General features: G+C 50.6%; 1 protein-coding gene and 1 pseudogene across 1 annotated transcript; one reads left to right on the forward strand and one right to left on the reverse strand.

Moving 5' to 3' along the window:
• Positions 1-6,642: 6,642 nt before the first annotated feature.
• On the forward strand, positions 6,643-31,275 carry ST8SIA2 (ST8 alpha-N-acetyl-neuraminide alpha-2,8-sialyltransferase 2). Its single transcript, XM_036411857.2, has 6 exons — positions 6,643-6,804; positions 18,703-18,765; positions 21,693-21,821; positions 23,332-23,589; positions 25,424-25,717; positions 30,189-31,275. Exons 1-6 carry the CDS (start codon positions 6,707-6,709, stop codon positions 30,472-30,474), a joined length of 1,128 nt encoding a protein of 375 aa, XP_036267750.1. The 5' UTR covers positions 6,643-6,706; the 3' UTR covers positions 30,475-31,275.
• A 5,749-nt stretch (positions 31,276-37,024) lies between these two features.
• LOC118704323 lies at positions 37,025-37,497 on the reverse strand (annotated as a pseudogene).
• Positions 37,498-70,889: the final 33,392 nt, after the last annotated feature.

Raw genomic sequence — 70,889 nt, forward strand, 5'->3', positions numbered from 1 at the left:
AGCTGTGTGCTGTGGCGCTGGGTCCCGCCTGTGCTTTGCCAGGGGAAGAGAGAAAGAACAAAGCGGTCATGGTGTGTTTTCGCCATTATCTTTATTGGAGCTGAAGATGTGGAAAACGAAAACAAAAATGGTTGTTGGGTGTAATTTTTAAATTTCTGTTTTTTTAATAAATGAGTGCTGCCTGGTGATCCCCTCCTCCCCCATCACTATTTGTGCTCAATTCCTCCCTAGAAACAGAGAGGGGGGAGAATCTGTTCTTTTCCTGTCAGCTTCATCTTTCCCATTGATTTCCTGGCCCAACCAATGCATGCCCCTAATGGAGCTTGAAATGAAGGCAGTTTTGTTTTTGTTTTCAGCCTTTGTTGGCACACCTCTGCCGAGGCCAGCTGTGATCTGAGCCCTGGGTACTCGCCCCTTGGGGAGGGACCTGCCCCTCTTAGCGGCTGCCAAACGCAAGATAAGGAAGTGGAGGGGACGATGCGGTCCCCTTTGCTAGGCCAGGAGCCGTAACAGAACATGACCTTTTGAAATGAGCGGCATCACGGAAAACAAAAACATAGAGAGGCGGCCTGCAGAACAAAGGGTCCCGGGTTCCATTCCCATCAAGAGCAAGTTGCAGCTGAAACCGGTTTGGCTCAGTGGATGGAGCATCGGCCTGCGGACTGAAGAGTCCCAGGTTCGATTCTGGTCAAGGGCATGTACATTGATTGCGGGCACATCCCTGGTGGGGAGTGTGCAGGAGGCAGCTGGTCTATGTTTCTCTCTCATCGATGTTTCTAGCTCTCTATCCCTCTCCCTTCCTCTCTGTAAAAAATCAATAAAACATATTTTAAAAAAATATAAAAGAGTAAGTTGCAGGCTCCTCCCCGGCCCTGGTCAGGGTGCATGCAGGAGGTAACCCATCAATGAGTTTCTCTCACATCAATGTGTCTCTCTCTTCCACTCTCCCTGAAAATCAAAGGAAAAATATCCTCAGGTGAGACTTAACAACAACAAAAACAAAACAAATCAAAACTTTATAAAATATGTGAGAATCAGGAAGTTAGCGATCCAGGTTTTAAAGTAGAATGACAAGGCTGAGACGGAGAGAGGTCCTTGTAAAATGCCAGGTGAAGTCCCTTAGACCTACGGTCGGCAAACTGTGCCTCGCGAGCCACATGCGGCTCTTTGGTCCCTTGAGTGTGGCTCTTCCACAAAATACCACGGCCTGGGCGAGTCTATTTTGAAGAAGTGGCATTAAGAAGAAGTTTAAGTTTAAAAAATGTGGCTCTCCAAAGAAATTTCAGTCGTTGTGCGGTTGATATTTGGCTCTGCTGACTCAAGAGTTTGCTGATCACTGCCTTAGACCTTAAAAACTGCAAAATAAATATTCAAAACTCATTACAGATGGCCAAAGGAGGGTTATTCACTGAGGAGCAGGGGAAGCAAGGGCCCCCTGAGAGAAGGTCCCCCGAGTCCTGCACTATCACTCATCATTCCTTCCTTTATAACCTTTCCCTTCACTCCAGAACCACAAGCCACATGAACAGCCGAGACCATGGACTTGAGCCAGTGTGTCCTCCTGGTAAAATTTAGAGTTTGGCTGAGGACCTTATGGGCCATGAAAGGCCTATAATAACCCACAATGGGGCCTTTCCCAGATCTGACACCCTTGCTTTTCCCCTTTGAAAGAAAACTAAAATAATAATAATAATAATAATAAAATTTTAAAAATTCAAACTAGCCTTCCTAACCTCCCCGGGACCCGAGAGCAGCCAGACTGGGAAAGTCACGTGGCCTTTGTCTGACTCAGTGTGTGAGGAACTTAAGTGCTCACAGGTGCTGCCATTATGCGCCCCATCTACCTCCCGGTGATGTCAGATGGCCGGGAGCCAAGCCCGCTCCCAGGGCCACTCAGGACCCATTTAATGAACTGCTTTCAGCCCGAAAGAGTGACCCCGCTCTCATTTGTCATCTCGATGGGTTTCCAGAAACCCGCGGAACGGACTGCGTTTACTGCACCAGACCAGGCAGTAAGTGGGAGTCTGTTACTGACCAAGGGCTTTGGAAGCCAACAAATCACAGCTATTACCCGTAATATGTGGACAAAAGGCAGGTAGGCGGCTACAGGGCTCTATAATCATTAACAACTGTCAACATCATTTCCCCGTTCATAAACATTTTACTCCGGCTTCAGTTATTCATGGGATTCTAATGTGCCTCGGAGAATATTTGCGACACAAAAAACACGCAATCCTACTAGGTCATGAACGCGGTCTTGCCAAAAAATGCAAACTCTAATGAATGGGAAGGAGTCATAATGCCCTCTTAGAGTTGCGGAGAGAGATTGAGACAATACAAATTTTATAAATCTCTTAAAAAAAAAAAAAAAAAACCTGTCTAGGAAAACTTTTTCATTTCTATAAATTTCCTCTTACAAAAAAAAAAGAAAGAAAGAAAGAAAGGAGATATTCTCTAAGAAAGCTGTGTGTACAGTGGGATGAGTTGACGGCCTGGCCAAAGACTTCATTTGTGAAGATTTGAAAAGAAAGGGTGTCTTTTTCTTCTTCTCTTTTTTAGGAAAGGATGTCTTTTTTTTTTTTTTTTTTAATATGTTTTTGTTGTTTTTTCACAGAGAGGAAGAGAGAGGGATAGAGAGTTAGAAACATCAATGAGAGAGAATCACCGATCAGCTGCCTCTTGCACACCCCCTATTGGGGATATGCCCGCAACCAAAGTGCATGCCCTTGACTGGAATCGAACCCGGGACCTTTCAGTCCGCAGGCCGACGCTCTATCCACTGAACCAAACCGGTCCTGGCGGAAAGGATGTCTTGATTAAGATCCTCAGGTTAATGTTACTCCTCCATCCCTCATTCTGTTTTTGTTTTTGTTGTTGTTGTTTGTGTATTTGGTAATCCTCACCTGAGGATATTTTCCCATTGATTTTTTTAAATATATTCTATTGATTTTTTTTTTTGATTTTTTTTTTTTACAGAGAGGAAGGGAGAGGGATGAAGAGTTAGAAACATTGATAAAAGAGAAACATCTATCAGCTGCTTCCTGCACACCTCCTACTGGGGATGTGCCCACAACCAAGGTACTTGCCCTTGACTGGAATCCAACCCGGAACTCTTCAGTCCACAAGCCAGTGCTCTATCCACTGAGCCAAACTGGTTAGGACTCCACTGATTTTTTTCTTTAAGCCAGAGTGGAAGAGATGGGGAGAAACTGAGGGAGAGAAACATGAATGTGAGAGAGACACAGCTATTAGTTGCTTCTCACATGTGTCCCAGCCAGGGCTGAGGATGGAGCCTGAAACTCAGGTATGTGGTCTGGACCAGAACTGAACCTGGGACTCTTCAGTCCATGGGCTGATGCTCTAGTCACTGAGCAAGACTGGTCAGGGCCACCCCTCATGTTAATGTATGCTCGTTATTGTCGCCTGCACATGAGCAGTAGAGTTTGAGCAATGGTGAGGCAGAAGGGAAGTGGTGGGCAGGGTTTGGGGCACCACATGGGTATAAAACCACTGCCTCCTTTCCCTGCACTCTCATCTCTGAATGGCCCTTTTGCTGCATCAGCTGATCTGGCTGTGCCCAGAGCATCAGAGAAGTCCAGGTTAGGTGCCGACCAGGCTCAGGTGAGAAGAATAAGAGAGGACTCCTCTCCAAGGAAATTCCAACACCAATGCGACAAAATTGGGTTGATTGTTGTTGTTTTTTTCATCATAAACTGCACTATGAATATTAGGCAGATACTTATGAAACATCAAAGAAAGATGGGAAATTGCTTGCAAAACCAATTTTCTACACTAAATATGTGTGTTTATATTGGGTTATTGAGAAAGAATATTAAACTCTGGCAGGAAAAAAAAAATCAGTGCAGAGAAAATAGGCACAACAAATGTTAATGACTTTCCCCCCCTCCCCCTGATTTCCAGAGTAATTTATGATCACTGTAGAAAATTTATAAAATGGAGAAAAGTATGAAGAAAAATAAAGAACAACCCAGTGTGACCATTCAGGGATAACCACTGTTTGCATTTTAGGTATACCCTTTCTACTTTTGCATTAACTTAAAAATAAACAAAAGTCCATACATAATGATCACTTACTTTTATGCTCCCATTTTAGTAAGTGCTTGAGAAATATTCATTCGACTCCCATAGGACGCCTTGCTGGGGTTATTTTCCAGCATTAAGAAGGGTTCAGCAATCTGGAGAAAGGCTATGTGTAGTAGATTAATAGGAGTCCAAAGATGAAAGACAGTTTTGAAAGGCATTGGAGGTCAGAGGAGCCTGGCTGAAGAAGCCAAGCTTTAAGTTCCCCTTGTCTCAGGTCTCCTTGCTTTTTATTAACACAATTTGTCCTAAGGCAAGATGGAGACTTATATATCAGAGGGTAGGGTTTCCTACAGAAGCATTGTCAGACTGGGGAATAGTCTATGGCTGTTCAGGTGTTTGGCCATTAGGAGGCAATAACATGCAGATTAAGATGCCCTGAACTATCTGGCAATAAATGATCATCCTATTCAGGTTTGGGGGAAATGCCTTTAAGTCATTCCAACAGGTGATAATATATGTGACTCGGCCCTTGTTGAGTCCCCAAGTTCCATCAACTTTTTGATGAAACTCTTGCAATTACGACATGCTGGAACTGGCTCCTGGCATCATCTGACAGGAAATCCACTTGGGGCTAAGGGTCCCTCTCCTTTGGCATGTTCTGGGCTAAGATCCTGCACGGGTGGAATCCGGCCGTCCTGCCCCCATCAGACCGATCATGGTGGGCCAGCTGGGGGGAGGGGCTGCAGGAGGTTGGCTGGCCAGCCTCACTCCCATCGCATAGTGACTGGTCATTCCGGTTGCTTGGCTTTTACATATATAGATACTGTGTGTATGTTATGGAAATACTCTATCTCGGTGTGTCAATGCCCAGCTCGTCCCAAGGTTCTCTTCAGTTGTGAGAAGGGGGGGTGGCTTGAAATTGGCCATGGCAGGAACAGGTCATTGACTGGGTTCTGACCAGACTAGATAAGGTGGTAATCAGAGGGGAAGAAGGTGTCCCATCCCCTGGGAGTTTGCAATCCCACCGAAGTGTCGTGAAAAGGTGGGCATGCAGGAGGAGACGCACTGCACTGGACCAGGAGACAGACAGACAGACAGCTCTCAGCTCGGAAACTCCTGTGGGCAAGTCTCATGGCCCCTGGGTCCCAGGGTTTTCCATGGTGGGCACCCTGAGGGGACAATCCTTTTTCTTCCTCTCTGCCATCTGGTACCTGACTTTGTGCTTGGCTTCAAAACCATCTTAAATCCCTGACTAGAGTAGGGGGGGGGGGGGGGGGGGCGGGAATCCCAGGAAAAAAACAATTGCTCATCTCCTCCTCCCCTCCTCTGCTCTCACCTCCAACTCACGCCCACATCCCTTCCTTCCGACATCCCTTGCTGTTAATCCCAGAAACATGGAAAGCCATCTTCTGGGCATATTACTTTCCTTTCTTTAGCTCATACACAATCTTGCTGTTTGCAAAAGCTACAAATGGAATGCAAATGTGTCCATTTACTCTTCCGGACTGATACTGCTAGGATTCTGATAGCGAAGGGAGAACGGAGGAGAACGGGGCGTTTTGTGAGAACGTTCTAATTTAGTGTCAATTTCAAAAGAGAAGGCAGGTTCTCTCCGTTAGGGAGGGGCAGGAATACAATAGCCTGTCAGTCTATTCCGGCTATGATACTCTACCTCCTGACACCCCCTCCCCGGACCGACGTAGAACTATTCAGCGCTCCAGCTTCACAGAGAAAGAGAAGGCATTGCAAAGGAGGTGCCTGTTTACAAATCTATTTAAAACTGCCCATCCTGAAGGCAGTGGGATGGATAGATGAAGCAGCCACTCCAGCGGGCACAGCCTAGGGTTTCAGCCACGGCTGTGTGACCTCAGGCAACTCAGGGAACCTCTCTGAACAAAGACTCCATCCATCTATCAGTGGAGACCAAGATGAGTGCCTGGTGCAGGGGAGTGGGGAGGAGGAGGGCGGAGAGGTGCAGAGTGTCTCTGGCAGTCACCATCTCCACCAAAGTTGTTGGCCCACCTCCCCTCTGAATTTGAATCCTGCTGACACGCCTGGCGGCCTGAAACCGCCTCCTGGCCGCGCGCTGGGGGCTGTCCCCAGGTGCGGGCCTTTGTGTCGGAAAAACTTTTAGAGAAAGCGGGAGGCGCCGGACAAAGAGCGGGCGGAGAAGGGCGTCTGCCAGCCAGCCAGGCGGGGTACGCGGGGCGGTGCTCGGTGCTCGGTACCTGGGCGCACGCGGCTCCCCAGCTCAGCCCCCTAGGCTGGGAGTGGCCGGCTCCAGCCAAGTCCCAGAGCCCCCTGGAGCTGGAAGGAGGCATGCGGGGTACCCCGAGGCGGACGGCTGGACATCGGAGGGGACCGGGGTGGGCGGAGGCGAGCAGAGGCGCGGAGCAGAGCTGTCAAACTGCGCGCGGAGCCCCCACGCGGGCGGGGGAGAGGGAGGAGAAGAAAAGGGAGGGGAGGGGGAGAGAAGGGGCGGGCTGGAGCCGAGGGGGAGAGGGAGAGCTGGCTCGCCGCGCCTGAGCAACAACCCCTGTGTGCCGCTGTCGCAGCTGCCGCCGCCGCCGGCCCCGATCGCCGGGAGCGCGGGGTGTCTGCCCGGCTGCGCCCCGCTCCCCGCTCCGGCCCGCACGGTCCCTCCCGGGGGCGCGAAGCCACCATGCAGCTGCAGTTCCGGAGCTGGCTGCTGGCTGCGCTCACGTTGCTGGTGGTCTGCCTCATCTTCGCGGACATCTCGGAGATCGAGGAAGAGATCGGGTAAATAGCTGCGCCGGGCGGCGGCGGGATCTATCCCTCCCGGACTCCGCACACGCCCACCCCATCACCCCGATCCGCTTTGTGCGCGCCGCGCCCCCCTAGGTGGCGGGCGCTCGTGGCCAGGGTGGCCGCGCCTTGGGCCCGGGACGGTTTGGGGAGCGGCGGGTGGGGTGTCCCCCGGGCAGCCTCCAGCCGGCCGGCCGGCCCCCGTGTCCCCCTCCCTTCTCCGGAGTGTCCACGCGCGATGTCGCCGGGGAGTGTCTGGGGCGGGCGGAGGGGCCGGCAGCGGAGGAGGCAGGAGTTTCTTTGTCTCCGGCTCGGCCGCTTTCTCGCCCTGGCAAAGTGGGCAAGGGACGCGCGGGGATCTGTGCGCTGGGGGAAGGGATCCCCAGACCCGGCGGAGGGCCAGGCTCTGCATGGGGGGCTCCCGGGAAAGGGGAGTGTCCCCGGTAGAGAAAGACACACGCGCGCTCTCCCCGCGGTCCGAAGAGCCTGGCGTTGGGATGCGCGCGGGGCTGGGCTGAGACCCCCCCTGCCCTCGCCTGGCTTTGGAAGCGCAGCGAACCCACGGCGCCCCTGCACACCCCCCCCCCCCCCCGAGCTCCCGTGCGCTCTCCCCGCGGGAGACAGAGACCTTTCTGGAAAGTCTATGTCGCCGCCCGGTGGTCCTCGGGGCCCCCTGTCGCGCGGTCTCGCCCCAGCGTTTCTGGGGATCTCTCCAGAGAGGGGGCGCGGCGGCGAGCCCCTGTCCTAGCGCGGAACACCCCAGCCGTGGGTCCCGGAGATGCTCGCACCCCGCCCGGCAGCCTCCCGCACGCACGCACGTGGGGCCCGGCCCCTCTCTGCTTCCGCGCCACACAAAGCCTCCAGCCCGCAGTGGGCAGGTGGGGGGCAGCGGGGGTTCGGAGGGGCCCAGAGCAGAGCTACCCGGCCCTGTGCCCTGAGACGGCGAGTTCTCAGCGTGGGCAGGAGGTCCCTTGCTCCAGGGGGCTAGTGCCAACCCTGGCATCCGTGCCTCTTGCGCCCCTCCTTCAGCACGGAGTGGAGAGCCTGCGGTTGACAGTTTCCTCGAAAGGGAAATTAATGCCAGTCTTAGGCCGAGGGTGCCCACGCCCCATGGACCCACACCTGGGGCCGGCGCCGCTTCCCTTTCTCCCTGCCCCTGTCCATCAGGGCCACCCCAGGGTCCCTCCTGTGAACCCCACCGCGCTTCCAGAACCCTCTCTGCCTCTTTCTCCATATCATCCTAGCTTTCCCCCACCACGAGCTCCGAAAACTTTCACAGATGCCGCCGAGTGAATACGCGGCGCGCCAACAGCTCCCACACAGACAGGGAGCTTGCTGTCACCGCTTAACTCCACAGCGTGGGTAGCAGGGGAAACGGGCTGGCCACCTTTGGGGTGATGGGGGTCCCACTGGGGGGGGCCTTGCTCTAACCCCCGGCCCCCCACTCTCCTCCCGGATGTGGGCTCGGCCTGGCCCAGGGCACTCGCTGACCTGGGCATGTGAGAGGGCGGGACCAGCGGCTGCCCATTGTTCTGCTATAAAATCCTAATGATGCTGGGTGTGCATGCGGGCACCCCTCGCTCGCTCGTCCATTCACTGAACTTTTGCGAAATGCCTTCTACATGCCGGGGACTGCTGATTTTTTTAATGCCATCAGGTCATCACTTTGCACGTAAAGCTGCACTTTCCTGCCAGGTGTGTCGTAAACGCCCCCATTCCCTACATCAGGTTGTTTCAACAGGCCAGCCGTAAGCTCTAAGGCCTGAGCTAAGAAGGGTGCTTGCATATCTATTTAAAACCCGCCCATCCCGTGGCTCAGTGGTTGAGTGTCGACCTAAGAACCAGGAGGTCAAGGTTCAATTCCCAGTCAGGGCACAGGCCCAGGTTGCCGATCCCCAGTAGGGGGCGTGCAAGAGGCAGCCGGTCTGTGATTCTCTCTCATCACTGATGTTTCTGTCTCCTCTCTTTCCTCTCAGAGAACAATAAAAATTAAAAAAAAAAAGTATTAAAAACAAAAGGAAACAAAACCCAGACTCTTGTGCTATGAGTATGCCCCCAGGACCTGTTTCATTGGGGGGTGGGGGGATCCCCCATTTCATTGTGGGGGAGGTCCCCTGCCTGGGAAAAAATTGGCAGCCATGCTGACAGCCGAGAGCGAGGTAAGGGGCACCTTTTAGAGGCCAAGTCCAGTCGATGGGAAGGGAAATGACCTTTTCTCTGCGTCTTGACAGCCAGACACTCTCTAAGGAGCATGCAAATCTGCTCAAGACGATGCGACTTTTTTTCTCCCTAAAGTTCCTTCTTCTCTCCAGTCCCGGATACTTCACTCAGATAGAAACACGATTGGGGGATAAAACAGGAAGGAAAGAGACTCTGGTTTTTAACTAGCTCGTTCCAAGTTCTCATTGCCAATAGATTCTAGCATCACATTTACATTGTAAATAGGTGTTCAGTTTGGAAACCAATTCACCACTCATGGTCTCTCTCCTGTTATGGAGCAGGGTTGCTGGGTTTTAAAACGGTTTGGGTCTTACTCATTGGGGATGTTGTTGTAAATTGCAAGTTATAAATGCTTCTCAGAGTCAGTGGAATTTTGTAATTTAAAATGATAAAATTTGCTTGGAGCACAGATAATACACAACCTAGCCCCTGCCCCCCTGTTCCATTTTCCTGGGCTCCAGCCATCCATGCCACATGGTTCCCAGTTCCCAGAATGCACCGTGGCTTCAAGCTTCCGGGCCTTGGCACACGCGTTCTTCTTTCTGAAAACAACCTCCTTGCAAAGCATTCTCAGACCCCGCCCCACTCCTTCAGAATGTCTGGGGTAGCTGTCCCTCCTTTATATACTCTGAGCACGCCAGTATCCTATGGAGATGGGCTCAACAATTATGGCTTAATTTTCCTTACCCCCAGCCCCTGGTGATAAGTATATGGCTTATTAAACGAAGCCCATAAAATATCATTTGGATGAACTCGGGCCTAGGACATGACGAAAACAAGCATTCAGCCTTCTGCCCCCCAAAGGGCGATGCTATTTTAATAACAAACACCCTGCACCTGCTCAGAACGCAGGTTTTTTAAATATATTTTAATGACTTTTTACAGAGAGGAAGAGAGAGAGATAGTTAGAAACATTGGTGAGAGAGAATCATCCATCAGCTGCTTCTTGCACACCCCCTACGGGGGATGTGCCCGCAACCAATGTACATGCCCTTGACCGGAATCAAACCTGGGACCTTTCAGTCCACAGGCCAACCCTCTATCCACTGAGCCAAACCGGTTTCGGCCGAGAGTCCTTTCTTGCCCACACAGCCTGGCCACCCTCCTAATGCCAGAGCCCAAGTGCCCTCTCTGTCTTTATCACTTGACCTGCCCCCATGCTGGCATTAAGAGCAGACTGAACTTGGGGCCAATCGTCTCCTTGCGAGGGCTGGTCCCCAGGAAGGAGGCCGCGAGTCATGTGTCTGAAATACTGAGGGTGTGAGACATGGGAGGCCAGGTCTGCCTGTGTCATCACAAAGCTACTCTTTATTAAAATAGCACCTGCAGGCTGGGTTTTGGTTTTCCAATGCTGGTCACACCAGGGAGTGGGGGTGGGTCGGTCAAGACTTGTGGCAGCTGTGTGGCCCCGAGACAAGCCCGGAGCCTCATCTCTCTCAGCAGAAGTGAATCAGACAGACAGATGGAAACATCAGTGACCATGCCTGAGGGAGGGGCTGGGACCTGAATGCCATGGGCGGGTGGAGGGAAAGGGGGTGCATTGGGAGATAAGCCATCTCCCCAGAGAAGCCCGGGGTGAGATGCTTAGGTGCCATCAGTGCCTGAATGACTGCTGGTCTGGGGCCTGTCCTTAAGTGCTGGGATTAGTCACTCTCCTGGGTGGCAGCTGGGCCGGTTGTAAATGCTCCCCGGTGGCCTGCGATTCGTCACTCGGCGAGGAAACTGCCTGGTGTCCTGACGGGACCTGTTTGTCCCAGGGTTTTCTTGGCGTCAGCTGTCTCAGGCTTCACGCTGGCGCAGGGGACTGCTCCAGTGGGGAGACAGCAGTGGCCCCGACAAGACGTGTCTATGAGAGGTCGGCAGGAAGGGGCTCCGCCCGACGTAGCTAGACAAGAAGTCTTGATTCACCCAGCTCCCACCTGGTGTGTGTGTGGGGGGGTGTTTGAGTTCTGGAATTGCTCTGGGAGAGTGAATGCATGACGCTCTAGCCATTCATTCACAGAGTTTCCCCGAACGCTTTTTCTTATTATTGTCCGACGCACTCGGCTCTGCTTCCTGGTCCCTCAGTGAGGCCCCGAGCTACAAATCCCAGCCTCTGTCAACGTCTGGAGGTTGCATGACCCTGAGGTCGGTGGTCCCCAGATGCTGGCCTGCATCTGGGGGGCGATCGCAGAAGAAAAAGAAAGAAGAGAGAAGGCACAGTGCGGTGAACAGCAAGTATGTTCGTTTCAAGTTGCCCATCGGGCTGTCCTGAGAACTGTTCCATATTCTGAGATGCCGTTCTTGTTTTCTGGAAGGCACGGATGCCCTTTCTTTCCTGAAGGAGGGAGGTGGCAGATAAATCTTGTGATGGCCTTGTTAGCTCAAGAGGTTGGTTAACCTGTGACTCCCCGACCCCAATTCTCTGGAAATATTACTGACCCCTGAAATCCAATCGTCTGGCTCCGAGTCAATCTTGAAGAGTACCTCACCCATCTTTTCCCCTCGGAGGCCGGTGTCAGCAGGAATTACAGCGATCATTTTTGTCCTCTCTGCTGTGTGCGAGGCCATATCCTAAGCCCTTTGGCTATACTCACACCTGTCACCTCCCCGGCCACCCCCTGGAGTCTGAGTTCCTGTCATCGTCTTGACGCAGATGAGGAAGCTAAGGCCCAGAGCGGTTAAGCAACTCAGCCACAGCCACACAGCCAGGAAGTGGCGGTGCTGGGGTTTAAATCCAGACTCCAAAGGATGAGAACTGTCCAGAGATGACAGCCAGTGGGGAAATACGCATGCTCGGATTTCCCAAGGACAGAGCCTGCAAACACGAAGATCTGTGGGAGAGAGAAACCTGGAAGAATAACGCCAACAGGCTGAAGGGGGCAGTGCTACAGCCGGACTCTGGCGTTTATTTAACTATCGAGAAAGAAGTTAAACGCCCAGGCACACTGCAGCCTCCTTAAACGTCTCTTGGACTCTGCCCACTGAGGTGGGGGCGCTTGCTGTCCGGTATCCCCATCTCCGATTTCAAGAACAAGGATGCTGGCTGAGCTCGCTGGAGCGGCAGCCAGGATTAATTCACGCCTTTCTCGGTAAATGTCAGCGGCGCTTAAATAATGAAGGGAGGAAGCATACGCTCTCCGGAGAGAATGAGTGGGTAAACGGATAGCACGGCGACTTTTGAATACTCTTCTGTAAGCCCTAAGCTTGCGCGCAAGCTCCTCCCACCGCACCGCTGCTTCCGGAAGTTTGAGAGTCCCTTCACGTGAACGCTAAACTATCCCCTAATCAGCATGAGGAGCGCCTGGCAGGTGCCCAAGACACATTGATTTGAGAGTGGGATTTTGGTTTTAACAACACACAACGTCCATGCATTATTTAACTCAAAAAACTGTGTTAATACCAAGAGGCATGGTGGGGAGGTGAGTGGAGGGAGAAAAAGAGGAAAGGACAAAAACCTGGAATTAGAGAAATCATCACATTTTTTGTGATGCATCTACTGGAACGCACTTCCTGGAAGGGGCCCGAGCAGCCGACCCCGGAAGTTAGAACCGTGGGGGGTGCGCATGAGTACTTTTTTGTGGGTCCTCTGTGAACGCTGTTGGCCTGCCTGCCTGCCTGCCCCCACTCAGTGGAAGGACCCATCGGTCTCCGGAAAGCCTAAACCCCATAGAGGGAAGACCTGGATGGAGGTCAAGGGCACTACAGCCCAGAGCACCCCTCCCTCCCAGATCCAAGGTCCCAGCTGCCCCTTTCCTTACCACCTGCCTCCTTTAGTGTTTGCTTCAAGGGTGCACCAGAATTTTTCATATATTATTTCACACCTTTATTATAAAACCCCTGCAAGACCCACTTTATGGACAAATAAACAGATGGTAAATTACGTGCTTCATAAATAGAAAAGAGCTGGGTTGTATCGAGGTCTAGCCACTCTTGCCCAGGTGCCGGGAGTTAGCCCTGAGCACAGAGATGCTTCTCTCATTGTCCCTCTCCCGATGAGACCCAGGTATGAGGTACAGCAAGGAGGAATCCTAACGAAGGGCTGAATTGATTACGGAAGATCTCTAAGGAGGCTGCAGCATACCTGGGTGAGAAACAACCTTGACCCAGGGCTGGAACAGGAAGAGAAATCTCCAGAGAAGCTGGGCAGCAAAGCACTCCTTGGCCTTGGCCTTGGCCTTGAGTCCCTTGTGAGCTTGGCTAAGATGTGACTACTTCCACAGCCAAGGGCCCCCCTTCACCGATGGCACACACAGTAACAGTTCCCTAGAGCTCTGAGTGGCCTTAGTGAGCTGCCCAACCTGCTGTCTAATTCCAAACTCCACTCCCAGTTACGAGAAATGGAGGAATGGAGGGGCGAAGGCCTCTAGGGGTGACGGAAGGTGAGAGTATGGGAGCCTCTTAGGACCCATCTGCCCCTTCGGATAAAGACAGCCTCCGGGCGGGATGGAAGTCAAGAACGTAATTGCATATATTGTTGCCATTATTTTCTATTTAGGGCAAGGGATAGTGGTATTCTACTTAGGATGGTGAAATCAAGATTCCTTTGTGATCGATTCATTTATGTTTCTAAGTGAGTCGATTTAAATAAAGCAAAGTATTAAGCCAATAAAGTAAAATTATGCAAACCAGCGAAGGCAGACCGGGAAAATGACTGAGGTCTACCCATTGCCGACAGGCTGGCCACCACGTGCCCCAGAGAGAGGGAAGCTATGACAACTCCTTGCAAAACTTCCAGAGAGAGGGAGCTAATCTCTTCCAGAAACAGTACCAGAGATAATTTCCCACTGTATCTGGGAAACTGCCCAGTGTTCAAGCACAGCATCCTCCAATCAAACCATCTTGTGGATGACTTAAAAGACAAGGATGGCTCGGCTGGTGTTGCTCAGTGGTTGAGTGTCCATCTATGAACCAGGAGGTCATAGTTTGATTCCAGATCATGGCACATGCCCAGGTTGTGGGCTCCATGCCCAGGTTGCGGGCTTGATCCCCCGTAGGGGGCATGCAGGAGGCAGCCAATCCATGATTCTCTCTCATCATTGACGCTTCTGTCTCTTTCTCCCTCTCCCTTCCTCTCTGAAATAACAAACAAACAAACTATATTAAAAAAAGAACGCCCAGGCCCAGATAAAGTTAAGTATGGTTAGCAGGGTGACTCATGGTTCTACACAGGCTCCATGGCCTGGCACACAGGAGCCAGAGGGCTGAGGGATGTGGCCAGAATTGGGAATGAGCCACGCTGGCTGCTAGCTGGCTGCAGCAATCAGGCTGATAACAAGGAGATCCATCAGGGTCCACAAGCTCCCCCCTCCCCTAGCATCACGGAGGGTTTTTAAATCAATGCTGGTCTCGTTGGCTTAATGGTACCTAATCTTACCTTTGGAAGCTGGAGCATTGGGGAGCTGAGATCAATTGAGATAAAATAAAGTACAACGTATTGACTTTGGGATTTGGGGTCTTCATCAGAGCCCCATTGTGTGGTGGTGTTTCTATTTTCTGTCTTGGAACTAGGTGGAGGTTAGCCACCGAGGACTCGGGGCTGGGTTATTGCCTTTTGTTCTAGTTTTTTTTTTTTTCTTCCATCTTATACAGATGGTTTTTCGTAAGGGAAGGACCCTCTCCTGTCCTGTTTATCGCTGTATACCCAGCACGTGGCACCTGCCAAGTGCTCCATGCCTGTTTTTCACGGGCAGCATTTCAGGGTAGCTAGCACCCGCCAGGAAAGCGTGTCTGTTTCCACCATACCAGGCCCTCACGATGCCCCTGGAGGAAAAAGGGCACCTGCCCGCTGTGACGGGTCCGTGGGCTCCTGTGGTCATCACAGAGCTGGTGGCGTGAAGTGCACCTGCTGCGCCATGCACAGGGGGTTTAGAAGCTCTGTGCTGGATGCTGGGCACACGCAAAGATGACCCAGCACAGAGGAGGTGCCCAGTCGGGGAGAGAATTCTCGTGTGAAGATGGAAAACGAGTCTAGAGTCGGCGATCGGGGCTTTCCAGGTGACCTGAAGGTCAGGCTCTAGCTCTCTGGGCCTCAGTAGTCCCATCTCTGAAACAAGGGCAGGTCTCTCTAACACAGTGATCGGCAAACTCATTCGTCCACAGAGCCAAATAACAACAGTACAATGATTGACATTTCTTTGGGGAGCCACATTTTTTAAATTTAAACTTCTTCTAACGCCACTTCTTCAACATAGACTCGCCCAGGCCGTGGTGTTTTGTGGAAGAGCCATGCTCAAGGGGCCAAAGAGTTGTGTGTGGCTCGCGAGCTGCCATTTGCCAACCACAACTGGGCACCACCCTCCCTGAGTTTCCCTGTTGAAAGGGGAGTGCAGACTCGCTGGAAATAGCGAGTTCTTTTGTTTGCCTCTAACTTCCTTGCCCTGAAATTTTAAAGCAGGGCAGTAAACAGATGCTGATCTATTTTCATCCACCACCTGCTCTGCATTGAAAAAGGGCGGGGAGGTGAGGGGATTCACTAACCGAGGAGGAGGGCAAGCTAACCCACTGAGCGTCTGCTCCAGGCCAGGCCCTGCCATAGAGGCGTTCACACCCGCAAGACAGCCTCTGTGGCATGGCTATTGCCGTCGCTTGGCACCACCAGGAGAACGGTGGTGTTACAGCAGGACTGGTGTTCCGGGTAAAGATGGAACAAAGTGTTGAGAGGACATGATTTAAAATAATGGACTTTCTGAGCCAGAGGAATATTAAGGACGCCCTGAGGACTTGAACCCATACCTTGGAGTCATTCCTCATGCCTCAACCTATCCAGAGGAGGAGGGCTGTCCAGGGCCACCCTGTGGTAAGACCCGGGGGGGGGGGGGGGGGGGCTTCTGTTTACTCCAAAGGTGTTCTGGTTTGGATTATAAATTACTAGAGGCCTGGTGCATGAAATTGTGCACTGGGTCCCTCAGCCTGGTCTGTGCCCTCTCACAGTCCAGGAGCCCTCTGGGGATGTCTGACTGATGGCTTAGGCCCACTCCCCAAGGGGAGTGGGGGGGGGGGACTAAGCCGGCAGTTGGACATCCGTAGCACTGCCATGGAGGCAGAAGAGGCTCCTGACACTGCTGCTGCACTCACAAGCCCCGATCCCAGCTTCTGGCTGAGCTGCGCTCCCTCCTGCTTGAGTGTCTGCCCCCTGGTGGTCAGTGTGCATCATAGCAACCAGTTGTTCCACCATTTGGCCAATTAGCATATTAGCCTTTTATTATATAGGAGGATTGGGTCCCCCTGGTTACAGGTGACAACTTCATGGTGAGAAAGGATCAGGACTAAGCCTGGCAGGGAATGTTTGCCATCTGATGTGCAGTTGTCCATAAGCGCTTTTATAGAAAGACAGGCGCAATCGGCTGGAACCTGACCAAAGTCCTCAGTTCTCACGGGTGTTTTCTGAAGTTGAGCAGAGGGGAGAAACCAGGGTGGACCGGCACCTCTTTGTACCACGACAGAAGCTGACTGATAAGCACAAGTTTGCTGAGATCAGAGCAAATGGCTGAATGCCACCAAGCTAATATTTCACAGGAAGGAAGAGAGGGTGGCAGAGCAAGGAGCCGGGCAGTCAATAAGGGGTGCGCAGTGGCAGAAGAGAGATGACCATGAGCTTGCTGACTTCACCCTCCCCGTTGGCACCAATGGAAGCATCCCTGGAAGCCTGGCCAGTTGTCATGGAAACACCACTGTCAAGGCTGCAACCTACACTGGCCTCTCCAGTGCTCTGTGCCCAGCACTGTTTCTGTGTCTATGAAGTTCAAGAGCTTTGGCGCAGTGATAAGATTTGCTCTAGAGGAAAAGGTGTCTCGGAGACTGCTGGGCACAGGGGTAGAGATACTAGGCCTGACCTGATGAGAAAGAAGTTAGTTGAGTGGGTGGAGCTGGAGAAGACTAACACGTTGGCGATAGGCAGGGGTGGTGCTGGGACTAAGTCTAACTTCGGTGCGAGCACCGTGCTAGGAAGGAGCACTTTCGCTGCCTCTAAGGCTAACGCTGCTCTGATGTTCACGGTCACACGGAGTCTCCTCTGGCCCAGGAAGCCCTGGGGCTGACCCGAGTGGTCTATGGTGAAGGAACCAGAACTAGCCAGATAGTCCCAGCCCCTGAGTTAGAAGTCAAGAGCTCCACCGTCCCCAGGCGAGCCAGGGGGGGACAAAAAAGAAATACTGAGAATTGACTTAACGTGTGAAGAACCAATGATGCTCTGGGTAATTAAGAACTAGACTTGGGCGTGGCAAATTTGAGACACGCAGGAGTCACAGCATTCTTTCTGTTGTCCAGTCACCTAGCTGTGAAGTAGGAGAACACTGCCTGTTGCCAAATAGTTTAAAAAGACATGTAAGTCTATCAGGGAAAGACAGTGTATGTGTTTATACACACACACACACACACACACACACACACACACACACGATATCCTCAAGTATGTGAAGCCTATAAAAAAATCCAGACTCAAGACATCAACCTCCCCCAGAGTGTTCTCATTAAGTCACATCATTCCTTAAAATACACAGCTTTCCCAGACTTCAATTGTTCCTTTGGACCCCACCAACACCTTGACTCACAGGCTAGACTGAACTTTAAAAAAAAGAAAGTAGTAACAATGAGAAAAGTACGCAGAAGTATGTCCTCAAACCACACATTCTCTAATCGCCAAGAAAAAAAAAAATGATTTCACATAAAGTAAGGAGCCTCACCTACAGCTTTTTAAAAACAGTGTCCAGGGCACAAAGTGGGCAAGGTACCCGGGTAAGATGGATTCACCCGTCCCTCGGCCCCGTGTGATAGCCAAGCATTGTGAGACTTCCTGGCTTGGGAGCCCAGGTCCAGAACGGAATCCAACAGGACTGAATGGATGGTTGGCCTGGAAAGGGCCTCGGGATGCTTTTACTCAAAAAAAATGTATCCTTCAGAGCCATGGTCGGCAAACTGTGGCTCGCAAGCCCCAGGCGGCTCTTTGGCCTTTGAGTGTGGCTCTTCCACAAAATGCCACGGCCTGGGCGAGTCTGTTTTGAAGAAGTGGCGTTAGAAAAAGTTTAAGTTTAAAAAAATGTGGCTCTCCAAAGAAATTTTAATCGTTGTCCTGTTGATATTTGGTTCTGTGGACTCATAAGTTTGCCGACCACTGCTCCAGAGGAACGTGCAGAGGACCCCGTTAGTCACCCACCTCCTGCTCCCAAAAAGTGACACCACTTAATATGATTTCTCTCGTCAGCAAAACCCAAACTGCTACCACATTCGGTTGCAGGCACCACTGAGCCATCTGGCTGCCTCTGTTGCACTTCTGGTGTCTCAAGTGTGGAGAGAATGTGATGTACAACATCTTGACACATTGGATGGAAAACCAGAGACTCTGGGAGCAGATTCAGAGACATGCTAAGGAGCAGTGTCCTGTGGGGTGGCGGAGGAGAAATGAATCCCAGAGGACTCTGTCTCAGAACCCAAGCGGAAGTCTCAAGGGGAAACCGTGGTGTGGATGAAACTATGTTCAAGCGGCAGGCAGAGGAACATCTGGGAGGTCCCGTCCCTGAGAGATGTTTGGGTTTGTGGCTGGGTCGGCATGTTGCCCATCTTGGAAAGGCCAGAGGGAGGTCTTGTCCATCCTCGGTAGGTCTCCGGGGCTGGCTGTGGGACTTCCCAAGGACTGAAGAGGGCTGTGTAAAGAAGAGCTGTGTTTATAAATAATGCATTTCCTTTGTCTTGCAGGAATTCCGGAGGCAGAGGTGCAATCAGATCGGCCATGAACAGCTTACATAGCAAATCTAATAGGTTTGTAAATTAGATTTTGTGTTCATTTGTTTTTGCTGTAAGGCAGCTATTAATCTGCTTCTCCTCTTGGCGGGACGGTGCCCTTCCTACTTGGCAAATAGATCTGTTTTCTTTCACGTTGGCTTTGCATTTTCCTAATCACTTTGGGCAGGGGGCGGTGGGGGGAGGAGAACTGTCCATAAAAATGGCCATGAAATGGCCCAAGGTCTAGAGGCTGCTCAGATGCTAAGAGTCATTTTCTGGACAAGAGTCCACCCAGTTGGAAGCAGTTGGCTACCAGAGAGCTTATTCGTAACTTGCATTTTTTTGCTGAGTAATGGGAGACTCGGAAGAGAATCGGGGCATTCACCCAGTTCCATTGTAGATCTCGCGTCCAGGACAATATGATGGAAAGTAAAGCATTCAGCAACTTTGCTGAGGCCCCTTACAAATATTAGGGAGTCAACTGAGTAAGGCGAACTTGATCATTAAACGCACATCCTACATTCTGAGAGTGTTTCCTCCTATGACAGTACTTGGCCAGGGGACAGCCTGGTGCAGGGCAGCGAGCAAATGCGTTGCAAGCCAACAGACTCTAGTGTCGCTGGGCTAGACGGGATGGGCTGGGCGGGGTGCTGAGGACAGGAGGACACGTCCACTGAAGAGGACTCTCGGTTTGTTCATCCAGCTGTCTCTGTGCGACCCAGCACGTACAGCCAGTGAGCGGAGCTGGTCCCTGGGACTATCTCATCTGTTCCCTTGATTTTAAAGAGAGGAAGACAGAAGCCAGGGACTCAAAGCGACTTCCCCCAGTCCCCCAGTCAGAGCCAGGGTTCAAGTTCAGCGAGACCACGGCTGGTTAGGAAGGAGCACAGCCACGTTTGCGCTAGAAAGGAGAGACAAATGGAGTTTGACCGCTGTCTGTGCCGGCGTTTGCCTCTTTCTTTTTCCTGCCTTCATTTCCCGCGTCCCTCCCTCCATCACAGAGAAGCCTGGAGCCCTCTCCGCAGGTTTCTGAGCACGTCTCCTCCGTGAGCATCCCTGTCACCACCCCCCTGCTGATCCTTCACGGCTGAGAGAGCCCGGGGCACCCAATATGCTCCTTTCGGAGGAGCAGCTCCCCAGATTGAATCTAAATTAAACCGTAAGAGGCCCCGTCAATGGTTACTGATGAGACTATCAGCCGGCCTCCTAGTGTTTCTATCGCACATGTCTGCTGGCATCAGCTGCGGCGGAGCTTGGGGTCTTAGGGTAGGGCAGCTAAGTCAGTGGCCCTGGGAGTCCTGCTCCCTCCTGTGGCCCCCACGGAAGTGGCAGCACTACGGAAACGCAGCCACAAGCACCTACCCATCGTGAGACGGCAGCCAGCGATGGGTACGGGCTATTGGTGGTCCTTCCGGAATTCCAGAGCCTTAGCGCTGGTGTCTTCCTCTTCTACACCCCCTTCCTACAAATGGGAACTCTGAGGCTCAGAGAGGCCAAGTGATTTTCCCACAGTCACACAGCTTGGGGAATCAGCAAACAGTCCAAAGGGTCAAGTCTTCCGTTCCTCTCACAGGCTTCCCGGAAGCCTGGATGCTAGGCCTTGGTCAGTAACTCCTGACTCCTTGATTCTCTGCTAAAGTTGCCTTTATTTGAACCCAAGACGAGTGATACCAGTCAGGGATGCTGAGGAACGGAGCTGTCTGGGGAGAACGCGCACAGACAACGTGCACCCCCCAAATGGATGTCTTCTCTCCCTGTAAATAGCAAAATCGAGTGCTGGGGGTAGACCCCCCCTTTTTAACGTGGAGGCTCAGGCGCTTGGTTTGGATTCTTCAAAGCTCCCGGATCCGGCCTCCCAAACCCGGCCATCGTGGTCGCTGGGAGACTCGGCCGCCAGCACAGACCAAGCAGCCTGGCAGTGACCCACAAGCCTCTGCGTGTGGCTGGCAGAGGCGGGCCGGCTCCTGCCTGCGGATGTAATTGCGACCTAGTTTCTTAGAAACCTACTGGCACAGATTTCAAGCCTCGGAACTGAGGCGGGGCCTCGGGAGCCTGCGGTTCCCGAACTGGGTGGAGAGAGGGTGTGCACCCAGAATGGTGATTTGCCACACACACACATACCCCCACCACCCGCAGAGTCAGCCAGCTCCTTCATCCATCCAGGCTCACGCCGGACAAAATTCACACGTGAATCCAGCAAACACTTCGTTATTGAGCAGCTGCTATAGGAGACCATTGGGGAATATAGAAATGAGGAGGGGTGGGGGATCCCCTGCTTATAGTCTAGTGCAGTGGTTGGCAAACTGCGGTTCGCGAGCCACATGTGGCTCTTTGGCCCCTTGAGTGTGGCTCTTCCACAAAATACCACGGCCTGGGTGAGTCTACTTTGAAGAAGTGGCATTAGAAGTTTAAGTTTAAAAAATGTGGCTCTCCAAAGACATTTCAATCGTTGTGCTGTTGATGTTTGGCTCTGTGGACTTATGGTTTGCCGATCACTGGGCTAGTGGGAGAGAGAGACACAGCATCAAGAACTCTGGGACAAGGCATCTCAGGGACAAAGGAGGGATTGTTAAAGATTTGTGATTTTCTCCTCATTAAGTTTGTAAAACACCGCGATACTCGACAACTGCTATCTGGAGTTTTGCGAAAGTAACTTAGAGAAGTATTATTCTGACCATGACTGCTGGGTTCCAATGGGAAGAAACACAGGGGTGGGAACAGGAGGGTCGGGGGAGGAAGAAAGATGGTTTATTACCCCCTTTCCTGCTTCCAAGAATGTGTGAGGCATACACCGTGGGGAGAACGTTTGTGCATTCTAGACTCCCTTCCCTTCTCCAGTAATTACTGCAATCTTGCTCTTCTGGAGAAGTCTACAGTCAAGCCCCAGCAAAAACAAAGCGATCGGACTTGTCGTTGGCATGCTAGCAGATCGTATTTATCCCTCCCTCCCTTCTCCCTTCCAGAGCTGAGGTTGTAATAAATGGCTCCTCACCGCCAGCTGCTGTTGACAGAAGCAACGAGAGCATTAAACACCACATCCAGCCGGCCTCTGCCGCGTGGAGGCACAACCGGACACTGACTCTGAAGATCAGGTAGTGGGAATTACCTCTCGGACGGGGGACAGGCTTGGCCTTCTCGGGCGCAAGCCGGCAAATTGCCACTCTCTATCATCCAAAGAAGTTGGTTTAGAAGGAAAATGTTTACCTCCCACCGAGGCAGGCTTCCTCTGTGAGCGGTCGATGGGAAATAAGAACCCAAGGCCGGCCCATGTGCATGCAGCCGCTCGGCCGGGGTGTCTGGCAGGAGCTGAGGTTCAGGGCGGAAGGAGTGGGCCCTCAACAGGGGGGCAGCTGTGAGACCTGGAGGTGAGGGAGGGGGACATGGAAAGAAGTGGGGGGGGGTACGAGGCTACAGGTGACTTTTCCAAAGGGCCAGGGAAGGACTGCTTGCTTGGGACTGTCTGGCATCTGTGCCTTCCACTTGGAGAATCTTTGGAGAACTCCGTCTCCCCTCCCCCCACATACACATACACATACACATACACATACACATACACACGGCCCTAAAGCTTGGGTAGGCTGCCTTCTCCAAAACATGAAAATGAGAAGCCATATCCGAAAAGGTGGCCCAGGAGCTAGCATGACATCTGGTTGCAAAGCAGAGCTCCAAGTTGCTGGAATGGGAACACGTAACCTAGGAATTTCGGCTTCAGCACTTGGGCTATTGCCTTTGATATCGCTGCCACTGATTCCGCAAAGATGGATCAGCTTAATACAACCATTGGTCTCCAGGCATCGCCCTGGGGGCCCGGAGGGCTGCCACGAATCAGGCATGTTGGTGGGGAGACGATCGAAGCAAGGACAGGACAGGACAAGGATGGTGTGATGCACACAGTAGGCATCTTATAAGGAGGTGGAGGTAAAAAGATCATCCGAGGAGAGAGTACTTCATTTTGTAAGAGGACCAAGAGGGCTGGCCAGGAAAGGAGCAACGGGTTTTGAAGGATGATTAGGAGTTGGCCAGGCACGCCAAGTTGCGTTCCACTCGTAGGCAGACTGAAGAGCAGAGGTGCCCAAACCTGGACGCAGGTTAGTCACCTAGGGCCCTAGCTGGTTTGGCTCAGTGGATAGAGCGTTGGCCTGCCAACTGAAGGATCCCAGGTTCGATTCGGGTCAAGGGCATGTGCCTTGGTTGCAGACACATCTCCAGTGGCGTGAGTGCAGGACACAGTTGATCAATGTTTCTGTGATGAGCTCACTTGTGTCCTAATGGAGTCATTTCCCGGGGCAGTTTGCACACCTCGTAGGCAGTAGGCATAACCATAGCAACCGGGTTGGCCATCACCATAACTGGAATTTTCCATTAGAAAACTGAGGCACTGACTTTCTTGCCACCAAGCTCTCCAGGGACCCCTCCTGGACGGTCCTCTGGGCCATTTCTGACCATCTCTGCCTGGAACCTCAGAAGGCATCTGAACTCAGCGCTCCATGAGTGCCGGGCGCCAGCACCCCTGCAAGGCGATGCTGGCCAGGAGACACCGGGTTGGCGAAGGGCAGCTGGCACTGGGGAGCCTGATCCTCAATGTGCATTTGCTTTTCCTAGGAAACAGATCTTGAAGTTCTTGGATGCCGAGAAGGACATTTCCGTCCTCAAGGGGACCCTGAAGCCCGGGGACATCATCCACTACATCTTCGACCGAGACAGCACCATGAACGTGTCCCAGAACCTGTACGAGCTGCTGCCCAGGACCTCACCGATGAAGAACAAGCACTTCCGGACCTGCGCCATCGTGGGCAACTCGGGCGTCCTGCTGAACAGCGGCTGCGGGCAGGAGATCGACACGCACAGCTTCGTCATAAGGTACCCACGGCGGGGGCGCTGGATCGAGAGCAGCAGGCGTACCTGAGTGTTGCCAGTTAGTGAACCAGGTTGAACCAGGACACACTGGTTGGGTTAGTCACAGCCTTGTGGGTTGTGTAACAATTATACAGTGTGAACAGAATGAAATAAATCCATGTAAAATGGGGGGTGGGGAAAATACCTTGATGTCTCGGGTCTCAACCTTGGGGAACCTTTAAAAGTCCTAATGTCCAGACTGCACCCCAGACCAGTTATCAATCTGGGGGTAGGGGGTTCGTGGACCAAGGAGCCAGGTAATTCTGTTGCACAGTTAAGGATGGGAATTGCAGGTCTAGTGCAGAGAAGTAGGCAATCTATGGCCCACAGCCTATTTTTTATCAATAAAGATTTATTGGCACACAGCCACACCAATGCATTTTCATATCCTCAGTGGACGCTTTCTCACTACAACGTGTGTAGTTGGAAAGAGCTGAACTGTTGCAATAGTGTATACAGCCCGCAAAGCATAAAGTATTTATTATCTGACCTTTTACAGAAAAAGTTTACCGGCCCCTGCATAGAGCCTGCTACGAAAGAGTAGTAAGAAAATCTCCCGGTTAGTCCAAGTTTACAAAAGTCTTTCAAGTGTTGTGGAAGGTCCTAGGCTACTAGTAACCTTATATCCTGGAGTCAAAATCTGGGAAGTGACAGAGCAATGGAGAAACTTGGATTTTATATTTTCCCATCATTCTCACTGACATATCATCTCTTATTTTTTTGGTCCCTGGGACACACCTGGAAATCTTTACCCAGGGCCCTGACACCTGACCCCCATCCAGACAGACTCGGAAACAAGGCCTTGCTGTCCCCTGGTCAAAAGTAGGGCACAGGGAGCCTCGGGTTTCATCCCAAACAGGGCCCCGGCCCTGGCAGAGCCACTACCGCGTCTCGCGTTTCTGTTGGGACCGTCCCTGCGCAAAGACAGCCTTGTCCCGGGCAGCCCCAGCCTGGGACCTCGAGACGTGGGACTGGGCGGTGTGTTTACCTCCATGTCCGCTGGGATGGAAAAGCCACCTCGGCCTGGCGGCCAAACCTGTTTTAGTTTATCTTTTGCCAGGTTCTGCCTGTTCAATCTGGCCTTTCTAATGGCTCAGCTCCCACTTCTCAAAGCCCTCCCGTCTAAAGACTGAAGGAGGGAGGGGGAAGAGAGCATGCTAGGTTTTGTCTGACTGAGAGCCAGAGAAGGGGTGAGGGTGGGGTGGGGTAGGCGTTTAAGATTTAGAGTTTTGAGCGGAGGAAATTGCGTGAGGAAAGAATGGAAATAAGAAAGCAGATTCATGCATCATGGAGGTCACTGCCTGACCACACTTAGGTTGCCTACAGTGCTGTAAAGAATTGAGGCCAGCCCTAGCCGGTTTGGCTCAGTGGATAAAGCGTCAGCCTGCAGACTCAAGGGTCCCAGGTTCGATTCCGGGCAAGGACTTGTACCTTGGTTGCGGGCACATACCCATTAGGAGGTGTGCAGGAAGCAGCTGATCGATGTTTCTCTCTCATTGATGTTTCTAACTCCCTATCCCTCTCCCGTTCTCTCTGTAAAAAAAAAAAAAAAAAAAAAAAAAAATCAATAAAAATATATTGGGTGGGGGGGAAAAAACAAACAGAATTGAGGCCAGACAGGAGGGCTGGTCCCCCACAGGGTCCCCACGATGGCAGGAGGAGGGATGACGGGAGCCGCCGGCCAGTGCAGGAGGATGCTCTTTGGGGATGAGAAGGAGGCAAAGGATGGATCCGCTTAGATGTAGGCAGAGGCGTCTCGGCGTCCCCAAGAGAACCACGTTGTCCTCTTCTCCGGCAGGTGCAACCTGGCCCCCGTGCAGGAGTACGCCCGGGACGTGGGGCTCAAGACGGACCTGGTGACCATGAACCCTTCGGTCATCCAGCGTGCCTTCGAGGACCTGGTCAACGCCACGTGGCGGGAGAAGCTGCTCCAGCGGCTGCACAGCCTCAACGGCAGCATCCTGTGGATCCCCGCCTTCATGGCCCGGGGCGGCAAGGAGCGCGTGGAGCGGGTCAACGAGCTCATTCTCAAGCACCGGGTCAACGTGCGCACTGCGTACCCGTCCCTGCGCCTGCTGCACGCCGTCCGCGGGTGAGCGGCCCTCCCCGGGGGAGGGGGCCAGGTCCTTGGCAGGCAGTACTGCTTTCCTAGATTCATCTCCATCTCAACCCTAGACAGTTTTTTATTTATATTTTATTGATTTTTTTTTTTTAAGAGAGAGAGAGAGGAAAGGAGAGAGATAGAGTGTCAGAAACTGACATGGCTTAGGGGTGGGGGGAATGAGAGAAAGAAAGAAAGAAAAGGACTGCCTTTTGGCAAAGAGAGGAAAGGTCCCTTAGTGGGGAACGGGCAATCAACTGGAAGGAACGTGTGCAACTAGAGCTATTTCCAGCTATAACCAGCTCATTTTCATCTGTCAAAACAGCATTAAGCACCAGTAATAAGTGTTAATCCTTAGATCCAGCGTCTTCCTTCGCAGGGACTCCCAAAGGCAACATGGCAGGAGATACAGGTGGGGTGGGTCTCTGATTTGGGGAAGGGGAAGAGGTAGTGGAGAGAGGACTTCAGGGCCTTGGAATGGGTTTCTACCAATGGCCCTCCCCCTCTGTGGGGTCATGGGGCATTCGGGGTGCACAGTCCAATAGAGCTTCAGGATTACATCGCAATTATTTTTGGACAAGCTGACACAATGAGCTCATCTAAGAGGCAGCGATGTAGCATGGACAAATGCAGCATTTTAAACAAGTGTACAGAGAGATGAACCGTGCCAATCATCAGCGGGTGTGTGGTCGCTAAAAAGAATCTATGGCCCTAACTGGTTTGGCTCAGTGGATAGAGCTTCGGCCTGCGGACTGAAAGGTCCCAGGTTCAATTCCAGTTAAGGGCATGTACCTTGGTTGCGGGTACATCCCCAGTGAGGGTTATGCAGGAGGCAACTGATCCATGTTTCTCTCTCATCAATGTTTCTAATTCTCTATCCCTCTCCCTTCCTCTCTATAAAAAAAATCAATAAAAAAAAAAGAAACTATGCTCTTGGGTTGCAGCAACGGACACAGAATGTCTTTGAGGGTCAGGGAGGGAGGCCATGGCCTTTTTTAACTCTCCTGGGTCAAACCCCACTCAGAGAATCTCACTCTGTGTTGGGTACCCGGCTGGAGACGGAGCACAGTGGCAGAGAAATTGGAAAGCTGAAAGGTTCGGGAAGAGAAGGAGGCTCCAAAGAACATGAAATTCAACAAGCTTTCTTCATTCAGGGAATCCTGACAGGCACCGAGCGGGCTCCAGGCCCATGTAAAAGTCAATAAAACAGGGCGTCTGCCCTTGAGGGGCTCCCCGATTTGGCCCGTGAGGCTCCAGCAGGAAAACTAGGGCTGGGAGAGGATCCACAGGGATCTACCACCATGTGCTCTCAAGATGCTGGCCCATCGGAGACAGTGCTTGGGCCAGGGCATTGCAGTGGGTGGACAGCATAGCACAGAGACCCAGAGCAGAAGGCCTGCCCTTCGACTCTTACCAATCCCTGCCCGCAGCTCTTCCAGCCTGGAGAGTGGCACAGCACCTGGCTGGCAAGGAGGGTGAGCAACCGAGGGGGAGGACACCAGGCAACTGAGTGTGGCCGAGGGAAGTGGGACACTGGTCAGCAGCTGGTAGCGCGTCGCTCTAATTCAATTACAACAGGGACGGCTGTGAGCCACAGAGAGGGGAGCCGTGGGCAAGAAAGGAGGCCCATTCAGCCGCCCAGCCACAGCCCTGGTACAGAGGAGGCCTGTGAAACGGGGGCCTAATTAGGCACTAGGCATGCTGAGCGAGGCCCGGGCTGGCACTGATCCAGCAGGCATCTCTGCCAGGCCTGGAGCAGCATGTTGGCCAACAGGCCCCGCTGCCCGTCTGTGGGAAGCAGAGACTGAGGACCAGAGGGCAGGCCCAGCGGTGAGAGGCTAAGCATGGTGCAGAGACTAAGGGGAGACCAGCAAGGGCCAGAGATGGCCCCTCCAGGGCATGCCCACAGCTGTCACAGAGAAAGAACCACTTATGGGACACAAAACCCTCCAGGGAGGTCTGGGAAGGCTTCCTTCAGGAAGAGGCATTGAAGCTGAGACCAGGAGAAGGGTTGCAGGTCAGGAGACAAGGGAGATGATGGTGAAGGAACCAAGAAGGTCCTCGTGGCAGATACTTGGTAGGGAATGTGCAGAAGGCAGCTGATCGGTGTTTCTCTCTCATCGATGTTTCTAGCTCTCTATCCCTCTTCCTTCCTCTCTATAAAAAAAATCAATGAAATATATATTTTTAAAAAGAATGCGAAATGAACTTCTGCTGCGCTAAACCATGGGAGTTCCACAGTCTGTTATCATGCACAGCCAAATTGATGATCCTGACTTCCATTGTGCTCAGCACATGTTGGACTCCGATGAAACTGAGAAACTGGGAGAAGTAGGAACGGAGAGAGAAGGAAGCGAGCGAAGCACACAGCTTTGTCACCGAGGCCGGCTGAGATGGTACTAGAAACGCCCCGCCTCTCATCCCCGGTGCCAGGCTTCCCACCCAGAATCGCTACCTGGAAGGTGTGAACAGCAAATGAGGCTCCTGGTGCAGTGAGAACTCCGTGGCCTGGAGGGACCCACTTATTTCCTGTTCTGCCTCTACAGCTAAACAAGAGCTCCTGAGAGGTGTGACAGGGACACGGGGCACCTTTTAACGAGCTGCTCGTACCAGAGGCCGGCTGAGTTCGGTGGGGACAGAACACACCCTCCTTCCTTTATGTCGCCTCAGTCGTCCTGGCCAATTTAGCGACTGTGCGCCTGGCCAACTGGTGGAGGGGTTCCTTCCTTGGGATAACAGCTGGGCATGAACACTTAGTTTTCACACACTAACTAATTAATTTTGCCTTCCCAAATGAGGCTAGCTGGGTGCATCTGGGACATGGTATTGACAGCACACCTTTAATAGCCCAGACTTGAGATTTTAATTAGAAGGCACAGTCATCTCTAAGAAGGCAGTGATTATTTTTTAAATTGGTTACCCCCAATTGCTAAGACGATTAAGCACTGTATTTTATGAGTATGGACAGTAATAAGTAAGGATTGCCAAAAATCATCTCAAAAGCATATTTGGCCTTTTCCCTGGGTGCCAGAGCTTGGTACATGGCAATATATTTTCTTGATTTGTTGTTGTTTTTAAAGAGAGGAAGGGAGAAGAATAGAGAGTTAGAAACATTAATGAGAGAGAAACATCGATGGGAGAGAAACATTGATCAGCTGCCTCCTGCACACCCCCTACTGGGGATGTGCCCACAACCGAGGTACATGTCCTTGACTGGAATCCAACCTGGAACCCTTCAATCCGCAGGCTGACGCTGTAGCCACTGAGCCAAACCGATCAGGGCCATTTCTCATTCTTGCAAAGTACCATTTGTTGGCGGGGGCTCTCTTCCAACCAGTGGCTCAGGGATCCAGGATTCGCCTATTCTTAAGCTTCCGCCATCTTTACAGGAGGCTGTGAAGTCCTCTGATGCAGGAGAAGAGAAAGCAGAGGACCTGCTTTTGACCAACATTGGCCAAGAAGGGTCCCATTTGTGGTCACAGCCTATTGGCCGTAACTGGTCACATGACCCCAGTCCAATGACAAGGGATTCTGGGATATGTAGGGGTGCATCTGGAGTATCTGCGGAGCGCTGCTCTCTGCCATAGAGCCTTGGCTGCACCAGGCATGGAGCCAGATGCTGTTGAATCCCCTACACAGAGGCATCTGGCACAGCCCCTGCTATCAGAAAGGTCACAGTACCATTTTGGGGGTTTTTTTTTGTGAGGAAGACCAACCCACACAGTGATGGATTGTCAGCTCGGTTGATAAGCATTTTGGGGAAAGGAGAAACAAAGCTCGAGATAATGATGTGGAAGTGATTAAGTCAGTGTGAGCTGGAGAGAAGAGGGTAGAACAAAGGGAACATTTCCAGGAAGACGTGATGCATGTATTTAGTTTTGGGAGGGAGAAATAAAGAGAGAGAGTTCATCAAGGGGACACATGAGGGAAAGGCATAGCTATGAGGAGGGCACATTATATGTCTGTGTAACCTCAGACCCACCTGTGGAGCTCCTTGGATGTTTTCCACTGATCTAATTCTCCCTCCCCCTCCTCCTCTCCACTACTAGCCTGCAAAGAAATTCATTCCAAGAGCCTTCCCCTGCTAAGGCCTTACTATCAGAAGACAAACAAGCCGCAAATCCCTAATATGGCACGCGGCCACTGTTAGGGCTTGAAGGGGCTCAGGAAATGATCAGCCGGTGAGACGCTCTCACGCGGGGACACTGCCGGTGGCTCGCAGGTCCCTGGGTGGTGTCTGCCGCAGCTGCAGCCAGCTCCCTCCCGGCCCCAACTCTCCCAGAACCCCCTCGGGTGAGAGAGACCCAAGAAGCAGGCTGGGAGGAGCTGCCTGTCCTCTGCGCTCCATGTAAGCGGCTGCATGAGGAGTTGCCTTGGCCTCCCACGTTTCCTCTTCCCGGAAAGGATCGTTCCTAACCCCGGGGAATCTCCTTTTTTTGTTTCTTTTGTCCCTCGTTTCCAGATACTGGCTGACCAACAAGGTCCACATCAAGAGACCGACCACCGGCCTCCTGATGTACACCCTGGCCACGCGCTTCTGCAACCAGATCTACCTCTACGGCTTCTGGCCCTTCCCGCTGGACCAGAACCAGAGCCCCGTCAAGTACCACTACTACGACAGCCTCAAGTACGGCTACACCTCCCAGGCCAGCCCCCACACCATGCCCTTGGAGTTCAAGGCCCTCAAGGGTCTGCACGAGCAGGGCGCTTTGAAACTGACTGTCGGCCGGTGTGACGGAGCCACGTAAGCGGGCTCCCGGCGGGACGCGGTGGCTCACAGTCTCCTGCCAGTTACGCCACGGGCAGATATGGGAGTCGGGGTGGCACAAACTCTAGAAACAAGCAGGCTAGTGGTTTTCTTTGTTCAAGTGTAAAACAGTGACCAGAATATATATATAGATATATATATATCTCTACCTGCATATATATATTGACCTGAGTATGTATGACTGTATGGTGTTCAGCTAGCATTAGGCAGATAAGCCACAGGAAGAAGGTATGGAGAACCCGCCGGAATGGAGACCCATCTCTGGGGGGATGAGAAGAAGCCAGTGCCATGACTTTGGATGACAGACTGACTGCCTCCTGGGTTGGAGGGATCTTCGGGCTCATGGGCCTGAGCCTCTGAGACACGTGGGTTCTGGGTGAGCCAAGACCTGAGGGGACAACGTGACCCTAGTCTAAACGGTGCCGTTCACGGAGGAGTAGGAGGTCGGACCGATCAGCTGGGCAGAGGAGCATGCAGATGCCAAGAAGCAGGGGCCACGTCCGAGTTGAAGGCGAGGGATGAACCGCAGGTGGCCCGCCTGCCCCAGACAGGCTTCAGCAGCTACGGAGAGATGGCCAGAGAAGACACGACAGACGGTTTATGCTCTGGCTTCGAGAGAACCCCCGCGCACCCGGGACGGAGCAGGCAGAGGACAGCGGAGAGCAGGGGTGTTGCAAATTGTGCTTTTGGAAAACTGCAACCTACCGCTAGGGGGCGGCACTCCCGCCCCGGAACAGACCAGGAGAGGGTCCCAAATATTGCTGCAGTGGGTGTTCTCAAAAGCACCCAGGGGTGTCATCCTCAGAGTCAGCCTCCTTCCCGGCCTGTCAGAATGTTACATGAGGGACTGCACTGTCCCCTTCCGCCTACAGGGAAGCCCGGGGGAAGCTCGAAAAGGCACCACAAAGATAAATGTCAGCTTTTTTTTTTTTTTTTAATAGGGTGGTTGCCTTTCGGGGTGCCTCCAGAGCCCCCCCCCCCAAGTGGGAGACCTGGAAGAATTCGAGGTATTCAGTTCTGTTTCCCCGCAAACACACTCTCTCTGCCTCCTGATGGTCGCTCCGGCTGGCCCTGAGCGCCAACACCGAGGTTTTCTGCTCTGCCGGGCGAGGGGCCGCCTCCACTCCCTCTCGCCCCAGACACAGTGGTTTTCGAATTTTGCCAAAATCCCATTTTCCCTTCGTTAACATAAAGAGCTGAGTCTTTAAAACAAAAACAACAACAAAAACCCAAGGCCAAGTGCAGTATCCTGGACCTAAACTCCCCGGGGAGACCTGGGCTCGGGGCCCAGAACGTAGAGACCAGCGTCAGCCGGCTTGCTTTGTTCAGTGTGTTTTCTTGCCTGACAGATGCGTGTCTTACAACATATTTGAGAGATGAGCAAAAAACCGTTATCTGGGAGGTGAAGGGAGTTAAGGAGTCAAGAACTGCTCCCCAGTAAGGAGAGCGGACAGAATTCGCCAATGGCAATTCGGGACGGGACACTTGCTCCTAATGAATGGCGGACAGGAAGCCAGGGGAGACAGCCAGAACCGTTAACCCTCTTGGATGCTCCAGCTCCAGCTCCAGCTGTGACTGAGGTTCCACTTCTCTGTGTTCCTTGCTGTGCCTGTGGGTGCTCGAAGCCTGAGACCTGGGCTTTGTGTTATAAGCGGGTGTTTCAGGAAGCACCAGCCCTCGCAGCCGCTCCAGGGCCTTTCATGGTGAGGGTCTCCTTGCTCCCGGGAGATGTTGAATTTCTGAAGCTTGCAGAGCTGTGGGAGTGGACAGGACCACCAGCGGATAGGTCCTCCCCTCACCTTCCCTTCACACACACCCCCGACCTGGGAAGGGGCCTCCAGGCTCACACTGCCTTTCCTCCCGACCCCCACACGGCCTCCATGGCCCTGGCACTCCCATGATGCCCACCGAAATGACCTTTCTCACCACCAAGCTCTCTAGGGACCCTTCGTGGGCACTCCCTTCCCTCCTGGTTTCTGGGACCACAGGTCCTTGTGGTTTTTCTCCTCCCTCCTCAATGCCGCTGTGGCCCTTATTTATGCATTTATGTATTTATTTATTTATGTATCTGTTGTTTATTTATTGACACCCTTCGCCTAGAAAGGAGCCGAGGTGGATCTGACCATGGTTTCCCTCTCTCCTCCTTGCCCAAAACATAGACATTGCCCTCTCCTTACCTCCTGTGGGTCTACCCTCTGCACTTCCCTGCAGCCCAGCTCCCACCCCCGACCCCGCCCTGGGTCCCAGGCCTGGACTCCACATTCACCCCGTCTGCTCTGGGTTCGCCATGAACTGGACACAGGAAGCCAGGGTGGTTGTTTCTGCCACCCCACCCTCCACGACCCCTCCTCTTTCTGTTAGAAGACCCTCGATCCTCTCATCCACCCCGTTCGAAGACCCCCCAGGCACCTTTGCCTCCTCCCCTTCCTTGCTGTCCTTCCCACCAGCCCTGCCCCAGCCTTTCGGTCCTGTGGGCAGTGTCAGCCTCAGTCTCCCCTCGAGGGCTCCTGGGCACGCCTGCCCCTTCTCCCGTGCATCCTGACCATGCACAGCCATCTTTGTCTCCAGTCACACGCACGTGCACGCTTTTCAAAGCTCCCCTGGCCCGCAGAGGAATGCCCAGTCTTCATTCTGCCATTCCGGATCGTCCAAAGAGGCCTGCATTCTTCCTTTGCATCCACCCGGCCCCCGCTGTCATTCCTGGAAGGGGCGCCCGTGTTTCCCGTCTCTGTGCCTTCGGACTCACTGTTCTCATCTCCTGGAGTGTCCTCGCCTCCCAGAACGCTCTCTTCTGTTTTCCTTCGAGACCCATGCAGAAGCCACGTCTTCCATGAAGCCCTCCCTGATCCGCCAGCCGCCGGGGTCCGCTCCCTCCGCTGAACCACCGTAGCACTTTATTTGTACCTTTCTCATGGCGCGTACCATAGTCTGCCTTGTATTATAGTCCCCGTGCGCTCGTCCTTTTGACTGTTCTTAGATTGTAAGCTCGCCGAGGGCGGGGCCTGTGTCTTATTCACGTGTCCGTCACGGCACCCTGAATGGCGCATAGCACACAGCAGTTGCTCAATAAAAACGTTTGTTGGATTCAATCCTCGATGCCTGGTTGAGGCCTGTACGATCAATGAAGCCATTCTGCATCTATTGTGTCACAAGATCTTTCAAAATAATCGTGAGTTGGGGAGATGCAGAGATCGTTATCCCCATTGTAGAGGTCCTAAAACTGAGGCAAAAAATGATACTGAAGCCACACCAGCAGAATTTGCATCCAGGTCATCCTGTCCGCCACTTCAGGGCTCCTCTGTTAGTCCTCCTGGTTGGGTCACTGTGGGCAGAAAACTAACCCTGAGCGCAGTGCCGGGCATCACCTTCACAGTCAGGCGAGCCTCAGCGTGAACCCCAGTTCTTGTGCCCACCAACCAGGACACATTCTCACCCTCCTGGGGAGGACTAAAGCCACCCGGTTTCGGCAGGCTCAGGGGTGGAGCCGGGGGGCCCCATAAATCATTCCCGCTGCTGAGTCGCAGGGTAGGGGACTGTCTGTGCAGGCGGCGGCAAGACCAGCCGCTCCTCGGGTTGCTGGTCGATAAATCTCTCTGTGCCTCCTGGAGGCTCCACTTGCAGAATGGACGGAGCAGGAACAGGAAGGAAAGATGCCGCTCAGATGGGACTCAAGCCCGTGTGCTGCCTCCTGAATGCCCTCTATAGCTTCCCAAGGACACCGCAGCCTGCCCCGCCCTCCTCTCTCTCACCAGCGCTGCTGGATGCCATCATCTTCCCCACCTCCACCCTGTATTTCCGCTCTCCCTCTCAAGCTCTTCCCCTTGGCATCCACAACAGATTTGCAGCTCCCCTTGAGTACCCCAGCTCTGACCTGGGGCATGCGGGGAGATGGTAAGGAGGAAGGTGGGTGGGGAGCACTCTCTGCCATCCTGGCTCTAGGGCCTTTGTTCTGATGGGAGGCCATCCGGACTATGGGGGGTTACCATGGCTACTGCGCAGAAGCGTTGCTTCTTGCCTTGGGGCTTCATGGGGAGGGTCGGAGGTGATGGGGCAGTTTCCACCTGCAGAATTAGGGCTGTGGTTTGCAAACCGTGGCTCTCGAACCACATGCAGCTCTTTGGCCCCTTGAGTGTGGCTCTTCCACAAAATACCACGGCCTGGGCGAGTCTGTTTTGAAGAAATGGGCTTAGAAGAAGTTTGAGTTTTAAAAATGTGACTCTCCAAAGAAATTTCAATCGTTGTCCTGTTGGTATTTGGCTCTGTTGGCTAATGAGTTTGCCAACCACTGGGCTAGACAATCATATACTTTGCACCGTGTTCCCTCCCGATAATACAAGTGCTCACCTAGCACCACACAGTCTCTCAGGGAAGCCAGCAGAGCTGGCAACGGGGAGTGATGGCCTCGAATGGCACCTGTGAGGCACAGCTGACAAGCGGGAGGGAGACGGGGAACGGAGGGCAGGGCAGAGGACTATAAGGGAGCTAACCACTTCACCTGAGTTAGTTCACTTAATCCTCGCAGCCCCCCGCTTCGGTGCTATCCTTATTCCCACTTCACAGGCGAGGAAACCGAGGCAAAGAGGCTGATGAACCTGCCAAATGGTTAAGAACGAGGAAGTGGCTGAGCTAAGATTTGAACCCTGATCCTTGGGTCTCAACGCGGCTCAGGAAGTCCCAAGCCCTGGGGGCTGCTAAGGAAGGTGGGTCCCGTGGGTGCGGTTCCCACACCAGCCTCAGCCGACAGCCCCTCCCCACAGCCGCAGGCCCCAGGCGTGGGGATCCTCATTAGCGTAGTGACTGACAGGCTGTGGCTCCGCAGCCTCGGGCCCTGTGGACGCAGCTGCTGCCTCTGGAACCTCGCTGGGAAATTGGGACGAGACATCTCCCTCTGCACACGCCGGGCCACTTGGCCCAGTGTCTGGGGATGACATGGGGACAGCCACATCAGTGTTTCTAAATCTCTATCTCTTTCCCTTCCTGTCTGTAAAAAAAAAAAAAATCAATAAAAAATATTTTTAAGAAATATTTAAGGTAATAAATTGACATGACAATCATTAAAACTGATGAAAAGATGTCAGAGGAAGCAAGGTGTAATCATGACAGAGTTAAGCGGTCGTGCTTTATGGAGGCTCTAACCTCACCCCGACCACGTGTGTGCCAACAGAGTGTCTGCCTGCGCCACGCCCGAATGGAGACACAAGCTCCCCTTCTCGACACCAGCTGGTGGCTTTGGGCTCGGTCTGTTTCAAAGCCGCACGCACAATGTGGTGTCCGGGCTGCCGCACAGAAAGGAGCCCTACCCGCTTTGGATTCAGGTGACGTCGCTGCCAATCTGGAGGGAGAGGATGAAGAACAATGCGACTTCCATTACAGAATGGAAATGAGGCTTTCCAGGGGAACACGGAAGCAGAGGCTGGATGCCAACCCAGAGCGTCCTCCTTGGGTATGCCAGTGGCAGGTGGCGGGCCTAGATGGTGTGGAGGAGACCGTCTGGCTCTGAAACTCTAGCCCGTGGCCCCGAGGCATGACCCTGGGCAGCTTAACTCAGAAGGGCCTTCGCTCGGCTCCAGGGGACTGAACAGTGTGCTGTGTCAGTCTGTGCACGGTGACCCGGATGTGCCCGGAGAAGACTGGAAAGCAGTGCTGGTGAACTGAGCCCTGATAATCTTACAAACACTTTCCCAGATGAAAGGTGCCCTGGTTCCAGGGATCAGAAGCCAAATCCCAAGCACAAAGCATGCGTTTGTCCTCCCTTTGGAGGCGCAGACAACGGCCCGTTTCTGCTAGAAACAAAATCAAGCCCGTACAAGCCTATTCCAGGCCACAGCTTTGACATGCGGTCCCCATGTCCCTCATGTGCTCCCCATCAAGTCTCCTTTATTCTGCCATGTTCACCAAGAATAAAATAAAAATTAAAAAAAAAACCAGTTAAATTACATTGTGTTTCTGGATTTCAGGTCTTTTATGATTCTCTATAAAGAAAACAAAGTATGTTCTCATCAAGCTTTAAATAAACCATTAAACTCTCAAAACATTAAAGACACTATTCCTCTTCCAGATTGAAAAAGCTCATGGGAAAGCCATAGCATCTAATCTTCCCCTCTGAGGGTTCATGGAAACAGAGGCACAGCACAACAGTTAGGTCTTGGAAACGCTCAGTAGACGCCCTGTGTCCCAGGTGATGAGAAAGGCTCCTCCTTCAGTCAATAGTCCTAACTCTACTCAACTACCTGGTCTGTCATCCACAAAAATGCTCGGAGGCTAAGAAATCTACTTCTCCCCCTTGCTGCAGAGGAGGAGGAGGGCAAGGTGTGGGAAATACCCTTTTGTGCTTTGTGAACGGCAGTGGGACAGAGCTGCCCTGAGTTCTAAAGAGAGCAATTTGAAATGAAAAGATGTGTGTGTGAGATACCCACACAGTCAGCCAACAAGCAAGAGCGTTTCTAAAAATTGTGAAAATGTGTCTCCTGCATCAAGATGGGAGTTAAGAGAGTCCATTTACCCCCACTTCCTTCAGAAACCCTATTTTTTTTTTAACAAAAACAATTCAACATCATTTATTGTCATCTAATAGTTACTTAAGGTTATTGTAAGCCAATATGAATAAATGGGTAAGATATATTCTCCAAACAAAGGACACCATACAACACAAACTATATTGTTTCTCAGTAACTCCTCACTTAGCATTTAAGTCATTTCTAGGTGGAGACACTTTGGAGCAGAGTAATATTATCTCCTTTCAGCATGATCTGACCTAAATAGTTGTTTTCTTGACTTTGTTTTAGAATGAATCTCTTCTGCATCATCTAATAAGAGGTTCATATACTCATCAAAACCAATGATACAGCCTTCTATCCGCATATTCACTTGCTCATAAAGCCACACCTGAATCTGAGATCTATTTTGCAAGTATCTGAAGATGAGGTTGATGGGCTGCACCATCACCTTCTGCACCTTCTGGCCCTGGCCGCGGTACGCCATGGTGGAAGCTAACAAAGACCATGCTCCATAAACCCTATTAAAGTGACAAAAAGGGATGCAAATCCGCTGGCACATAAAGAAAGGAGGGAAAGGGGAAACAAGAGAAAGTTAGAAGATGAAAAGCACACGGAGGCATGGGAGTGGCTTGGCTGGGGATGTGCCTGCAACCAAGGTACATGCCCTTGACCGGAATCAAACCAGGGACCTTTCAGTCCGCAGCCCGTTGCTTTTTCCACTGAGCCACACGGGTCAGGGCTGGTGCCTTAATTTCTAACTCAGATGTATTTCAGGCCCCAGGCCACTGGGCCCCCCAATTCCAAGGAAGAACAGCTTTGCAGGCAGTGCTCCGGATGACTTCTCTCACTTCTTCCGCCTCCCCTCCCCCACAGCATGTGCACTGGGTATGAAGGAGGTCACATCACTTACCAACAACTCTCCGCCAAAATATCCAGTCGGTCCAGTTGCCAGCCTCAATGATTTTATACCCAAGACAGGTGATGGGCTAAAGGTTAGGACACAGGTTGCAGGCCTACCCCGTTGGCAGGTCCTACATGGATGCCTAGCTCCTGGCTTTGGAGTGTGAAGGTGCTTGTCTGCTGTGTTTTGTTCTTGACCTTCAATATTTCCGCTTTAAAAAAGTAACAGAAAGTCCTGTTTTAATACGCTGTGACAGGTAATGGTCCAGACAGCTTGACAGGCCATCCTACAGGGGCAGGCAATTTCAGAGCCCTAGCTTCTGAAAGCTCCATCTCTAAGGACCTAGAAAATAGACATCTGGTCACTGAAGGGCCGTGATTGTGGCTAACTGGGACGTACAGAACTGCAATCTAAAACAAGATGAAATTCCATTATCTGCCCCTTGCTTCTGGTTTACAATCTCGTTAAAATCAGCATTCCCTATCAGCTGGATCTGTGTTTCCCTGGCATCCAATGGCGTGTTGCTAGAACTGTTCCCTAGCCAGGATGTAAAAACTTCCCGGAGATGTGCAGATGGACACGGGCGTCTGGACAGAGGCTCCCCTGGTGTCCGAGAATGGTTTTGAGGCTCAAGTGCCCTCCTTCCGCCTCCAATGGTATTCGGGCTTCTTAAGGTTAATGGTTGGACATACTGAACCCCAGTTACAGTGTCAAGGCTGGAAGGAACACTGGAGACAGTTCAAGTCTGAATCGAATAAGTCGTGAGCACACTCTCGCTCGGATCCTGGGCTCACATGGACTCTATTTCACCGCCCTGCCCTCTCAGCCCAACCTCAGAAAACACTTATCGGTGCAAGGTGGCATGAGAGATGACCTCCATCTGCCAGTCCAAGTTCTACTTAATCTCCTTATGTTACAGATGGGGAACATCATCCTAGCATCTGCTCAAGGTCCGAGGGCTAGTCAACAGCAGAGAAGAGAGTCAACTCCCTGCTCAGTGTTCTTTCAACCAGCCCAATCTGGATAGATGGGAAAATGAACCGTTCCCTCTTATTTATCTTTGGTTAATCCCTCGCATCAAGTCTCTCCAGACACTTAAAGCTTATTCTAGTTTTAAATGGGATCCAGATGCCATACTTATCAGTCTCTTCTGAGCCACTGTACTCCTGCTTTTCCATTCTGAAGTCCTCCCAAGAAGCATCAAACTCAATTTAAATAGTTTTTAATGGAGCAGAACCACTTAAGTCATTATTTATAGAGCCTTTTGACCTTCACAAAAAAAAAATAAAATCGAATGCTATGTTTTCAAGTTAAAGGGCCGAACATATTCCTGGAAAAGTGAAACTGGAAGACTTCCAAGTTCCAAGTTATGGATGCTCTGAACTCTTGGAACTGGTTGCATTTGAGGTCTGAAGTCTGGGAAGGGGCGAGAGAAAAACAAATACTATTTTTCTTCGGAACCTCGGCATCTTTGAGTCTCTGCCAGATGAACTTGCCTACCTCTGTCCAGAAGCAAAAGTGCCTGCGGGTTAGAGGTGACCGGAAATGCAGATGTAGAGAAATGGCGTGTTCTATTCTTGGACGGCATATTGCTGTTCCGTACGGGAGGGGTGAGGCAAAACATATGGCGTGCCATCTGCAAGACGGGGCTGGCTGGGTCCCATGAATGGCTTTTAATGCGAGTAGACTCAGCCTGATTTGGTCTGCCTCCAAAGGACAAGGAAAGCCAGTGACTCAAATGTTGTTGGAATTAATGGCACAGAACAAGGCTCATTTGCATTCCGCCTAATTTAAAAGATGCCCGCTTAGTGTAAAGTAATGAATTAGTTACGGGGGTGTTTGGACTAAGTGTTCGACGTTCTTCCTGAAAGAACAAAATGCCTTTTTTCTTTCTCTCAAGCCACTCTCTGTTAACTTATTTTGTGCCATTTCCTACCCGCCCCCCCCCCCTCAAGGAAATCTCTCTTAAGCATTTTGGCTTCTAGAATGGGGCAGATTTCACAAAGTTCACCACACTAGGAGCAGCTAATCCTACTTCCAACTCCCCAAGATCAGGTTGGGAGGGAGAATTTGAGAAGATGCTCTTCTTAAAGCTGTCTAATGGAGTCATCTTGGTCATGCCCCGCCAGTAAAATCTCCAAGGACCACTTGTCATCAGCAGACCCAGCGGGAGAGAGCTTGGAGCTCAGACTTGGATGATTGTACTGGGCTCCTGTGCCACCCGCTCAGTGGAATGTCTCAAAGAGCTCACGTGGGGGTCCTGCACTGCTCTGTCCCTGACCTGCGGTCCATCCGCTTCCGGGATAACGAGGATGAGAGCCTGCTCCGTGCCAGGCATCACGCTGCGCATGACGTGTGAGTTATCTCATTCCATCGTGACCATGATGTCATGAGGTGGGTTCTGACCTCCCCACTTCGGAGCTGTCTCTCGTCACCTGGTTTTCCAACCAATTTCAGCAATCTGGACCTTTTCTCCCCCAAGGGAGAGTGGCAAACAGAACCCCTCCTTCTGAAGGGAAACTGGGAAACTCGTGGCTTGCTTTTCTCAAGAACTTCTGGAAAGAGGCAAGGACCCCGATCCCGCCCAGCTGAACCCTCCTTCTGCCTGCACCCCTCCTGTCAGAGCAGACATGGGGCATCTGCTTCTAAAGATGGAGGGACTCGAGGACTGATGGCAGCACCTGGCCTTCGCAAGATCAACCTTCTGATCATCCTCGCTGCAGCCCGATCATCCCTTTTGCCGGACTGACGGTTAGCAGAGGATTGAGCGCCTGGTCTGCCCTCCTGCAGACTCCGGGTGTCACCGATTTTCTGCCTTCTCTCCTCTTCTTCTAACCATGGGGGGAATACAAAACGACTTCTTGCAAGTCCCCAACGACAACCGTGCATTCCAGCTCCCCTCCCAGACAAGGGGCACCGAGCTGGTAGTTTAAAGATTATCTCCTCCGATTTAATGGCAGTCACTGTGAAAACAGACTCCCCAGAAAGAGGGGGGGACACGCCACACACATACCAAAAAAAAAAAAAAAATGTCTATCCTACTAGTGCCTCTAACAGGGTCTCATTATGCATCCACTTCTGACATTTGCCAGGGGTGCTAGAACTGAGTTGCAAAAACGTCTTTTGAAAGGCAAACGGACATTTTCCACGACCATCCCCCATCCCTTTGCCCCCCTAAAACGTAAGCATTTGGCACGGCTGCTGGGATGAGGAAAGGAGAAGGGGGTAGTGACTGAACTCATGGCCGAGAAAGAGAGACTGCTAGTCGGGGACGGGGAGGGCAGGAGAACATTAGGGCGACACGTGAGTGACCTCGTCTTCTGGGTCTCCGCGTGATTTCCTTTTCGGGAAACACTTAATAAGATACAGAAGCCAGATTTGGTGGAGCTGGAGGCAGGATCGCCATGGCAACCTTCCTTTGGAGGTTATCCAAGTCAGGTAGCGACGGCAACGCCGAGTGAAAGGTCACCCCAGCCGAGAAAGACTCGCATTGATGACGCGTCTTAACAAGACCCAGAGGAGCTGGGATTTGAAAGCTGCCTACGGGGGATCAACGAGGCCCAGGAATGGGAGGCAAATGGGAGCAGCAGCGAGAGGGGGTGTCCTGTGGGGTGCTCCACCCGAGCTACAGGGCCTGCAACTGGAAATATCCGGTCTCCCCAGAAGCCCAGACTTGACACGATTCGTGGCGGTTCTACGCAAGGGCTCATGCCCACTGTAACCAGGCATCTGGATGGAAGAGAAAGGGACTGTGTGCTCTGCACAAAGGTCTGTCCAGGGTGAGCCACGCTTTCCCAAGCGGAACAGCCATGACCTTTCTCACTCCAGAGCCGCTGTATTTAATCTCTTTTCTATTAAACAGCACTTTCAAATCTTGGAGTTGAGAAGACCTTTCTCTGGCTGATAGTGAAGGCAGAACCCTTTCAGGAGACCATGTAAATAGGAATGTCTGTGTGGCTGGGACCTCGGGAAAAACATGTAAAGATGAACTTCGGACATGAGAAAACATGAAAAAGTAATCCAGCCTGCTTCACAAATGATCAATTAAAAGATGTACATTAAAATGGTAATATTTTACCTATCAAATGAGCAAAAATCTGGAAGTGTGGAAACTGCTACAGTTGGTGGGATATGGGTCCCATGTACTGTTGGTAGGAATATTCTAGTAAATTAGTGCCACTCCAGTGGGGACAATTTGCAAATACTTATCAAAATTTAAAATGGGAGCTTCCTTTCAGCTGAAAATTCCACCTGTACATGTCTGCTCTCATGCAAAGATACATAGACGTCCTTTACAGAAGTTCATATAAGCAAAGATTAGAAACAGTATGCAGCCCTAACCGGTTTTGCTCGGTGGATAGAGCATTGGCCTGCAGACTGAAGGGTCCCAGATTCAATTCTGATCAAGGGCATGTACCTTGGTTGTGGGCACATCCCCAGTAGGAAGTGTGCAGGAGGCAGCTGATGGATGTTTCTCTCTCATCAATGTTTCTCTCTATCCCTCTCCCTACTTCTCTGTAAAAAAAAAAAAAAAAAATCTATTACATATATTTACAAAAAAAGAAACCATTTACAGGTCCACCAGCAGGAAACTGAGGGAATAAATTAAGAAATATTCATGGAATGGGACAATATACAGCTTTTACAAAGAATGGAAGATTTATGGTTGACCTAAAACCATCTCCCTGATACGGTGGGTGAAAAAAAGCAAGCATAGAACCATGAGCATCCTTTGTCACCTGTACCTTTCCACAATTAGAAAGCTGAACTATGTGCATGTATTAATTTTGCAACTTAAAAGTTATGTTTAAAGGGTCATCTGGGCCCTTTCAATCTGTCCCATGTAATGGACACTGTTGGCACCTCCCAATGCCCACTTCTCCCTTCGTCCCTCACAGAGCCTCGGCTTTGTCCAGGAGGCTGTCCCTCCCTCAAACAGCCCTTGTGGTGCCAGGGGCTAAACCAGCTCCGTTCCACTCGTGGCTCTGAGCCGTTGGGTCTCAGACAAAAGAGGGCACCAGAGCCAGCTGGGGCTATATCAAGTCAGAGAGTTTCTGATTCCCTGCTTCTACAGTGAATCCGGAGAGTTTTCCTTTCATACAAGGGCTGGTGCTGCTGGTTTAGAGACCACACTTTAAGAGCCCCTGATTTAAGACACGTGCCTGAAACCCCTCCTTTTTGCCTTCTACAGTGAATCCGGAGAGCTTTCCTTTCATACAAGGGCTGGTGCTGCTGGTTTAGAGACCACACTTTAAGAGCCCCTGATTTAAGACACGTGCCTGAAACCCCTCCTTTTTGCCAACGATGGCTCAAGAGATAGGTTCCGACACCTTCTGAGCTATAGTGAGATGTTTGATGGGTGTTATTTGGAAGAAAACTTCCTTCTCTGAAGAGAGGACCACAAAGCAAACCACATTTTCTATTTTTCTTTTCCTCACGGAAACACAGCCAAGAGGCAGGGAGGAAAGCCCTGATTGTTACTGGCAGGTGTCCTATAACAAGAGAAACGAACCTTAGGAAGTCGCTGATACTCTGAAAGGCGGAGCAGGAAGGTGGAAAGATCAGATTCCTTGATCTGAGGCCCACCCCACTGCTAGATTTCCTTCTGTATGAACCAACACGTTTTTTAAAATATATTTTTATTGTTTTCAGAGAGGGGGGGTAAGAAAGGGAGAGAGAGAGAGGGAGAAAGAGAGAAAAACATCAATGATGGGAGAGAATCACTGACTGGCTGCCTCCTGCATGCCCCTCACTGGAGATCGAGTTCGCAACCTGGGCATGTGCCCTGCCTGGGAACTGAACGGTGATCTCCTGGTTCATAGGTTGATGCTCGTACACTGAGCCACACCGACCTGGCTGAGTCAATACATCTGATATGCCATCAGCCCATCTGCACTGTGTCTTCCGTATCCTGGACAAATACATCATCACTGGCACAAGCTTAAGAGACTCATTTTAAAATATTTAAAGTTAAAACAATTTTTTTTGTTTGTTTTATGGCCAAGTGCCACCAACAGCACAAAGACTGATACCAGAGTAGAAACATTCTTTGAAAAAGTGAAGGACACCTCACACGTGTCTCCCCCCCGCCCCGCCCCTTCTTGGTTAATCCCTGGCTAAATGAATCTTCTTGCTCACTTCAAATCCAGTGTCACACAGAGGTAAATACTAGAGAAATACAGTTCTGATTCAAAGCACAAAAAGAAACTGGGCTTCATAAACAGCTCAGAGGGGTGGGAGAGCGGGAAGCAGAGTCTACAAAGGAAAGATTACAATACCCAGAAAGACTTTCTTTAAAGAAAATGTTTAGCCCATCTGTCTTCCCCACATCCCAGCTGCCCCCAATCTTCTACATCCGTCCTCCAAAATGTTGTTGGGTTCTTGCCTTTTTGACCCCTCCCTCTCTGGATATGCCAGGGTTACGTAAAGACGTCCGATTCTCTTGGTGCTACCAACACCACCTCTCCCAGTTGTCCCCACGGGGGTGGGAGTTGGAGGTGGGGGGAGAAAGAGTGCTATTTCACATTTGTGAAATGTGAACGAGTGCAGAGATGAAGAAGTGACGAGAGAGTTTAAGGAACTCAGTCACAAGTCACATCTGGAAAAGTCAGGCCCTCAACCATGACATTCATCTGCCATCAACAAAGGGCTGAGATCCCCGAACACAAAAATAACTTGCAAATCAAAGGAGAGGGAAAAACCAACCTCATGGAAAATTTCGCCAAGAATATGGACCAGCCAATGAGAGAAGAAAAACAAATTGAAGATGTTCAAGCTCACTAGCAATGAAAGGAATGAAAATTAAAACAATATTTCTGCTAGCAGATGAGCGAAGACTTTTGAGGTTAATTATAGCCCGCGTTGGAGGAAAAGCAACTCCCCCACTCTGCTGATGAGCGAGCAACTGAAGAAAAAAATAGGTAATACTTCTCCAAATCTAAAATCAGCATACAGTTGACCCAGTGATTCCATCATAATAACTTATCCTAATGAGTTCATCAGAGAAGCAGGAGAGGAATATGTACAAGAAGGTTTACAACGCCTGTGTTTTAATAATTTAATAGTAAAATATGGAAACAGCCTAATGATCATTCATGTGGCATTACACCATATTTAAAGGAGAGAGGGAGAGAGAAATACTCACTGTGCACTTCTCCATACAGACCCCTACAACTGACTGCCTTTGCCTACTGGGTCACAAGCAACATCGGATAAACACGGGCTCCCTCAACAGGACCAGATCCTCCCCCAATAAAACAGCAAGGAGCCCAAGACAGTGTGGGGGCGCTCTACAGCCCACAGGAAGGTAGAGGTGCTGAGGGCACAGCCTCCTCCTCACACATCAATGGGCCCCGACCAAAAAGCTCCGCCATGTCTCACTGTGTGGAGTTTGATTGGGGTTTCATTACCTGGGGACGACTAATCGATTGAACCATTGGATGTGTGATTGAAGTCAATCTCCAATCTCTCCCTTCGCTCCAGAGGTCAGACTGCTGAGAATCCCAACCCTGCAATGCGTGGACTTTCTAGTAATCAGCCCCTGTGCCGGCACAACTTGTCTCATTCCCATAACAAAACACTCCTATCGTTCTGGAATTGCCAAGGGTTTTTGAAGCTTTGTGCCAGGGATGCTGGGACAAAGACCAGACTCTTTATTATACAACAACTCTGGAGAACCTCCCACGTGTGTGCCAGCATGACGCCAATGTGGCTCAAGAAAGCCTGCGTGCTTGGCCTAGGGAGACCACCACGCAGGGGCAGACCCTATTATCAGGCCCCATTACCTGGATGGGGTGTTCTCTACCCCCACCTCCCTCCCCCCACCCTGTGCACAGCATCAGAGACCCAGAATAGAGCCAGCAGCCTACCCCCTCGCACCACAATGTTCCACAGGCCACCTACCAGGCAGAATGTCAAGGTGAGAACCTTCTATGATCTGACATTCACCCCAATAGATCAAAGGTGAGGCCAGCAATGAATAAGTGCCCAGGGGTGGCAAGTTTGCAGGTTTTGTCCCCATTTAGAAATGAGATTCCTATTCTAAGATGAGGTTGAAAGTGGTGATGAAAGAAGCACACTCTTATAAACTGAAAAACTGAGTCTTATGAGCTGCCCCGCCTCCACAACCATATATCTAACATATGTATACATGCATAAGTATGAATATACTCGCATGCACACGTATGTATAAAGCTTTGTTCATATTTCTGCATAGAATATGAGAACACACCAACTACACTGGTTCTGCAATTGCTTCTTTCACTTGACAGTGTGTCGTGCTCCTTACACAGTGATTGACACAGGATTCCACTACATGCGTTAAATGTAACATGATTTGAAGACGGTTACCTTGGACCCATGAGTCTTCTCTTGAGAGCAAACATCTCCAGCTCCTTCGATGTCACTCGTCCAGACCTGTGTTTGGCTCACTCCTGTATACTTCGGCTTGTCACTGTCCCTCTGAATAGATGTCCTCATTGGGCCTGGGAAGTGAGCAAAGGCAGGTAAGGTGGTCTTTTGTTTTGTTTTTTGTTTTGTTTGTTTTAAATATATTTTATTGATATTTTTTTTTTTTTTTTTTTTTTTTTTTTTTTTTTTTTTTACAGAGAGGAAGGGAGAGAGGGATAGAGAGCTAGAAACATCAATGAGAAACATTGACCGGCTGCCTCCTGCACATCACCCACTGGGGATGTGCCCGCAACCAAGGTACATGCCCTTGACCGGAATCGAACCCGGGACCCTTCAGTCCGCAGACCGGCGCTCTATCCACTGAGCCAAATCGGTTTCGGCAGGAGGTCATTGATTCATGGCAAAGCACTCAGCAACAGAACTCGGGCAAGGATGTGGCCCTTGCCACACCCTTTCTCAACCCCAACTGGAAAGTCTCTTTCCGAGATGATATAATGCAAAGATATTGATGTTTGATCTTGCCTTCTGACTAACCCACTCTTGCATCCACCCAGACGGGCCTTCCAACTAAGAGAGAATCGTTGGGTGGCCGCCTCCTGCACACCCCAAAGCGGGGATAAAGTTCACAGCCCGGGCATGTGCCCTGACTAGGAATCGAACCATGACTCCTGGTTCATAGGTGGACACTCAACCACGGAAGCATGCCAGCTGGGCTGTATTCTTTTCTTTTTCTTTCTCCTTTTCTCCCATCCTCTCTCCCTTTTTCTCTCTCCTTTTCTTCTTTTTTTTTTTCCCAAAAAACATCCATTCATATGGTGGTCCCCCTTATTCTGAGAGGATAAATTCCAAGACCCCCAGTGGGTGCCTGAAACCACAGATAGTACTAAACTAAACCCTATATATACTGTGTTTTTTCCTATACCTGCATACAGAACTATGACAATGTTTAAATTATAAATTTGGCTCAGTAAGAGATTAACAATAACTAATAAAATAAAACAATTGTAACAGTACGTTGTAATAAAAGTTATGTGAACATGGTCTCTCTCTCTCTCTCTTTCTCTATCTCATGGTATTGGACTCACCCTTTTTCCTGTGATGAGAAATGCCTACATGATGGGGCAAAGTGAGTTAACTGAGGTAGGCCTGTGACTTAGGCTATTATTGACCTCCTGACGATACAGAAGAGCACTTTATGGCTTGTCTTTGACATATCTGAATTGCCAGCATCACCAATCGATGTGTCTCTCTCACATCAATGTTTCTCTCTCCTCCTCTCTTCCTCACCCTTGCATTTTGAGGCTATTAAGCAAAATACAGGGTCACTTAACACAAGCACTTTGATACTTCAACAATGGATCTGACCCTCAAGATGGCTACTCTGTGGTAAAGGGAACAAGCACCTATTGTATATGGAGACCCTGTACAAAGAGAGGAGTCACGTCCTGAGCCACGTGAGATTTCATCCCACTTCTCAGAACAGCCTCCATTTGAAACGTACCAATTGTTTATTTCTGGAATCTCCCATTTAATATTTTCAATCCGAAGCTGACCGCTAGGAACTGAACCTTGAGAAAGTGTAACCTTGGAGGAGGGAGGGGCTGTGGTCTCAGCGAGTGTGGGGGTGGAGGATGCGATGCTGAGGAGTAAAAGTAAAAGCCAGGTCGGCCTGAGAGGCCATGCTTGCATTCTGTCTGGAAATCAACGGGGAACTGTGAGTAATTTTATGCCAAGGGGAAATGTGATCAGATTTGTATTTTAAAGAGGCAGCACTCTGCCAACAAGGAAAATAATGGAGGAGAAAATGAACAAGAACAAAAGGCAATGGCAGGGGAAATAGAGCCTGCAGAGAGCAGATGTTGGAGGGTGTCCAGGGAGAAAACAGGGATCATGGTCAGGGTGGGAGGCCGGTCTGAAGTTCACAAGGTGGGGGACTTCAGACCTGAGCCGAATCCAAGCTCTCATTGTGGAGGAAACTAGTAATCTTGTTGGACCTCCTGAGCCTCAGTTTCCCTCATCTTTAAGAGAGCAGAGCAACTTACTGAGAGGACTGAAATGAGTGCTCACAGAATATAAATTGCCAGGCAAGCTGGACTCACCAGAGGTGCTCAGAAATGGGATGCTCCCCGCAGAACACTTTTGTTTTTGGTTAATCTTCGCCCCAAAATATTTTTCCATTGATTTTTAGAGAGAGTGAAAGGGAGGAAAGGAGGGGGGAGAGAGAAGTGTGTGTGAGAAAAAGAGAGAAGAGGAGAGAGAAACATTGATGAGAGAAAGACACATCAATTGGCTGCCTCCAGAACTGGAGCCGACAGGGCTAGGGATAGAACCCGCAACCCATGTTTCTGTGCCCTTGACCCGAAATTGAACCGGGACCCTTCGGTGCGCAGGCCAACGCTCTAGCCCCAGAGAAACCCCAGCCAGGGCCCCATGGAAGACTTGAACAAGTTCCCACAGAGAGCACTAGGGTCCGAAGAAAAGCTCATAAGAAAAATATCAGTTATTTCACAAGGTTGCCAAAGTTTTTGAGCAGAAAGAGAGCTGAAGAAGGAAGTGAGCAGCCAGGTTGGGACTTGATCAAGATGCAGAGGCCAGGACGAGCCTGGAGGAGGTCCGATGCGCTTCCCTGACAAGCACCCTGGGAACCGCTGGGAACAAATGGAAACGGCTGTCGTTCGTTAAGAGCCTTGGGAAAACCACCAAGCCCTGTGGGGCCAATGACAGCCCCACTCCCTCCTGCCCCCATCAAGAAACACACTTCCAGGGCACTGCGTGGGTCACATTCCTGAAGCTTCCCGAAACTAGCTCTCCGGGAGCTGTTCCCGCAGGCAAGACCAAGGCCTCCATCTGCCAGTGAGCAAAGGAGCCATGAGCTGCCAAGGACCGGGACACATCAAACGGGGCATTTTCAAGGAGGACGCGGAAAAGAGCCGGGAGAACAACAGCTGGGATAAGCTATTTACCAATGTCTCTTTGGAACCTTTCCATACAGAACGCCTTCATCAAGAAATGGCATTTAGCCCTAACCAGTTTGGCTCAGTGGATAGAGTATCGGCCTGCAGACTCAAGGGTCCCCGGGTTCGATTCCGGTCAAGGGCATGTACCTTGGTTGCGGGCACATACCCAGTAGGGGGTGTTCAGGAGGCAGCTGATGGATGTTTCTCGCTCATAGATGTTTCTAACTCTCTAGCCCTCTCCCTTCCTCTGTGTAAAAAATCAATAAAATATATATTTTTTTGAAGAAATAGCATTTACATGCATAGAAGCATAACCCATGGACACAGGCAGCAGAGGGTGAGGGCATATGCTGAGGGGGGTGGGATCCGCTGGGGAGAGATCAATGGGGGGAAAAGGAGACATCTCTAATGCTTTAAACAATAAAGATTTTAAATTTAAAAATAACAATTCATCATTCATGTGCAGCCACTTAATCTGGGTCCAGTTAAAGCTTACCCTTGACCTCTGATGGCAGGGTTTCCCCAGCTCCCATAATTAGGAGGTCCAGAGAGATGGAACACCATCTCATACAGGTGCTCCCTTCTTGTCATTTGTCATATATGTGTCCAAAACACATCCTCTTTTTGCCCCACGGAGTGACATTCGGGCACCATTAACTTAAAATAGTACCCTTCACGACCACCAGTCTAGCAGTCAAGGCCTTTCCCATGTTGGATTTAATGTCTCCGTATTCCCCGTGGCAGCAATAATGCACACAGTACACACACCACCTCTCATCCTGCCCAAGCCCTCTGCAGACATGACTAGCCGATCAGAGCTCATGGATCCTTGTCAACCCTGCGCTCCAGAACAAACAAGAGTTCCTTCTTCTCAAATAGCAAACCTGTCACCTGCCTTTCAAAGATAAATATCTGTCCTGTGCCCAAGGTCCTAAGCTCTGGGGGTACGTACCCAGTGGAAATACCCTTCCCATTTGGGGAAAAACTGGCAAAGCAGATGGTAGAACATGGCTTTGGTGTGTGTGGGGGAGGTGGGGGGAGGGAAGAAGGGGGTGAAAGAGAAGCAATTCCCAGATGCCCATTCAACTGAGAGTCAGCCTAGCCTGGGGGTTGAGCACATGACTCTGAGTTCAAACACTGCCTCCATTCTATGTACTGTGTGCTCTTGGGTATGTTACGTAACCTCTCTGCCCCTTGGTTTCCACGTCTATAAAATAGAAATAACAACACCTGCCCCGTAGCACTGTTGTGAGAATTGAATGACATAATCAGGCCTGGGTGTTTTCCATCTAGTGATCACCATCCAAACGTTGGCCCTGCCCCTTCAATCCCTGATGAGGCAGCTATGGATAATACCCTGTTTCCTCGAAAATAAGGCAGTGTCTTATATTAATTTTTGCTCCCAAAGATGCGCTCGGTCTTATTTTCAAGGGATGTCTTATTTTTCCATGTAGAAGAATACGGTACACATTTATTGTTAAATGAAGATAAAGGAAATTTATTACCTGTCTACGGTACAGTAGTACAGTAGTTGTCAACACAAACCAGACAAACTGTGAATCCTACAGTAGCAAGAATTCACTCATTTATTCAATGACAATCATGTCATCATCTTCTGGAACATCATCATAACAATCCAATTCCTGAATTTCCTGGTGAATTTCTTGTGACTCCATTTCTTTCAGAATCAGTGGGCCAAATCTCTCATGTTTAGCAATAGCATTCTGAGACAGAGCCTGGGGGGGCCTTATTTTAGGGGGGATGCCTTATATTTCACTCAGAAGGAAACCTGTAAGTAGGTCTTATTTTCGGAGGATGTCTTATTTTTAGGCAAACACGGTAGGAAGCGCTGCGTATAGTTGTTTTGTTCTCCTTCCTCTAGACAAGCACTCAGCCCCACCACCACCGTTCATGGGCGCACAGGCCTCAAAGCCTGTTAACCTCAGACGCTCACGGGGCCCAGGTAAAGAGGCCGGATCGATGGGATCAAGCACAGCGTTTCTCAGAAGTCTGTGTCAGAAAGCAGGGCTGCTGGTCAGCGTGAGCCTCCCAGCCCGGTCTTTGCGGGCAGCGGGCAGGGGGCTGGGGGAAGTTGTTATTTTTCTAACAGGCCTCAGAGGGGAAATGGATTATTTTTTCCCCCTGCCGAAGGAGCCACCGGTTGGCAAACATTGGTGTTCCAGGAAAACAAATACACAGCCGGGACACTCGTTTTTCTTCCGTTATTGTATATTGTTGGCTGGGTTCAAAAGGACTGCAAACTCGGAAACGCTTTTAAATTCCCTCCCTCCCTCCCTTTCTTCTGTCCTCTCTCCTCCACCCCGCCTTTTGATGGTGTTTCGGGGCCCACATGCCGTCCTCACGATATTTCATTTTGCATTTCTATGGCAGGAAATGTAGGCCACTGATTTTAGAGGTGGCCTACTTTCCCAGCTCTAAATAGCAATCTTCCCCCAGGTTGAGGCTTTTGTGTCTAATAAGAGTGTCACCTGCTTAGCGAGGCCAAAGCAGCCGAGCGCTGGCCGCCTCCTCCCCGCCCAGCTGTGGGCCTGGAAGGCCGGAGGGATGGCCCTCGAGGCTTTCGGCCTCAGAAGTGTGCAAGACCACAGCTTTCCCTGAAAGGGACACAAGGGCCGGACATGCCTCTGGGGGCACAGGTGCCAGGGCCACACAAGGAGGTGGTGGCAGCAGCTTGTCACCAGGTCCAAGAAGGACAGGGCAGCTAAGATCTGCTGGGTGCCCACCTGTGCGGGACACCTCTGCCCCTCACATCTCCTCCCTCTCCGGTCGGCTAAGGGGTCTTCTGTTCTATTCTCTTTTCCTTTCTGTTCTTTCCTTTCTTTTTTTTTAAATATATATTTTATTGATTTTTTACAGAGAGGAAGGGAGAGGGATAGAGAGTTAGAAACATCACTCAGCTGCCTCCTGCACACCCCCTACTGGGGATGTGCCCGCAACCAAGGTTCATGCCCTTGACTGGAATGGAACCTGGGACCTTTCAGTCAGCAGGCCAACGCTCTATCCACTGAGCCAAACCGGTTAGGGCTCTTTCTGTTCTTTTCTTTCCTCCCTCCCTCCCTTCCTTTCCTTTCTCTTTCTCCCTCGCTCCCCCTTCTTCTTTCCCCAGCTCTCTTCTTGTCTCGTTTTCTATGATCTCGGGGAACCCCAGAAGGACCCCAGCACCAAGTCCAGTCGGATTTCCTGCAAGAAGGGACGTGCCCTGCCCTGCACTCTCCACAGTGTTGGCCACCAGCCCCCGGTGGCTGCTGAGCGCTCACGACATGGCTGCTGTGGCTGAACCCGGATTTTTCATTTTATTTCACTTAAATGAAGTCTTACAAAACCGTGCGGGGACCACGGCTCTAGAGAGCCAGCCTGGTGATGGCGTGCCAGCTTCTCCCGCCTCTCCCGGGGACTCGCTGAGAAGACAATAGCCCGCGCAGTCAATGCCTGAGCTCAGATCTCAACCCCTCTGACATGAGTCAGAGTGCCTTGGAGAAACTGCTGTGATGCGAATCAAGTGCCAAGTTCATTCCTGCAGCAGCCCCGCTAATAAACGACGTGTGTATAAATATGCAAAACACACAATTAGTCAATACCACCGAGTCTCTGCGATGGGACCACTGAAACACGTCCTAGAGCCACGGGTGGGGGAAACCAAAATAAATTTCGTTTTCGCTCTAAACCCTACAAGCAATGAATGCTGAATAATTTACTTCTGAGGGCTGCAGCACAAAAGCGAGTCATTTATTGGTTCCTCTGAGCACGAGCCACACATTCGAACCTAATTCATAGACGTGGAAACCCATTATAAGAAGTAAATGAGTTACTAGGGCGCGCAATGGCAGATGGCAGCTGTTTCTGCACTCCTTGATGGACCCTGAATTACTCTAATCATCATTTTATTTAAGCCCAGAAGGCCGTAAGAAATACGTTACTGACTCTGCTGAAATATGTCTCCCTTAAACATAGAAACTCGAACCTGAATAGGTACATTATTCAAGCAATTTCTTTCCGTGACAGGCACCAGCCCACAGGCCAAAGGCAGCCGAGAAAATAAGACACTTGAGCCCAGTGGAGGGCCTGCCTTTTCTAGAATCCTTGTTAGTGTATTTGCTGTAGCCCCTCTCCCAGGAATGGCGCACTGTGTTGGCCCCTGATGCCCAAACCAGAAATCTGGATATTACATTTTTTGTTTTTTTCTCCCCAGTTTTATGAAGCTATGATCCTATCTAATAAAGAGGGAATATGCTAATTGGCCCTCACATCATCACATAGATGGACCCTCTCCCCAGCCGGCCCTGCCCCCAAGCAGTCAACCTGAGGACCCTCACCCTGGCCAGCCCACCCTGATGGCCTTCATTGGGCAAGTTAGCTGGACCCAGCAGTGCACGAATTCATGCACTGGGCCTCTAGTTTCTTTATAATTGTAGACTTCACCCATGGTTCTCAGATCTGGAGCAGTCCTCCCGCTTGCCCCTATATTGATTGTGTAACAAGTTCCCTCAGGGAACAATTGGCAAACTTGCCCCTGATACAATCTATCTGGGGCCTGATACTGACCACAGGGCGTTTTAAAATAACTTAAACAGAAAACAAGGTTTCCCAATGAGGATGTTCGATTGCCTCTCTCCCCGCTGAGGAGCAGGGTAACCATTCTAGGCCTAATTCCGTCACTCATTAGTTTAGTTAGGCACATGTCTTCCTGCAAGTCATTTCCTTCTCTGTGGTTCTTCCTTTTCCAATATAAAAAAAGGATGGCCATGCTGAGCTGCCTCCTTCCTCACAGAAGTGTTGCATGGATTAAATATGATAATAAATGTCAAAACGCTTTGCAAACTGCAAATCTAAGATGTTATTATTCCCTTGGTGAAAGTAAATACGGGCCTTACATCTTCCCTGCAGGAGTATAAAGGTTTGGAGTTTTCATTAAAGGCAGATTCACAATATTTATTGAATCTCTTGTGTTTGCATGCATTTATTAAGCCCTTTGATATAAATCACCTCATTTAATCTTCTTAGTAAGCCTGTGGAGAAACTAGTATTAAAGCCCATTTCACAGATAAGGACACTAAGACTCAAAAATATGAAGTAATTCACCCAATATCACGCAGCCAGGAACTGCTCACATCAGTTCTGGGCTCGAACAGCACCCCTAGGCTCAGCAAAAGCAGGTGTTGCCCTGGCCAGGTAGCGCAGTGGTTTAAGTGTAGTTCCGATAAGCCAAGGCTGCAGGCTTCATCCCCAGTTAGGTCACAAGAATCAACCAATGAGTGCATGGGTGGGACATCAAATCAATCACTTTTTCTCAAAAGCAGTCAGTAAATTTAAGAAAATTTAAACACAGCAGAAACCGGTCTGACTCAGTGGATAGAGCGTCAGTCTGCGGACTGAAGGGTCCCAGGTTCGATTCCGGTCAAGGGCAGCTGGTCAATGTTTCTCTCTCATTGATGTTTCTAACTTTTTATCCCTCTCCCTTTCTCTCTGTGAAAAATCAATAAAAGATATATTTTTAAAGAAAAAGAAAAGTAACCACATTTTAGAGATGCTTTAGAATTGAAATGGGAAAGATACTCCAAAGAAGCACTCACAAAGCCAGCAAAAACTATCAGAATCAATTTTTTCAGAATTCTGGAATCTAGTCAAAAACTTACAAGTAGGGGAACATTAAGAAAGAAGCTATTGTCCTAGCTCCGTGGTCGGCAAACTGCGGCTCGTGAGCCACATGCAGCTCTTTGACCCCTTGAGTATGGCTCTTCCATAAAATACCACAGCCTGGAGGAGTCTATTTTGAAGAAGTGGCATTAGAAGAAGTTTAAGTTTAAAAAATGTGGCTCTCCAAAGAAATTTCAATCATTGTATGGTTGATATTTGGATCTGTTGACTAATGAGTTTGCTGACCACTGTCCTAGCTGATTTGGCTCAGAGGATAGAGAGCCGGCCTGCAGAACAAAGGGTCCATGGATTCCATTCCAGTCAAGGGCATGTACCTTGGTTGCAGGCTCCTCCCCAGCCCGGACCCTAGTCAGTGCAGGAGACAACCAATCCATGTGTTTCTTTCCTATCGATGTCTCTGTCTTTCCCTCTCTCTTCCACTCGGTGAGAGGAGGAGGAGGAGGAGGAGGAGGAGGAGGAGGAGGAGGAGGAAGAAGAGGAGGAGGAGGAGGAGGAAGGAGAAGAGGAAGGAGGAGGAGGAGGAGCAGGAGCAGCAGCAGCAGCAGCAGCAGCAACTAAACTTTTGTAAAGGAGAACATTGGCATTTTAACTTACCTACCATTGCATTGCCCAGGTCAGCAGCAGCTGTGAGGATGGTCTCCCGTGCCAGCTGTGACTTGCCAATGACAATGGGACAGTGCTGGTCTTGTTCTGCCGGAATGGCAGGGTGTGGTTTGAGCTGCCCGGTGCATCCCTGGGGAATTCGTTTGGAACTTTCTAGGGGCCAGGGCAGCCTCCTGGGTGGTGGTTGTCAAAACCATTCAAAGGTAAACGTTCTAACTGCAGCTGCCTAGGGCAGGGGATGCGTAAAGGGCAAGCAATGACTGGACTGAGAAGCCTGGGGTGGGGGAAGCTCAGGGGAGGGGGAGATGCATGGGGAAGATGAGGGCTTTGGGGGCTTCTACATATGCCAAGGGATCAGCAGGGACATGTGTGTATCCCCTGCTTAGAAAATACCTAAAACCATAAGCATGTACTTTTGGCTGCTCATAGCTTCACATAAGCTGAAAGTGAGGGCTGAGACAGAGCAATGAAGTGCCCCAATGCAGAGCCAGCCAGCAAAGACTAGGAGAGTTTTGCTTGTGTGTCTGTTTGTTTGGTTGCAGGCCTTTAAGGGAATTTGTCAAAATATTAGCTGACGACTAAGCAAACAAGAAGAGACTTCAGTGTTCACTCATGACAAAGAATATGATTTTTACAAAAATAGTTTTTAAAAGGCACTAAACAAACAAAGGCATTCCATAATCAGTGGCAACAACCGAAGAGAATCTGATTTGTAGAGTTACCACATTATAGTTTTCAAAATGTCCAGTTCTCAATAACCACCACACACAAAACGAGACATGTAAAGGAACAAGAGAATATGTATGGCCCATTCATAAGAAATTGAGAGAAACCATCCCTGAAGAAGTCCAAACATCAGATTTACTGCACAAAGACTATAAATACCTGTTAGGTATGTCAAAGAGCTAAAGGAAACCATGTGCAAAGAAATAAAGACAACCAGGAGAACAATGAATAATCAGTTTATGTAATATTCTAAGTCCTTGGTTGTCACTATGACAATCTTCATAGCATCTTCACCAAGAATAGATTCTATCTCAAGAAACTGTTTTCTTTGTTCATCCATGAGAATCAACTCTTCATTGATTTAAGTTTTATCATAAGATTTCAGACACATCTTCAGGCTCCACTTCTAAATCTAGTTCTCTTGTTATTTTTACCTCATCTACAGTTACTTCTGAAAGGGTTAAAGAGAATAAAACGGAGCAGAGAAAAATTTATTGTGCTTAGCAGATATCTTGCAGAAAGCTTGCAACCTTGAGCACCACATAGTCCAGATAACCACTAGCCAATCTGATGCTGGGAGGAACCAAGGACGGACCAGACCCTTACATCAGCAGAACTGCTTGCAGCCAAAAAAAAAAGTTAATAAAAACCTAGCTCTCCCTGCTCTCTTCGCTGATGCCTTTCTCTCTCTCAGCCCACCTGCACCCAGGTGCCTGGAATAAAATCTTTTTTGATACATGTTGTCCTCATGTCGCAGGTGTGCAATTCTAGCCCACTTCGAACCTTTCAACTTCCTCCACTGAAGTCTTGTGCTCCTCAAAGTCATCCATGAAGGTTACAATCAACTTCTTCCAAACTGTTTATATCTTGACCTCTTGCCATTAATCACAACTGTTCTTAATGGCATATAGAATGGGGAATCCTTTCTGGAAGTTTTTCAGTATTCTTTGCCCAGACCCATCAGAGGACTCGCCATTAAAGGAAGCTATAGCCTTGCAAAATGTAGTTCTTAAATAGTAAGATTTTCAAAGTCAAGACTGCATAATGAATGGGCTGCAGAATGAATGCTGCATAAATAGGCATGAAAACAACATTGATCGCATTGTACATTTCCATCAGAACTTCAGGGTGACTAGGTGCATTGTCAATGAGCAGTAATATTTAGAAAGGGGTTTTTTTCTCTGAGCAGTAGGTCTCGGGGGTGGGCTTAAAAAATATTCAGTAAACCATGTAGTAAACGGATGTGCTGTCATTCAGGCTTTGTTGTTCCACTTACAGAACACATATAGCATAGGTATGTGCTGGCTTCAACTTAAAGTCATGAGAACCTAACAAGAGGGCTTTGGTTGTAATCTGGCATGGTCTGAAGCTGACCACCGAGTTCACCGATTCTGGGGCCTCCCAGGAGATAAAAATTCAGCTACCACCTGTGCCCTTCCTGGGGCCACCCATCACAAGCTACAGAGCAATCTGCCGATGGCTGCTACTTGTGTTGGGTTTAGAGAGACCAAGCTGTGAACCAAAGCAGGCTGCTGCTAGTGCTGAATCTGGGACCACTTATTGAGAGCTATGGGGCACACATGCCAATTGCTGCTTGTTTGAGAGATTTTAGGAAAGTCTGAAGCCTGATACAGGACAGGCCATTCATTTGGAAAAGCTACTGCAAATATCTTGGGTGGGCCTACAAATTGGGTGGGGTGGGGTCTCAAGGAATCACCAAGGTGGGGCAAATAATATGAGTCAGGTTGATGGAGACTCAGATAGGGCACCTCTCTGTAGGCTCTGTGGCAGGGAGGTCTCAGCAAAGTAACAATGACTTCTGTTGGCACTTTTGTTTGGGAGAAAGCTGCTTCCCAGCTCTTGCCCTGATGCCTAACAATTTAATTCCTTCCTTGGATCCTTTCAAGCTACTGTACCAGCGCTGGAGCTCAAAGGAGTGAGTCTGAGTAAGTCTGTGAATGGGGACTTTAAGAGGATCTGCCTAGGATTCCAGCAATCTCTTTATCACAATCCCCACTGGTTTTTACAGCCCGAAGTTGTGGGGACTTCTCTTCCTGTCTCTGGAATCCTGGGCAGAGACTGGAACTCCTTGCTCCTTATGGGGGACCTCTACCGCCAAGATATACCTCCCAATTAAAAAGCACCACACCTGTGTTTTAGACCAGCCCATTTCTGGCTTCTACCCATCCCACCAGTCTCAATGTGGCTTCCCCTTTAATTCTCTAGTTGTAGGACTTCCACTCAGCCAGATTTTACACAGTTTTGAATGATGGTTTTCTGTAGTTTGGTTATAACTATAATTTAGTTATATACATTTTTATGTGGTTGTAGAAGGAGGTGAGTACTGAGTTTACATATGCCACCATCCCCAAGGAAGCATCTCTGTTTCTAGTATTTCACTATTAGTTTCTCCGTCACTTCTTTTGTTAGCTTTTACCTTTAGATTTGGCCCTTCAATAACCCTATTATTTACAAATTATATTCACATTGCCTATCACCCGGTTCCCATGCCTATGATGGAGGCCAGTCCATGGCCACCACAAAGAGTACTTATTTAGAGCTCATCCAGGGACTTGCCTTTGTTCTCGGTTCTGGCCACCCAACCCAATGCCCATCAGGCAAACCACTAATGCCTCTGATCAGGACACTTTTCACCAAAGGCTGTCATTATTGTAGAATGCCCCTACATGTGGACTAGTAGATAAGCAAGATCTAAGCATTAGCACCTGTACTATAGCTCAGATTCGAGAAGAGCCAATGACTTAGACCGGTTCCCCAGAAGCAAAGATTTGTGTACAAATAAATTAACAGCTCCCAGGAGAAAGCCATAAGAGAGTGGGACAAGTAGGGAAAAGGCTGGGAAGAAGCCAGGCCGGGATGCAAATGCAGGATAAACCCATAGGCTGCTCAGGGTTGTCCCAGCGGCACGGAAAGGAGCTGCACGCACAGCTGAGATCCTCCTACCCCAAGGTCTGATCCGTCACCGAGTCTTCCTCAGCTATTTCCTGCGTGACACAGACATACCTCCCCCAATTATCTTCCTATAACATATCAATCTTTGCTTCTCATTTTCTCAATTCACCATCTTTGTCGGTATTTGGGGCTTGGCTGAGCTGAAGGGTCAAAAACTCTACCCTCTGCATTGGCCACTTGGCCTTCTGGTTTGGGCTCATTTACAGTTTTGAATTTTTCTGTGCTGCTTGTATTTATAGCAAATCCCTGGTGGATGTTTTTCAAAGGTGGGTGTCAGGTAAGCCCCTGGGCTTAGGGGCCACGTGAACTCCCGGGAAGAGGCAGGACGCACACAAATAGGCAAAGGGGTCTGAGGGCATAAGGCCAGTGCGTTGGAAGTGTTCACTACGCTCAGTTTGGATTTGGGGAAAGGAAGAATTTGGTGACCTATACCCATCAAGTATATTCCATAGCCCTGGAATTTTGGCGAGGTCTGTGAGGTCTCACACTAGCCTGAATTTTCTAGATATGTGACCGAACACTGGCGCCCAGCCAGTGGGGCGCTGGTCTGGCCATGTCACCCCCACCTGCTTTCCCAGTCATGAAGGAAAACGCAGTCTGTCTTTGGAGCCCATCAAGCCTTCTTTAATCCCCTCTTGTCATCCCCTCAGAAGACCACCACTCAGACGTCAGCCATGATCAATTTGGCGCGCCCTTACAGACACCAAGCCTTGGAGCTTGAGCTGTCACTTGCTGAAATGGACTTGCGTCCACCTACGACTGAGGGGCCAGGTTCATTCAAGTCCAATAATCACTAATAAGATCTTAGGAAAAGGAAACAAGCATTCATAACTTAAACCTAATGCCCAAGCTTCTCTTTCCCGGATGACAATGGAAAAAGACGTCCAGTTCTCTTAAGTCCATGTTTCTTAATGATGCATCCTGTTATGCATCATACCCACATTCTTCAGTTGTATACACCATTGTAGGAGCCGGACTCAGGCTACAATAATAAAAAATACCACATTTTTCTCAAAGCATGTGCCAGTGAGGAAATTTTCAGAAATTTAATATTGGAACATAAGACGTGCCCCACCAAAAACCAGAATGAGTTCTAAAAAGATATCTACTTATTGGATGAGGAACTCAAAAAACACATTTTCCTGAAGAAAAAGAAGAAAAATGTAAGCAATTGTGGTCAAATTCCAAATCCAGCCCACAGAAACCTATTAAACGAATATAACCAACAATGCATTTGCAGAGTAGGAAACAATACTGTGGAAATCAGTAACTAAGTCACAATATGACAGAATTAGGGAAGAAATTGCTAAGTTGAACATCCCTGCTTCAGAAAGAGATCAGAGGGTGCATACTGAGGATTTTGGGGACTTCCGGGTCCTTTGAGACGTTTTAAGATTACTAAAGAAGTCTGGAGAATTGCTTTTTTTAAAAAACAAATACCACAATCATTCTACTTACTTTTAAAGAAGCTCTGAAGAATGAGGAAAAGCTCAAGGCACAACAATATTGTCCCTTAAAAGAGGGCATCCCTGGGAGTGCTTGCATTTGAGGGGTGGGGCCTTGGTGGGGTAGCCAGACCAGGGAGTGGGATGGAAAGGTACTAGCTCTGAGCCCCACCTGTGCCATTTGCCAGCTCAGGAGAGGTGGCAAAGGAGCTCCCTCTGCATGGCTCAGCTTTGCTGGTCACAGAGCAGGATGCGGGATGCGGCAATTCTGCCAATTAGAGTCGGAGATGCCTGACTCCGCCCATTCGTCTCTGGATGCTGTCCCTCCCCCTCAGCCTGTGAGACTCTCTCTGCTCGAGATCCCACCAAGGTGCCTTGGCCACAGTTAGGTGAGCTCAGCAATCCCAAGTGGGCCGGCCCTTCCCTAGAAACTGAGCTTTTCCGGATGGGCTCCCCACAACACTTCCCCCCAGCCCAGGAAGATGATCTTGGAGGCTGTTCCTGCAGCCTTGCTTCAGGCCCAAAGACCTTGCCTCTTTATTCTCCTTCCATTTCTGCTAGGTTCTCATATTCCAGTCTGTACATTCCAGAAGCTTTCAGGAAGTCCCAAGAGATGATAGGGCGACCATTGTGGGTCATTCTGCATTTTCCAGCAGAACCCCGAGTTCCTAGGAGAAAATGTTCACTCTCAGCATTCCTGTCCAGGCATTCCTGTCGCGAGAGCCCAGGGCCCAACAATGCGCGTGGCAGCCAATGCCCAGTCTCTGGGGAAATCGATTCAGAGGACACTGGAGCCCCAAGTGGCTACAGGGGAAATCCAGGCCAGCTGCTCACCACCCCCCCACCGACCACCTGCCTTCCTTGAGGCTCCCTCTCCACCACACCCGCGGCAGTCCGTGGAAGGCTCTGGCAGCAAGGAACTGCTGCACTTCTGAACTGACTCTTCCTTGGGAGAGGCAGGTGCCCTGCCTTCTTGTATGCAGCTGTGAGTGCATGCAGCTGTGAGTGTATGCAGCTGTGAGTGCAGGCAGCTATGAGCACATGCAGCTATGAGCGCATGCAGCTATGAGCGCATGCAGCTATGAACGCATGCAGTGCATGCAGCTGTGAGTGCATGCAGCTGTGAGTACATGCAGCTGTGAGTGCATGCAGCTATGAGCGCATGCAGCTATGAACGCATGCAGTGCATGCAGCTGGGAGTGCATGCAGCTTGTCCCCAGGACCTGCAGGCTTTTAGCACCACTATAGGGCAGTAAACATCCTCACTGCCCAGTAAGTATCCTTGGTCTTCATTTCCCAACTCAGGCTCATTTCCACAAAAGAGACATCCCTGAGGCTGAATAATACCCCCACCCCATTCTTCCTTGCTATTGGGGCTCCTCAGAAATGCAACCTGCTCTCCAAACCCCCGCCCCCCACACAGAAACATATCACACCACTGAAACACCTGGCCTCGGCCATTTCAGAATGTTCTCGCCAGCACTGTTCACACACGGTCCCTTTGCCCTTTGGGGGCCTCAAGCTCTGTCTCTCTGAGAACAATGGGTTTCAAAATCCTGTGCTGGAGACCTTCTCCCCCAGGCCTCAGCCACAGAACTTGACCTCTCATCTGGGTGAAAGACACATTGCATCACTGTACACCCCTGGGGGCCAGACTCTTTCCTCCACCTGTCAGCGGCTGGGAACAGAAGGTAACTCTGTATTGCTATGCTGCGGGCACTCTCCCGAGGAGGACCCAGCCACACCCCGTGAGCCCACCTGCTTCACGGAGGTCCACCTCCTCTGAAGGCAGGGATGCCTTTTGTGCTGCGATTCTCACCGTCTCCCCCACTCAGTGCCTCGTTTTCCTCCCAAAACTGGCTACATCTCAGAGAGGGGAGGGATTCCCTTCCCCAGAAGGTCCTGGGCCACAGGCCGGGTTCTCGTTGGTCTCCGTCTCTGGGTACAAAGGGCAGGACACGGGTGGCCAGCTACTCAGCAGAGAGAGAGAGAGGAGACACACTTCATGGAGAAAACATGACTCCCTGCCCTGGGCATCTGCTCCCCCAGATCATGCTTTGCTCTTTCCAAGTAAGCGTCTCAGGTAGTTATGTCCTCCTGTGTCTTCTCCTCTGACCCTGACTTTGGCGGGAGACCTGTGGTTGTGCCTCCTGGATCATCTGTTGCCTTGGACTCAGATACCAGAATCACCAGTACCTCCTCAGACAACACCCAGCAGCTGACCCCCTCTCGTGCCGGGAGCCAGCCCTAGTCGAACAGGGTCTCCAGACTGAGAAACGCACAGCAGCTGCCCAGGCAGCCAATGTCACTGTTGGCTTGCTGTCCTCCGTGCACCTCCAGGGGAGACATTCCAGGGTTTCAGACCCTTGGGGTCCTTGGCACCGAGTTCAGTGCCCCCAGCTGGACATTTGGCAGCTGCACTTCTCAACGCTAATGCTTCTGCTAAGGCAATAAGGTTCTTGCGGATGGATCAAATCCATTCTCTGACCTCATGAAATGGCCACTCTCCATTCCATCTGGACATGTGTTCGGTGTGCCCCCAACGCGTTCCGCACCCCTGGGCGGGGGACGGGAAAGCCACAGGCACAGAAGAAAAAACTGGAGGAAGATGAAGCCAGCAGCCTCCTGCTGAGTCCTGCTTAAGGTTTAGGGTACAGATGGTCCATCCTCTAGCTGGAATTCACAGAAACTCTCAGAGCCCATGTTTCCTCAAGTGTAGAATAAGGATGGACCCTATAGTCGCCAAGTGCCCCCTCTATGGTAGACAAAATGCCCCCGTCCCCCCAAAAAATGTCTTCTGCCCTACTCCCCAGAACCTGTGAATGTGTTGTTACCTGGCAAGGGGGAATTAAAGTTGCAAATGGAATTAAGGTTGCTTAGCCAGGTAGCATTGAGAGGCCGAGATTACCCTGGATTATCTAGCTGAGCCCAATGGAATCTCAGGGGGTCCTTAGAAGTAAGAGGGAAGTAGGACTGCCCGTGCATGGGAGAGAGACTGCAGATGCTGACTTAGGAGATGGAGCGAGGGGGCCACGAGCCAAAGGATGCAGGCGGCCCCCGGAAATGGAAAAGGCAGGAAACAATTCTCTCCTGGAGCCTCCTGAAGGCGCACAGCCTTGCCAACACCTTGATTTCAGCCCGGCGGGGCCCATTCTGAACTTCCGGTCTCCAGAACAGGAAGAATAGATATTTGTAATCTTTCAACCCATTCATCTTATTGTGATTCGGCACGGCAGCAACAGGATACATACAGTTCCATCCTCCATCCCTAACATCCACGTGGCAACTTGCCACCAGCTCCCACCCTTCCCCCAGGGCTCCGGTTCAGTCTCTCAGCCACAGAGCCCCAGGTACCAGCGCTACCGTGAGTCAGAATCCCAGTTCTAGCTCAACCTCATGCAAAATATGGCCAAGGCACCTTGGCGGCCTCAATCGTGTTATTACCTATGGGATCTCGAGCAGAGAGAGTCTCACAGGGTAGAACATGCGCTTGAGGAATGTTTTGGAATCTCGAGCAGAGAGAGTCTCAAAGGGTAGAACATGCTCTTGAGGAAAACGGGGAGGATGATGCCCTGCATTGGCAGAGGGGCCTGCAGTTTTAAACCACTGCCAACAAGATGCATCAGGTGCCAGTCATTGAGCTGGTTGCTGCAGGCTGCTGTCATTCTCAAGGAATTCATTGTCTAGTTGGAGGAAAAGCAAAACACAGAAGCAGCTGACCTAGACTTCGTGATGTTTCAGAAGTGAGGCTGGAGCTGGACTACCCAAGCCTCCCCCAGTGAAAGCAGCCAATAGCAAGAAAAGCAATATTAGGCGCCTCTGCTCCAACCTCCTAACATTGGACAGTGGTGTCTGATTCAGGCGTGGACCTGACTATATATTTTTTTAAATATATATAATCTAACGACTAATTCTGAGTCTCAGTAAGGACACCGAGCCACTAAAAGATCTTTTCATGTTTCACCTTGTATCAAATAATTCTTTGGACTTCTCTTTCGTAAGAGAGGGACAGGAAATTCTGATCATAGGGGGCAGTGAAGAAAAACCACTGCTTAGGAGCAGAATCATGCACAATGCATCCTTCTCCCAGGTCTTCTCTCCCCTTCCATTTCAAACTCAGGTGTATTCTTTATGTAGATGGGTAAGACCTAACTCAAACTTGAGTCATTCCTTCCTGTCTTTTTTTACTTTATTTGAACCTGGGCAGAATTGCTGTTAGGAACCAGAAAGAAGCATGTTGCACGGAAGACTTACTGACAGAAGAATTTGACTCAATCCATCCTCTTGTGTTAAAAGATTGACACAAGAAATACCCACAGTGGCAATTTATCAGGAGGAAACCTGGCAAATCTTTCGGGCGAAATGTCTAAGAAACGATCATTCTTATTGGAGTTGAGGGCTGCCTGTTTTTGCAATCACACAGATATTTCCTGAATCCAGCCAGGTATGACCAAGTATGTAGTTATTAATCAAGTAGGCAAAGATCAGCGCTACCATCACAGTCTGTGCAGAAGCATTTCTAAAGGCAGGGATGCCTCCCCAACCCCCCCCCCCCGGGTGTGTCTTTAGCTCGGGTTTCTAAACCTACAACCTGAAGGAGGCCCAGCAAGAAATGGCTCTCATGACTCCCAAGATTCTGACATTGGAAACTTGCCCTGGTGCATCCGTGATGCAACATGTCCCGTGTCAGTGGGCTCAGCCTGGGGAGCATCTGCCCGGAATATTCCTCCTGGGCCTTCGTACCTCTAACTCTTCTCTTGGGAGCAGACTGCCTCTTGATCCCCCTGGGGCAAGGCCTATGGGGCTTTGTTGTGGGCGAGGCATTGGATGAGAAGGGAACAGTACCAAAGGCAAGAACGTTTAGCGGAAACCTGCTTCAGAAGAACCATGTTTTTCCTCGTGTCCCCATGGAGACTAAACACCCTTGAGGAAAATGTGAAAAGCAAGTTGCCAGCTGTCAATCACGGCCACTTTGGGGGGGGGGGGGGGGCCTCCCAAAAGACACGTAAAAAGCTTCGCGATCAAAACACCCTTGTTCCTTTCACGCTTCCAGGACGTCTATTAAAGCTAGTAGTGAACGGGGCTGCTCTCTTTCCCACGTGCCCCCGCTTTTCACCTCCCTCCCCAGTCCTCGCCCTGCCCGCATGCTGCTCACCAATCCTCTATCAGGGCAGACAGGGCAGGAGGCTCCCCCTGAGCCCCGTGCCCGCGGGCACCCAGCCTTGAGCATTTGCTTTCCCTGCTGCGATTCTGTCGGTCCGCTCTTCCTTTGAAAGGCCACTGCCCTCGCCTCTCAAAGCAGCAACCGTTTTCTCCTTCCCCCTCATTTCATCTTAGCCCAGGCCTCTTCACCTGCTCCGGACCACACAGGGCCGTGGGCACGGAGTGACCCAGCTCAGGCACTGAAACGTGATGGCCCTGAAGGCTGCAGGTGCCAATCAACCCCAGCAGCAGCAGCCACAATCACGGACCATGAAGCCACGTGGTTGAGCACACCATTTTCGGAGCTGGGGACCCCAAAGAAGCATAAGGCACAGGCGCATCCTGGGGTAAAAATTGAGTTCCAGCAAAGGGTAGAACAGCTCCAGGCAGAGGAGGGTGGGGTGTGGGGACAGGTCTGCCTGTGAGCAGAGGAGAGCTGGCCCAAAGGGTCCTCTTGAGAGGAAAGGGGGTTTGAGCAGGACTGCGCTGAGGCAGGGGGCAGAGGACCAGGCAGGAGATGAGGGCTCTGCTGCCATGTCCGCCAATGTAGACCTTTCAAAGGGGACTGGAGGGAGTGAGGAGGAGACTGAGAAATGGAATGTGAAAAAGGTCGTTGGGACCAGACTAGGACGAGTCCTCTAAAGCTCAGCTAGAGAGACAGGACTTTATTCTGTTGGCAGAGGCAAGTCGTTGAAGGGTTGTAGAGGGTGGGTGAGGGGTTCTAGCCTCGCTCGATTTGAGAAAGATGGCTCTGACAAGGTCCCTGGGATGAACTGGGGGCTGGAAGTACCCGAAGGCAAAGAAGGCAGGGGGGTTTGAACGGGGTTCCTCCAAAAATCACGTCCACCCGGGACCTCAGAACGTGACCCCATTTAGGAAAAGAGCCTTTGAAACTGTAATGAGTTAAGAGGAGATCACACTAAGCCAGGGTGGGCCCCGAACCCAACGCCTGGTGTCCTTCTAAGAGGAGAAAACACACACACAGACACACGCACAAAGGAGAGCACCACGCGACAACAAAAAGCAGAGACTGGAGGGATGCATCTACAAGCCAAGGAGCGCCGAGGGTTCCCGGCCAAGAGGAAGGAAACATTCCCCCTCGGAGACTCCGGAAGGAACCAACCCTAGTGACACCTTGATTTCAGACTTCCAACCTCCAGAGCGGTAAGCCAGTTGGTCGCCCGTTGTAAGCCAACCCACTTCCAGCAAGCCCCGGGAAACTAGTATAGTGACCAATGAAGAATCGAGCCAGAGTGCAGGCTCTTTCCAGAAATGAAACCTGAGACAAAAACAAGGCTTTCAAGGGGGGGAAGGGGGGGAGCAATTTTTAAAGAATAATCGGTGACAATAACTGGGAGGCAAGCAATCTGAGGCAGCTAGATACGACCCTGAATTCATGGAGTGGCATGAGGACTCTCACGTCACTCCCCGGCCAGCTCTCTGGGATGTGAAGTTCAAGGACGCTGACAGTCACTGCAGATGCTCCTGGGGCCCAGGGGTGAACTTTGACCTCCCCACCCTGGAGTCAGACTGGAAAGCAATGAATGTCAACCTCCAGCGACCCAAACCAAAAGATGAGCAACTACGTACTGCCCAATTACTTTTTTCTTTTTCTTTTTTTTTTTTAAGGAAAAAAAGCTCTGGTCTAGAAAATATCCTAGTGTCTACAATGGGCAACCAAACCAAAGACAGCAGCTGCCCTCGGAGTCGGCGTGGTGGAAGCAGGAACTTTTGAGGGTGAACACGGGGGGAGCCTCTGCCTCTTCGGGTTTCCCCTCCAGTGACCATTTTGAAAGACCTGGGGTTTATGCATGAGGGAGGACCAGATTTCTTTTGGGGTCCCCTGCCTCCCCTCTTAGCCGGGTGCATGCAAGCAGCCCTTAGCCTCTCTTCCCCAACTGGAAATCATGCAACTAGACATCAGAGGCACAAGGACCCATGCTCTCACCCTAAAGCCTGTGCCTGGGGCAAAATCGAGGGAGAGGTGGCTTTGGCTTACTCAGGAGCATTCGCACCCCCCTGCCTCCCCCCCCCCCCCCCCCCCCCCCCCCCCCCCGCTCCTAGAACCCAGTCTCTCCAGAAGCCTTCAGCCAATAAGCCACCACATTAACTCTTCAAAAGGGGGTCAGGGAGCAAACAAAAACCAGCCTGTATACCCACTGCCCCTGTGCCTCCCTCCCTCCTGCCAGGGGATTTCTGAAAATGAAGAAGGGCCTGGTGCCCCGGGCTCTGTGCCCGATGCCCCAGGCACCAGGCCGGCCCCTCCCAGGTACTCAGAGCTGTCCTCTCAACACCTAGTCTCCTACTGTATCGCCAGGCGCCATTCCTTCCTCCTTAAAAGCAACTCCCAGGGTGGGTTGGGGGCACCCAAAGTTCTCTTTCACCCACTATGTTGGCACAGCTGGAAGAAGGTTTAGTAACGCGAGCTGAGGGCTGGGCGGGAGTAGAAGCACTCCTGTGCTTTTGCTGTGGGAGTGTCAATTGACTCCCATTGCCTTGGAGGTAAAATCTGGGATTGAAAAGCTTTTCCAGCCTGGCCGGGGTGGCCCAGTGGGTTGAGTACGCCTCTATGCAGCAAGAGGTCACCAATCCAATTCCCAATCAAGCCTGTTCCATGTTTCTCTTTCCCACTGATATGTGTCTGTCTCCCTCCCTTCTGCTCTCTGAAATCAATTTTTTTAAACATTTTTTTTTAAAAAAAAAAGACTTTTTAAAAGTTGGTTCTACCTTCTGACCCAGGAACTGCATTTTCCAGATGTTTACTCTAAGAAAATAAGGACTGTGTGCAAAGATTTAGTTAAGCCTTGGTATAATAGCAAAATAAAACTAAGTAGCATCTAAATACACAAGACAGGAAGTTATTTAAATTTTGGAACATTCATGCATTGGAATATTATGTAACCACCACTTAGACACGGTAAGGCCGTCCATTGCCTCCAGAAAGAACTAAGTGGCTCAGAGGCAGGGGGTAAAAGCCAACTTGTTACTCTCAATGCCCGTTTTTTACCCATGGCATTTCGAACCACCGGAAACATGCCTAGGGGACAGGCAGGAGAATAGAAATGTAAAGGACGCTTTGGAAGAATAGTAGCTCAAACAAAGAACAGGATGCAAGAAATATTCAGTGGAAGGTAGGGGGGCGGTGCTTCCAGAGGGGAACGAGGTGACCCCGGCTGCCACAGCAACCTGGGGCGACAGCGGCCATGGGGGGGGGGGGGGGGCACCTAGCCTGCCGCCACCTGGGCCATACCTCAGGGGGGCCCCCCTTTCCGCCCACCAGACCATGGCCTCCCCGGGGAGACGGTGGCCACGCCCCTCATGGAGAGGAGCATGGAGGTTGCAGGACTGCCGTTCCAGCCACGAGACTACTGTGCCCACCACCTCATCCAGCTGCTCAAGGGCAGGCGTGGCAGGCTCCCCAACTTCCAGGCGTGCGAGCGGGAGCAGCACAATGGGGATGCATGTGAGCGCCTGGACTGAACCCCGCGCAGGATGCAGTTCGGAGGCAGGAGGCAGCAGAAGTCGCAGAGGAGACCGACCTGGCCAAGCCCCGCACTCCCACCTCACCCCACCCCACCCCACCCCACCCCCGCCGACGCTGCCACTCCAAAGGCCAGCGGAGGAATGAAATCCTCCGGGCCCTCAGCGCCCCGCAAAAAAAAAATAATAATAAAGAAATAAAAAAGAAATAAGTGAAAACATAAAAATGTGTGGCAAAATGAGAATGTACTGCCCTGTCGGCTAAAAAACAAGGTCTGGCAGGAAATCAGCCCCCGGGGTTTAATGGCATATATTTCTCACGGAATCAAATTACAGGTGAGGAGACACCTGTCTACATGGCTCCACAGGGGAAACAAGCTCCAGACCACACGATCCTCGGACCAAGAGACCACGGCAGTCCGGATCGAAAGATAGAAGGCAACGCGTGTGCCAAAGCAGGAGGGAAAATCCCGCTGAGATGTCCAACTCAGAGAGGATTATCGGCAGACACGCGTAGTGAGCCCGCCTACTTCCATCGCTTCTGGCACAGAACCTGAGGACATCGAACGGCTACGTCAAGTGTCTCAACCAACTGGAAGCCAGCCATCCCAAGAAGGTCTTCCCGTGGGTAGTATTCTGTCCCAACTCTCCGAGTCTCTCAAAGGCTCACAAAAACCGGGATGGTTCGTACGGAGACTCGCCCGGCGATGGTAAGAGACGGAATGGAGAAAACGCAAGCAGCAACAGAAGAAACCAAGGTTGTCACGTCACAAACGGGACTGACTCGGATGGTTGGATCAGAAACAGGAGGAGAATTTGCCCCCAGCCCAATGCTGCCAAGCAACAGGCAATCCAAGAGCAGCCTGGCTCCTCAGGCATAGTGGAATCAGTGAGCGCATGCAATGAATTCTTTTTTTTTTTTTTCAATAAATCTTTATTGTTCATATTATTACAAATGTTCCTCTTTTTCCCCCCCTCCATTGCTCCCCTCCACCAGGTTCCCACCCCACCCTCTGCCCTTTCCCCACCCTCCATTGTCCTCCTTCAGACTGAACATAAACTGTGCAATGAATTCTTTAAGGATATATAGACTCACACCTAACGGGTCAAGGCTAATCATTTATGATTAAAGAAAAAATAATAATAATAAAATAAAATTATAGGTGATTTTTTTTCTTCCTCCTTAGATATATTTCCTGGCTTTTATTCAAGAAATTAAAAAAAATAAAAATAAAAAAAATAAAAAACTGGGGAGGAGGGGGGATGGCTGGGGAAAGGAAGAAACAAAGTTATTTTTAAGTTTTAAAAATTGCTCCAACCATGAGTGTTGTACTCTCTCTCCTTATCTTGGACTATAGAGATGCACTGTTTTCTATTTCCTTACACACACACACACACACACACACACACACACACACGTACCCACGCACGAACGCACACACCCTACCCAACTGCATACAAAAACATTGCCTATACCATTTCTTCCATATGCATCAGCTTAGACAGAGACCAACCCTCTCTCCAGT

The sequence above is a fragment of the Pipistrellus kuhlii genome, unplaced genomic scaffold (assembly GCF_014108245.1).
Source record: "Pipistrellus kuhlii isolate mPipKuh1 unplaced genomic scaffold, mPipKuh1.p scaffold_m20_p_42, whole genome shotgun sequence".
NCBI classification, from domain to species: domain Eukaryota; kingdom Metazoa; phylum Chordata; class Mammalia; order Chiroptera; family Vespertilionidae; genus Pipistrellus; species Pipistrellus kuhlii.

Bases quoted from the DNA above. Each gene is read 5' to 3' on its own strand.
- ST8SIA2 (XM_036411857.2), top strand. From the start codon at position 6,707: ATGCAGCTGCAGTTCCGGAGCTGGCTGCTGGCTGCGCTCACGTTGCTG. The intron at 18,766-21,692 runs GTTTGTAAATTA...TCTCCCTTCCAG, and splicing joins TTACATAGCAAATCTAATAG to AGCTGAGGTTGTAATAAATG. The intron at 21,822-23,331 runs GTAGTGGGAATT...TGCTTTTCCTAG, and splicing joins ACACTGACTCTGAAGATCAG to GAAACAGATCTTGAAGTTCT.